At 37.5% G+C, this 72,089-nt stretch overlaps 2 protein-coding genes, 1 long non-coding RNA gene and 1 pseudogene across 3 annotated transcripts in view; all 4 read left to right on the top strand.

Annotated features, from left to right (window-relative positions):
- LOC136204240 (uncharacterized) overlaps positions 1 to 236 on the top strand; it is a 3,096-nt gene extending 2,860 nt beyond the window's left edge. Inside the window, exon 3 of the long non-coding RNA XR_010675096.1 lies at positions 1 to 236. This exon is cut by the window's left edge and continues 112 nt beyond it. This is a non-coding gene — a long non-coding RNA (uncharacterized lncRNA).
- Positions 237 to 642: 406 nt separating this feature from the next.
- Positions 643 to 9,109, top strand: LOC136204006 (uncharacterized). Its single transcript, XM_065995209.1, has 9 exons — positions 643 to 660; positions 986 to 1,154; positions 1,343 to 4,176; positions 4,265 to 4,639; positions 4,809 to 5,297; positions 5,810 to 6,340; positions 6,624 to 7,400; positions 7,613 to 8,442; positions 8,600 to 9,109. The coding sequence occupies exons 1-9, from the start codon at positions 643 to 645 to the stop codon at positions 8,841 to 8,843; spliced, it is 6,267 nt and encodes a 2,088-aa protein (XP_065851281.1). The 3' UTR covers positions 8,844 to 9,109.
- A 13,116-nt stretch (positions 9,110 to 22,225) lies between these two features.
- LOC136202570 (uncharacterized) lies at positions 22,226 to 45,739 on the top strand (annotated as a pseudogene).
- A 10,461-nt stretch (positions 45,740 to 56,200) lies between these two features.
- LOC136204005 (uncharacterized) lies at positions 56,201 to 59,571 on the top strand. The gene is made up of 5 exons (XM_065995208.1): positions 56,201 to 56,309; positions 56,363 to 56,935; positions 57,495 to 58,300; positions 59,066 to 59,110; positions 59,345 to 59,571. The coding sequence occupies exons 1-4, from the start codon at positions 56,201 to 56,203 to the stop codon at positions 59,072 to 59,074; spliced, it is 1,497 nt and encodes a 498-aa protein (XP_065851280.1). The 3' UTR covers positions 59,075 to 59,110; positions 59,345 to 59,571.
- Positions 59,572 to 72,089: the final 12,518 nt, after the last annotated feature.

The raw sequence follows: 72,089 nt of genomic DNA, 5'->3' as shown, positions 1-72,089 counted from the left end.
TGTGATAGGTTTTTAATTCCAAATATAAGTGTGTGATAGGTTATTTAAAAAGTTTAAGGTGTAAATAGGTAAGACTTACCAAGTTTAAGGGTGTAAATATGTATTAAGCCTATAATTTTATGTGTTTTTTATATTTTAATCTTGTAATTATAAATAACAATATTTAGTTTGACTGGTCTGGCTGTTTGTGGACATAAAACGAGGCAGTGCTGAATCTGAATATGAAATAATGTGAGAAATCCAAATGAAAGCTGAGTCATTACCCACTAACTTCTATATTTAAAATTAGATAGGTTTGGCGTTGAATTTTTTTAAGTTTGATAGAATATATATATTTTCACACGTCATAATAATTTGAATAAGATAGGATCAATACAGTGCAATAAGACGTATATATATATATGTTTTTACTGATGATAAGTGATAGCATGATGCATTTGAAATAGTGAGATTGATAAATGCCTAGAGGATTTTTTTACTAAAGTCTGAATTTGTTTAACTTGCTAATATTAGATCTTTAATTATACTATTTAAGGTGTTAGAAGTAAAATACTCTTAAACGACAATGATATGGTTATTTTTATATATTGTCTTCATTTTGTGTTCTTCTGAATTTAGATATGCTTTGTTGTGGGAAACCCAATGGAAGTTGAATCACTAGTGAGTAACCCCTATAACCAATGTAATGGGTTTGATTCAAACTAATAAAGATGGATTCTCAAACTTAACTTGAATAAATTATGTGCGATTTTCAATAATGAACAAGCCTTTAAAAAAGATTGAACTTTTGAAAGAAATTATGGATTCTCAAACTTAACTTATCCCTTCATTTTAATTGTCTCTATGCACAATTTTTCTTCAATTCTTCCTTCATTCTCCATTGCCATTTCCTACCCCCTCTTCACTTTCACTTTCTTCAATTTCCATTTTTTCTACTTGCGGATGTTGATTTTTTCCACCATTTCTGTGTTAAACATCTCCATAGATTTTTTGCCAGAGAGGGCTTACATATAGCTCCACTCGTGGAGACTTCAACAGCAGCAGCGGAATCAAACACACCCTCATACGCCATCTCCATAGTTACTTGCTCTTTTCATTATGTGTCTATCATGCTCTTTCTTCTCCACAAATTCTCCACTCTTTCCATTTGAACGGTTTGTATCTATCAACGCTACTAGTCCCTTTCCGTTTCTGTTATCTTAAATTCTTCTGCTTAGACGTTTCTCATTCACCATTTTTCCTATCTCTTACTTTCTCTTCACTCTCTGTATTGTAATTAGCTGTCTTTGACCTAAATTTGTCTTTGCGGCGTTAGTCAAAATGGTTTTGGAATTAATTACAGATCCCATCAAACAATACGTTGTTATCCCTATCAAACGACACATTACCTATGCTTTCAAGTTGGGTAGAAACGTTCAAACTCTCCAGGATGGGGTTGAGCAGTTGAAGGACAAGAAAGACAGGTTGCAGCAGTCTGCTGATGAAGCTAATAGAAACGGGGAAGTGATCTATGGGAATGTTACCGAGTGGCTTAGCAGTGCCGATAAAACTATTGGAGAGGCTGCGGAACTGAATGAAGAAGCCAAGAACATATTATGCCCGAATTTGAAGTCTCTCTATCAGCTGAGTAAGAACGCTGAAAAGAAAGCTTTGGTGATTGATAATCTTCGGAATGAACAAGGATTAGATTCAGTTTCCTTCATGCCTTCTCTGCAGCAGTTAGTTGAGCCTTCTCTGTACAGCTGCGAAGCCATGCCTTCAAGGGTGTCGATGTTGAACCAAATCATGGATGCTTTGAGAGATCCTACTCTCAATATCATTGGGGTGTATGGTATTGGAGGAGTTGGTAAAACCACACTACTTGAGGAGGTCCGAGGAAAAGCCATACAAGAGAAGCTGTTCCAGTTTGGGTTAATGGTTTCCGTCTCTCAGAGGCCAAGTTTGAGAAGAATTCAAGCAGAGATTGCAGATTTCTTCAGCCTCAAACTATGCATGGAGGATGTTCGTGATAGAGCAAGTCAAGTGTATCAGAGATTGAAGAAACTCATCATTCTTGATGGTCTTTCGGAAAAACTTGACTTGAAAGCTACAGGAATTCCTTATGGGGATGAATGCTCAGGTTACAAAGTATTGATAAGCTCAAGGAGCAAGGATGTTTTATCTTGTGAGATGGGAACACAAAAGGAATCCTCAATCAATGTTCTGGAAGAAGAGGAGGCTTGGAATTTGTTTCAAACAAATGCGGCCAAGGCTAAAGACCCAAATTTACAAAGTATAGCAATTGAAATAACCAAAAATTGTGGAGGGTTGCCTCTTTTGGTTCAGATAGTTGCTAAAGAGCTGGAAAATAAGGAGTCGTGGGATGAAGAGTCCAATGCATGGAATGATATGCTAAATCGACTATCTGTTTTTGGGAATGATATACACAAAGTTGTTGAGTCAATATTCAATAATCTTGCAGGAGAGGATGAAAAGGCATTGTTCTTGCTCTGTGCCTTGTTTGCACAATCTGATATTCCCATCCAGCGCTTGTTGATTTACAGTATGGGTTTGGGTTTATTTCAGGATATTCATACCATTGAAGAAGCAAGGAATAGATTATTTGCCTTGATTGATAAACTGAAAGCTGACAACCTATTGATGAATAGCCGCATTGATGGATTTGTGATGATGCAGGATGTGGTTCTTGAAGCTGCTATCTCAATTGCATCCAAATTACAACATGCTTTTGGAGGTAGTGAAGTCAGATTGAGGGATTGGCCAACCCGCCATTGCACTAGAATTTCTCTTCAATACTGTGATGTCCATGAGATTTCTGCAAGCCTGGATTGTCCAATGGTAGAATTGTTTATACTATCTTCTGAAAACTTTTGTCTAGAAATCCCTGATTTATTTTTTGCAGAGTCTACTAGACTAAAGGTTGTGACTATTACAGGCATAAGTTTTTCGCCCCGATTGCCTTCATCACTTGGTTTCCTCACAAGTCTTCAATCATTGTGTTTGAACAGATGCCAATTGAATGATGTAGGTGTCATTAGAGAGTTGAAGCAACTAAAGTTTCTTAGTTTTGCAGATTCAAAGATTATTGAATTGCCTAGAGAAATAGAGGGACTCACTCAACTGAAGCTCTTAGATTTGAGAAATTGTTGTGATCTCAAAGTAATTCCTGCAGATGTCATATCAAAGCTGCTCCTACTAGAGGAGCTGTACATGCTTAACAGTTTTGTTGGATGGGATACCGTAGGCAATGTGAGGCTTGTAGAGTTACAAAATTTGTCCCACCTATCAAATTTGGAAATACAAATTGTAAATCCTAAATTGATACTAAAAGGCTGCGGATTCTTCTATGGATTGCGAAATTATAAAATATCCATAGGTGATAAATGGAATTGGGGTGGAAAATATGAAACATCACGGACATTAAAGCTAAAGCTAGAAGCAGATATTCATTTGGAGGGTGGGATTAAAGAGTTGTTGAGAGGGAGTGAAGATCTATATATAGATAAAGTGAGGGGGATCAAGAGTGTATTCTATGAGGGTTTTCCAGAATTGAAGCATTTGCACATTCAATATGATTACTGTATTCAACATATGATCAATTTGATTGCGTTGAGTACTCACCATGGCTTTCAAGTTTTGGAATCGCTGTATTTTTATAATTTGAACACCTTGGAGAAGCTTTATGATTGGAAAGATGAAGGTCTTCATTTATTTGAAGCAAGGGAAAAGATTGTATTATATCTAGATGGGAAAGGCTTTCCCCGATTGAAGCGTCTGGACATTCGAAATGATTATGCCATTCAACATTTGATCAAATCGACAATGCAAGCTTTCTGTCATGCATTTCCAGTGTTGGAGTCATTGTCTTTGAAGAATTTAAACAGCTTGGAGTCGTTGTCTTTTGGGAAACTGCTAATTTTAAATGTTACTGAATGTAATAAACTGAAGATTCTCTTCTCATTTTCATCTGCTAGATGTTTGCCACAGCTTCAAGAAATCGAAGTGGCATCTTGTGAAAACATGGAAGCAGTAATTAGTGAAGGGAGTGAACATCACAATAACCAAGTAATTGAGTTCACTCAATTGACATCCTTGAAGCTGAAGAATCTACCATATCTTAGAGGCTTTTGCAAAAGAGATGGAACTGGCCAAATGAAACTGCTTTTCGATGACATGGTGTGTTTTCTGTTACAGTCAAATTGAATGTTTTTATTTGCCTTAATTTTTTTTTTTAAATCTTAAAAAAGGAATATCTGATTTGCAGGTTTCATTCCCTAATTTAACAAGCTTGGTGGTAGAAAAATGCAAGAGTTTAAGGTATTTATTTACAGCTTCAATGGCGGAATGTGTTGAGCTACTCCAAGACCTGCGTGTAGAAGATTGTGAATTATTGGAGGAGATAATGCAGAACAAAGAAATTATAGAAATAGAAGAAGATCTAGGGAGCATCAATAAGATTGTATTAGCTAACCTGAATTATCTTTCACTTTTTGGACTTCAAAGCATGAAAAGGTTTGGCTGTTATCCAATTGAGTTTTTCTCACTCAGAGAATTAACCATTCAAAAATGTCCTTCAATGAACAACTTTGTGCCCAAATTTTCAGTCGATGAGAGTGATGGATACCTCTTCAATGAAATGGTAATATTTTGCTTCTTCATTTTTCTATATACATTTTGTTTTTCATTAAATGTAGCAAGTTGGTTCGATACCTTATAGATGTTGTTCATCTTTTAGGCCGCTCAATTAAATAAGCAATCACTGTACCAAAATTACTGCCTTACTAAGTGGAACACTAACTTGATTTCAGGTTACTTTTTCCAACCTGGAGATCATGATTGTGAGGAACATGAATACATTCACATATTTATGGGACGAGCAATTCATAGTTGATGATTCATTTCTCAAATTAAAATCATTGAGTATTGCACATTGCTCGAATCTGTCAGTTGTTTTTCCCTCAAATATCATCAGAAGATTCCAAAAATTAGAGACGTTTTATCTATCTAATTGTGATACGGTTGAAGAGATATTCCAATATCAAGAAACCGATTTTGAAGCAAGAAATATTGTGCAAGCATTCGCCCTTCGGGAATTGCAGATACTGAATCTACCCTCATTGAAATATGTGTTCCCAATATTCATAGCTCATCGCCTTCTGGAACTTGAGCATCTGGAGATACTTAACTGTAACCTGGAAGTGGTTATTGTAGAGGCAAAAGATAAGAACTCAGAAGGCACCTCTTCTTTTATTAGTTCTCCTCAACAGGATATTGCATTTCAACAACGGGTAAAACAGGTACTCTTAATTCCACTATATTTGACGTTTTTAGACTTCCAATGCAATTTTATTTTTAACTCTTTTCAATTTTATTCATATCATGGGATTTAGATAGTGTCTTGAGATTTAGAAAGTGGATTAAATCCATTGTTTAGAACTAATTAAATTTAAATTTGTGGATTAAACAATTTTGGATCTTTCGAAAATAAGAGTAATTTAGTCTTATTTATTCAATTTTGTCTTAAATTTAAGCCCACTTAATAGCTCTTTAATATTAATGAAAAACAATAAAAACCTCACATATAGCGAAAAAATCAATAAAAACAGCATGTTAGTAGCAGAATTTAGAATTTGCTATAGAACTTTGAATAGTTATAAAGCCGAAATATGTAGTAATGGTTTTATTTTACTCCTTATACTTATGTAATGCAATGGAAGAAATCAAGCCTGTTAATTTTTAGCATATTATGCTATACTAAATTAAATGGCTTCCGCTATATTATCATTTATCTGCGAAATGTTTGGTGCAGCCTCAAGAAATGGAAATGTATTCCTTTGATAGCATGGAAGATGACCATTTCCATAATGAACAAGTGATAGATCTCCCTCACTTGTGCTCCCTTAAGTTGAAGAATCTGCCACATATCACAGGATTTTGCAGCAAAAGAGAGCGAGGTATTGGCGGGCGGGTTTGTTTCCCTAATTTAACAACCTTGGAGTTACATGAGTGCAAAGGTTTGAAGTATGTCTTTACAACTTCAATAGCGAAATGTCTTATGCAACTTGTAACACTTGAGATTAGTAACTGTGAGCTAGTGGAAGAGATAATTAAGTGCATGGAATTTGAAGAAATAGAAGAAGAGATCATACATAGGATTATCTTTTCCAAACTTAACTATCTTTCACTTGAGGAGCTTCCAAATTTGAAAAGGTTCGGCCGTGGATATCAAATTGAATTTCCGTCTCTCACAGAATTGAAGATAGAAGAATGCTGTGAAATGGACAACTTTGTGTCCAAATTTCCACACAATGGAAGTGATGAATGCATCTTCAATGAAATGGTCATGTTTTGCTTCTCCCATATTCTCCTCTCCCTCTCTCTGTCTCTCACAAGCACACACCCACACATATACATATACTCGTAGCAATTTCGTAAATAATAGTTCGTGCTACACACTATTACTTGCAAAACTGCTTTGAGGTTAAATAATAGTGTGAGTAGACACATTTTTGCGTATATTTGTAACAATTCAATTAGTAGCATTTTCGTTTCATGCATTTAAGAAGTTATGTTTGTCTGAATTGATTTAATACATTACTAATTAAAACATTAATGAAATGCAGGTTACTTTCTCCAACCTGGAAACAATGAAAGTTAGTCGCACAAATAACTTCAGATATATATGGCAAGAGCAATTCGGAGCTGATGATTCGTTTTCCAAATTAAAAACATTGAGAGTTGAATATTGCTCAAAACTATTATATATTTTCCCATCAAATAACCATAGCAGGTTCCAGAGATTAGAGACACTTCATCTATGTTGTTGTTCTAGAGTTGAAGAGATATATCAATGTGAAGGGTTTGAACAAGTAAAAATTGTTAAAGCATTTCGCCTACAAGATTTAGAGATATGGAATCTACCGTCATTGAAGCATATATGGAGTAATGATCCACCCAGAGCTTCAACTTTTAGATATTTGAAATCAGCTAAAGTTCATTCTTGCAAGGATCTGAAATTTGTATTCCCAAAATCTATAGCTTGTGGTCTTTGCCGACTTGAACACCTCAAAGTAAGTAACTGTGGTGTTGAAGTCATCTTTGTGAGAGCAAAAGACGATGAACACGAAAGTGTCTCTTTTAAATTTCCTCAATTAAGCATCCTTCAACTTGAGAATTTAAATGAAATGAGGAGTTTATACGATGGATCTTATACTTTAAGGTGCCCAAAGTTGAAACGTTTTGAATTACATGGTTGTGATCAAGTGATGACGCTCAGCTCCGAATTCTCAGCTTACCACCAACAAAATACATTGTTAAAATGTTTGCAAGTATATGGTGGTGATCAACTCATATTGGAATACAATATTCCAGATCAACAATTGCCATTTTTGGCTGAAAAGGTATACTTAAATGTAATTGGTTTTAGACAATGAATTTAATATGCTTTTAAATCGTAAGGCACTTTCTAAAGCGAATGTAAACGAAAAAAGCACCCGCCCTTCAAAGAGATAAATGGGGTAAGAGGAAGCAAAATGCACAAACTCATAGGCACTGCAATGCTCTTACCATGAATGTTTACTTAAATAAATTGTTTCTACTTTCTTTTTTTCAGTTTATTGGCAATTTGGAGGAACTGACATTAGATCATAAAGGCTTCAAGGCAATACAGAATGCTGAATTTCCAGTTGAATTCTCCAAACTCGAAAAACTTACACTGCGTAGTTTAGAAGAGGAATCGAATCCTTTACTATTTGATTTCCTTAGCCGATATTCTTTGGAAAAGCTGGTCATTGCAGAGAGTTGTATGGACGAGTTATTTACATTCGATGGTGAAATAGCACTCGGAAAGAAACAGCATAATCTAAGGTTAAAACACTTGGAGTTAGTAGCTGATGATAGTTTGAAGAATATACTGAAGAAAGGCTTCCGATTCATTCCTGTTCTTCAAAGTCTTCAGACTCTGAATGTTGAATTTTGTGGTTGCCTGATTAACTTAGCACCATCCTCAGCTTCATTTAAATGTCTTACAACTCTCAATGTATCGGCTTGTTTCGCTATGACAAGCTTGGTAACAACATCAACAGCCAAAACTTTGGTCAATCTGATGGAATTAAGAGTTTCAGAATGCTATTCGATGGAGGATATTGTTTTGGATGACGGATTTCGGACATCCAATGATCATATGATTAGTTTTCGTAGTTTGAAGCGTGTGGAGCTTAATGACTTGCCTGCACTCAATTGCTTTTGCTCTAGCAATCACGATTTTCATTTCTCATTGTTAGAACAAGTAATAGTGAAGAAATGCTTCCGAATGAAGCTTTTCTGTGGAAGATTAAGGACACCAAAACTAAAAGGAGTAGCATTTGAAGATGAAAAGAAGTGGGCTGGAGATCTTAATACCACCATGGCATTAGGAAATTCGTGTTCCAATTCAGATAACGGGTGAGATTGCTATCTTATATTTATATGTCAATATGCTAGTCTTCATTAACAAGTTTCTGAATATTAGTCCTCTTTTTATAAGGTTAGATTCTACTTCTTAATTTTGAAATTGAATAATATAATATAGTGAATAGAAGCTTTCATTGTTATGCTCCAGGGTTTCATTATTTACTGATCCTGCAGATGGTGTAGTTAACTTGATGATTCGGGATCCTGTCGGGATTACTCTTCCTCAAGTAGAAAGAGTGTTACGGCCTGCAATGCTGCACAAACTGAAATTGAAAATGCAGATGCTGAAATTGAAACTGCAGAATAAACAGATATTGAAACTCATGGCATTGACACGAGCAAGGAGAAGTGCATCGTTCTACATGAGTTTGCAAAACATCGGCTTGGCCTGATTACTGTGTAGTAGGAAACTTGGTTGTTTTCATGTTATGAATATTAGCTGTATGAGAATTGGTTTTGGTATTTTATTTCCTTGTTTGAGTAGAATTAGCAAATGTGGCTATTTCTAGCATGTTGGTTTATGTTTTTTTGTTAATTAGAAACTTTCAGCAACACTTGCTCTGGCATATGGTGTGTTCTGATTGTATTTCACTCCAAAGACAATGTGACTATTGAAAGAAAGGCTTTCTTATGGCAGTAAAAAGTGTGGATTGTTATTTACCGCTTCCAAATTACTTATTACCGCCTCCTCTTGACACTTTTGCCCTTTTCATTTTTTAAACTCAAAAATTGAAATTCTCAAATTTCTTCCAAATTCAAAAACCCGAACAACAAATGATTCCCCGGATAAGTATTTTTATTTGAAAATCGAATCGAAAACACGAGTTTCATCTTTGTATTCGGAGAAAATATTCATCCAAAATGTGCTAAACGGGTGATTCACACCATTCCGCCTAGGTAGAAACGGATGAACTATCCATTTCTGCCTAACTGGAAACGGGTGGATCACCCGCTTCTGCCTAGACAGGGGATCCACCCGTTTCTACCTAGACGAATGGTGTACATCACCAGTTTAGTACATTTTGGATGACTTTTTTATATATATTGATTAAATCGGTTAGTTTTTGGAGACGAATTTCAATTAGTGTAAATAGGAACGGTAGTTATTCAATTTCCTCGACGTTCTCGGATCCATTTTTCATAAATCTAATTTTTGGCTTGGGTGAGAGAGGATATTAAGTTTTTGAATGGAAAAATTAAAAGGGCGAAAATGTCCAAGAGGGGAGGCGGTGATAAGTAATTTGGGAGCGGTGAATAGCAAAATCCAAAAAAATTGTGTCGCCAACATATGCTTATTTTGTCACAATATACATGTACTGACTAAATATTTTGTTAGAAATTCCATTCAATAAGCTTATCTCAATAAGTTCTTGTGGCAAAATTATAGTTTATTTATTTTTATATATATAAGAAAACAACTTGCATTAAAAGGGAAAGCCATAATCAGTTTGAATACAAACCAAAACAAACAACGGAAAATCCTTAATAAGAATTTCTAAATGTGAAAGAGAAGTAGCACAAGCAGCCAAATTATATGCAATAGTATTTGCTTGATACCTTTAATGAATAAATTCAACTTGTGTGAATGTCTTTATATCTTCAAAAATATCATCAACAACCACTCCAAGCTAGTTATAAACAATGTTTCCCCTGGTTGAAGAAAATAGTGGATTCATATGTAATCTGAATTGAGTGAAAACCTGCTTCACGACCAACAAGAATGGATGATAGAATTGCCAACAATTCTATATGCAAAGCAGACAAAACCACACATATGGAACCACCACTAGATAGGGTGACTATGTAGAATCACGAACAACTATACCAAAAACACTTATATTGGGCTTGACAAAGAATGCCGCATAACAATTAAGCTTATAATGATGAAGCGGTAGGGGAGACTAGTGGACCGAACTAGCGGCACGCTGCCTAGAGAAATGTCGAACAGGACCTATACTACCCGCCAATTGACCTGCAGCAAACCCATTCAAAACCAAGTACACCAACTCCATATCCCTTTGCATACCAAGCCACCATGACATTCCTGATTTCGTTCAAACCATATGACCCATATCATCCCGTAGAAAACAGACGGTTCTTCCAATGATAGTATACTAAAAACTGTTGAAAACCAATGTTACAAAATTGAGAACTTTGTTCTAGTTTTATATTTAATTAAAATGTATGTTTTGTTTTAAATGTTTGTAAACTTTAGTTTAAGATATTTGACTCTTGAAAGTTAATTATGGTTGGTGGTTAGAAGTTTGTAGAAGAGTCAAGAAAATAGAAGTTTGTAGAAGAGTCAAGTATTATACAAGATGTTTTAGATCAGTATAAATAGAAATGAAGTACCATCTCTAAAATGAGGGAGTTTTATCTATTTCACTCCATTTTGTCTATCTATTTGTTCTCTATAATTATATCAGAAACAGAGTGTGTGAAGTTTGCAGGTTTTTCTCTTCTAAAATTAACAAGTGGAAGTGGTATCAGCGCATTCTTCTTAAGGGGCCTGCCAAAGCATCTTTTTTCTCAAAAGGGAAATGACATCCAACGATCAACCAGTTCCTCAATTTAATGGAGAAAATTATCACATCTGGGCTTTCAAAATGGAAGCATACCTAGAATCTCTGGGTTTATGGGATGTGGTACAGGAAGATACAGATCTACCACCTCTTCAACAGAATCCAACTTTGGCTCAGATTAAGGCACATAAAGAGCTCAAGCAAAAAAACCCAAGGCTCTTACTGCAATCTACTCTGCTCTTTCAGATATGGTCTTCAATAAGGTAATGAATATAAAATCTCCAAAGCAAGCATGGGATATGTCGATGGAAGAATATGAAGGAGATGATAAAGTTAAGTCTGTCTGATTATTCACTCTTATAAGGGAATTCAACTCACTAAGCATGAAAGAAGATGAGTTGATATCTGAATATTCTTCCAGGTTGATGAATTTAGTGAACAAAATCAAGCTCTTAGATAATGGGTTTTCAGATTCAAGGGTGAAGGAGAAGCTAATGGTAAGCCTCCCATCAAAATTTGAATCGAAAATTTCAGCAATTGAAGAGTTTTGTGATGTGAAATCTTTACCAATTACTGAAATTATAAGTAAGCTTCAAGCTTTTGAGGAGAGATTAATCTCAGAGATGGTGGCAACATGGAGGGGGATTTTCAAGCTAACTCTAAAGGAAAAAAGTTCAGAAGGGAATTGAAGAAATCTGCAGGGGAAGGTTCAGATAATAAGGGCAAGAGATGACAAGGATCAAAAGATCAAGGTAGAAAAGGAAATTGCACATTTTAGATATTAAAGTGTAGAATTGCTCATTGTTGTCAACATGAAAAGCATTTTTGCACATTATCCCTAATATTAATTTACAATTACTAATTATTATTATAAATATAACAAATTACTTTTTTTTTTGGTAGAAAAAGGAAAGAAAAGACAAAACAACCCAAAAAAACTAACCCGGGATTAGCCTAGGGAAGCTAACCCCCACCACATCATCCAAAAGGAGAGAAGACATGAACTCGGTAGGAAAAGAAAAAGTTGAGACCCCCAACATCCTCACATGGCCCTCAGCCGCAAGACGGTCAGTAACCCGGTTCTGCTCCCTGAAAATATGGCAGAACCTGATGAAATCAAAGGAAGAACAAACCCTTCTAATACCTTTAATAAGATCCTGGCTCCTTAAGCAAAAAGCATTATTATCAGAGATCAATTTGACAGCTTCGAGGTTGTCAGATTCCATAATCAGCTTCTTCAAGCCCAGATTCTTAGCAAGCCTGAGGCCAAAAAGGATCCCCCAAAGCTCAGCAGAAAAGGAAGAACCCATACCCAGATTCTAAGAGAATCTAGACACCTAGGCACCACCAGCATCTGCGTTTTGCTAGACCTAATGGTGAAAGAGAGAGAGAAGGTGCGGGAGAGGGAGAGATCAACGGAGAGGGTGGTGCAATGCGGTGGAGTGGGACAGTTGAAGGCGGATAGGGCGGATCTGGTTGCTGTGAAGGGATGCGGTGGAGATTGATAGGGGTCAAAACCCCCTATCTTTGGGTACGGTTTTAGGACGGTTTTTAGTGTTATTTCATCAATAAGCGAGCAATTCTCGCATTTATATGCTTTTGAGTGAGTTAGTTAAGAATTGTATATGATTTATTTACTATTCATCGTTTAGGCTCATTTTCTAACCTTTTTAGGCAAATATGGCCACATTGACACGCACATTAAATTTCCATTCATCCTTTAGAGCCAATTGATCCGCCAAAAGTCGCACCAAACAGAGCGATCACTCAAGATAAGCGATTGGTGGGTCAATTTGGCCCCAGAACTAATATCGTTTGGAGTTTTTATGCGTGTGCAGGATTAAATAGGAACGAGCTCAGGCGAAACGTGCATTTTCGGGACACCCGGTAGTCGCGCAAGACGTTCTGGCTATCCCGCTCGTTGAATTGGCCTCTTTGGGGCCAGCTCGGGCAAGCTGGCCCATAGAGGCCAGCTCGGCCGAGCTGACCTGCGGGAATCAGTCAAAAAGACTGATTCCCGGCCCCACGAATCTGCGCATGGTCCCACGTCTCTCCACCTGCAAAAAGACACGACTCAAGTCAGTTTTTGGGCCCGAACCGCGCATATAAATAGATCTTAGTCTTTGTAAATTATGTATCTTTCATTATTGTAATTTTCCTTAGCCTTCACCCTTGGAAACCCTCTCCATCTCCTTCAACCTCCATTGAAGCACCTCCAAAGCTCCATTCACCGAGGATATTTCAAGGTCCGTCCTTAAGACCTAGGAAGCCGGCTGCAGAGTAGACAGGTTCCCTAAAAGGGATTTTCGTATCGCCTTTTATCTTTCCTTGTTTGTACTCTTTGATACAGTCTATGAATCATAGGCTAATTGTATCCTGTGACATTACTTCTTCGCCTTTAATAATATTTTAGCTATTGTTTTGTTCTATGATTGATTGTCTAATCTTTCTCTTACGCTTTATTCAATTGGTTTAACTCATTCAAAAGCCCAAAAATCTAGTAGGCACATATTGCGAGCTGAATCTGACCTAGTCAGAGCCTAGGAGATTGATGATCTCTTAGTTGATTAAGCCCAAATTGCTGAGCCTTAGACCTAGTTTCGGCCTTACAAGGGAATCATGCACTAGGAACTTCAGGAGGGTAAGTAGGGTTAATCGCCTTGAATACAAGTGACTCAGATTAGGTTTTTAATCAATAGACCTGATAATCTATCTTCATTATTATTGTTCATACCATGTTCCTTCGGGTAATTGCATTAGTGAAAGATCACATCGGAGTAGTTTAACTTAATTAGGGGTAGAGTAACTTAATTAGGCGTAGAACAACTTAGCTAGAATTAGAATAACTTAGCTAGGAGTAGCATAATTCAACTAGGAGTAGTTTAACTTAACAAAAACAAACTCAAACCCCCCAAAACCTAGATAACACCTGAACCAAGTAGCTCGATACTTGCAGAAATAAATCTTGTGGACGATAACCTGGACTTTCCAGAAATTTATTACTTGATAACGACGGGGTACACTTATCCCTTAGTGAGCTTCAACGGAAGCGCATCAAGTTTTTGGCGCCGTTGCCGGGGATTTATTTCTTCTGCAATATCGAACCAAAGGTTGATTTGTTAGTTTAGACATTCCTTTGTGAATATCCTTTGTTTATATCGTTTATACCTGTTTATATATAATTCTTTATACCTTCTATACTTGTTCATATCTTTTGTATTTGTTCATAACTGTATACTTTTACTTATCAACTTTTGTGCTAGAACTTCATTTTTCTCAGCATTCTCTGATCAATGAATTGGCAAGAAAGAGTCGAGTGGCAAGCTCAAAAGTTTACTATCCCATCAAGACAATACATTCATGCCCTAGATAATGAGGCTCCCAATCCCTCCATGGCCGAGTTAAATAAGAAAATGGATATCTTGATGGCGAAACTGAGCCTCAACACAAATAAAAGTGTAAGTTTTGTGGGTAATCACAAAAGGTACAATTCTAACCCCAATTCTTATGGCTTTTATGATAATGAATGGAGGAGACCTCAACACTCCAATCTGTCCTACGGGAACCCTAACATGTTGAGGCCTCCAAATAGGTTTGTTAATGAGCACAGGGAAAACAAAGTGGGAATGTTCCCTTACAAACAAGCAAGCCAAGTTCCTCTGCAACCCTCTAGCTCACAAGATGAAGTGATGTCACTTTTGAAAGAGATATCAGCCCGACTTACAATTAATGAAGAGGTTTGCAAGGACTTGAGCAACCAATTGGCTCAAATAAACCATGAGATGCAAGAGCAATCCCGAGATGCTCTCCCAGGCATAAAGGAAAACATAGAAACCCCACAAAGGGAATCAGCTCAAGCAATCTCTTTGAGGAACGACAAAAAGGTAGAACCAAGTCCACTATCACATGCATCACTCAAGGTAAGTGAGGAGCCGGAAGCGGTAAGCAACCCCGGTTCAAAATCTGAAATTCTAAATCATGTGATAGAGATAAAAGAACAAATCAAAACTTGTGTATCTCAACTACCTTTTCCTCAAAAGTTAGAAAAGTTTAGGTTTGCTTCATGCTCAGAAGTTTTCATTCTCTTCGACCTACCAAGAGAATCCAAAAGGGAGCAAACCAAATGTTTTCATAATCTATTTAAATTCGGCCTCCTACTTTCATTGAACTTATTTGAGGCTCTTAATCTGTTTTGTAGGTACGGGTTATTTGTTAAGGAATTCGAGTTCCTAATGCGGATAGAAGCTTATACTTAGGAAGGAACTCTATGTCGAGCTAACCGACTATAAAAGTAGCGCTTCTTGGGAGGCAACCCAAATTTGGATTACAATTTTTTCTAGGTTTGTTTTTCTTTCTAATTTAATTTTAGATTTGTGTTTTTAACTTTAATGAGTAAGTTGTCTTCTTCACCCTAACTTCTTTCACATGTGTTTTATTGTTTTATATGCAATGTTGGAACTTATTGTATGATTTAAGTGTGAGGAGGAGAGGTAGACAAACTTACAAAAATTTGGATAAATTTTAAATTTTTGTTGCATCGTGTCTAGTTTAGTTTTGCGTTTTTAGGTTTTATTTATGCTTTATTTATGTTTTTGCATGTTCAGAGCCTAAAACCGGCATCTCCTTCGAAATTAAACTTCGTTATTTGTTTCTAGGGGCTGAGAACCGAATCTAAAATTGCATGTCAACTAGTTTAGGTGTAAGACACAATCCTTGTATCTGTAAACGCATGAGCTAAGATTGCATTTAGACCCTACTTTTGAAGAAATGCTAAAATCAGTACTTAGGTAGATAACTTAAGAATTGAAGGCATGTGATATTAAATTTGAGTTTGGGGAGAACTAGTAAGCACAAATTTGAAACCCAAGAACTGTGAGTTGAATTTGAGCCCAAGAGCGAACATCAAAAAACTTTTTTTCTTGACATTTTTGTGTGAAAGCTTTGACTTGTGGAAAGATTACAGACTTTGCACCTAATACTGAGTTGAACCTACATGCGATGATTTGAGATGTTAAACGATGAATCAGCCTCATTAGAATTAACCTTTTTCTTTACCTTATTTTATTTTTTTCATCCACTTTAGGAAGCCCCTTTGAGCCTGTATTTTGTATTTTGTAGATTTTTCTTTATTTCTAACCCAATTTTTGCAAACCATCACTTGGTTTGTTACTTAACCCGAGTTTTTGCAAAGGTCACATAAAACCTTTGTTTTCTTCTAGCGCTTTATCTTTGTTTATGGCATCATAGTAGCAAGCCAAAAGGCTAAGAAGTGAATGGGCATTACTATCCAAAAAGAAAAAAAAGAAAATAAAAAGAAAAGAGACGAACAAAAAGGGGAGAACTTCATTCCCCAGTTCTTAAACTTAAAACGTCTCAGAAAAAAAAATATAGAAATAAAAAGCTCAATCACTTTATTTTTTCTAAAGTCATTCTTAAACTTTGTTTTTCTAGCGCTAGAACTCCTAACCCTTGTTGTACCTTTAACCCTCTAACCACATTACAACCCCAACTCGAGGCTGTTTTTGATATCATCGGAGTCATATGGTATAGTAAAGGAACTCGGATGAACGTGCAAAGTCAACGTAATCCTAAGCAAGAACATAAGCCGAGAGTAAACACTTTAGCCACTAAAAACTATGTGAATTGAGTGAACTATCTATGGTGAGGTGTTTTACTTAGCTATCCCCTTAAGCTTGTTTAATTTAACATGTATCCTTTTCTTAAAAGTATGACCTGTGATAATTGAAATGCGGCTTTTGGATATTGTGTCTCTACTTTGTATTTCTGAATGCATGTAATTACAGATGCTCGAAATTGTGTTAGACATCTAGTAAAATCAGGAGATTTTTCTAATTGGCTAGTGATTGCGGGTTTAGTCTTTTAGTTTACTTGGGGACAAGTAAAGTTTTTAAGTGTGAGGAGGTTTGATAGGGGTCAAAAACCCCTATCTTTGGGTACGGTTTTAGGACGGTTTTTAGTGTTATTTCATCAATAAGCGAGCAATTCTCGCATTTATATGCTTTTGAGTGAGTTAGTTAAGAATTGTATATGATTTATTTACTTTTCGTCGTTTAGGCTCATTTTCTGACCTTTTTAGGCAAATATGGCCACATTGACACACACATTAAATTTCCATTCATCCTTTAGAGCCAATTGATCCGCCAAAAGTCGCACCAAACAGAGCGATCACTCAAGATAAGCGATTGGTGGATCAATTTGGCCCCAAAACTAATATCGTTTGGAGTTTTTATGCGTGTGCAGGCTTAAACAGGAACGAGCTCAGCCGAAACGTGCATTTTCGGGACACCCGGCAGTCGCGCAAGGCGTTCTGGCTATCCCGCTCGTCAAATTGGCCTCTTTGGAGCCAGAACGGCGAGCTGGCATGGTTAGCCGCTGAGCAGGCCTCTAAGGAGGCCAGCTCGGCCGAGCTGGAAGCCAGCTCGGCGAGCTGACCTGCGGGAATCAGTCAAAAAGACTGATTCCCGGCCCCACAAATCCGCGCCTGGTCCCACGTCTCTCCACCTGCAAAAAGACACGACTCAAGTCAGTTTTTGGGCCCGAACCGCACATATAAATAGATCTTAGTCGTTGTAAATTAGGTATCTTTCATTATTGTAATTTTTCTTAGCCTTCACCCTTGGAAATCCTCTCCACCTCCTCCATCTCCTTCAACCTCCATTGAAGCACCTCTGAAGCTCCATTCACCGAGGATATTTCAAGGTCCGTCCTTAAGACCTAGGAAGCCGGCTGCAGAGTAGACAGGTTCCCTGAAAGGGATTTTCGTATCGCCTTTTATCTTTCCTTGTTTGTACTCTTTGATATAGTGTATGAATCCTAGGCTAATTGTATCCTGTGACATTACTTCTTCGCCTTTAATAATATTTTAGCTCTTGTTTTGTTCTATGATTGATTGTCTAATCTTTGTCTTACGTTTTATTCAATTGGTTTAACTCATTCAAAAGCCCCAAAATCTAGTAGGCACATATTGCGAGCTGAATCTGACCTAGTCAGAGCCTAGGAGATTGACGACCTCTTAGTTGATTAAGCCCAAATTGCTGAGCCTTAGACCTAGTTTCGGCCTTACAAGGGAATCACGCACTAGGAACTTCAGGAGGGTAAGTAGGGTTAATCGCCTTAAATACAAGTGACTCAGATTAGGTTTTTAATCAATAGACCTGATAATCTATCTTCATTATTATTGTTCATACCATGTTCCTTCGGGTAATTGCATTAATGAAAGATCACCTAGGAGTAGTTTAACTTAATTAGGGGTAGAGTAACTTAATTAGGCGTAGAACAACTTAGCTAGAATTAGAATAACTTAGCTAGGAGTAGCATAATTCAACTAGGAGTAGTTAAACTTAGAAAAAACAAACTCAAACCCCCCAAAGCCTAGATAACACCCGAAACCAAGTAGCTCGATACTTGCAGAAATAAATCCTATGGACGATAACCTGGACTTTCCAGAAATTTATTACTTGATAACGACGGGGTACACTTATCCCTTAGTGAGCTTCAACGGAAGCGCATCAGAGATCTATTGTCGGATGGGGAGAAGGAGGGGGGAGGAAGGGGTTCGACCGGTTTTGTATGGGGAGGGATTGGATGACCCAGATTGGGAGACGAGGAAGATTTCTGTCGATCGGGTAAGCAAAGGGGAGAGGGAAGAAGCCAGGGGGATTGCGATAACCGGGTGGATGGCGGGGTGGTGTTCCCTGTGGCAGGTGAGGAGGAAAAGGGCGGAGGGCGTGTGGTGCGGCTAGGGGATGAGGCGTTATGCCAGGGGGCGTGTGGATCAGAAGCGGAGGGTGTTAGGGAATTTGCGGCAGCGGGCGTAGTAGGCAGTCAATTCCAGGCTGCTTGCGGGGATTTGGGTTCGACATTAGCCTTTGGGGGAGATCTGTATAAGGTGGTTACGACGGCAGTCAAGGCCCATGCTGCTTTGAGAGTGCTTTCTATACCAAATGGTGATGTGGTGAATAATAACAATTACGAACAGAAAAGTTTATGGAGAGATACAGTTATGGGAGTGGTCGAAGAGGAGCCTTTTTTAAATGAAGGGCTTATAGATGGTGAATTGGAGGAGGTTTTTTCTGATTCAGACGAAGAAGATGGGGAACATGATGATCCGCTTTGCCCTGTGATTCGGCTTTCCTCGGTAGATAAGCGTGCCTTTAGGGCTAAATGGAAATTATCCTTAATAGTAACGGTGCTTGGGAAAAGAATTAGTTTCAACTATTTCACTCAGAGAATCCAGGCGTAATGGGCTAAAAAAGGAAAAGTCACTATCACTGACTTAGAAAATGACTATTATGTAATTAAATTTACCCGGGCAGAGGACTATAATGCTGTGATCAATGGGGGCCCATATATTATTTCTAATCATGTCCTGGCATTAAGGCCATGGGTCCCTAACTTTAATCCACATGATTGTTCTGTTAATAAAATCCTGACTTGGGTGAGATTCCCGAGCCTCCCAATTGAATATTATAATGAAAGTTTTCTTAATAAGATTGGTGGGCTTGTTGGTAAAGTTCACCATATGGATAAAACTACCATTGGGGCAGTTAGAGGTAAGTTTGCAGGGTTTGTATTGATATTGACCTTGCTAAACCCCTTATGTCTAAATTCGGCATTCAGAATACGGTTTATTTTATTGAATATGAAGGTATTCATAACATTTGTTATGAGTGTGGTATGTTTGGTCATACTTATGAGGGGTGTTCTAAGAGGGAGAAGGTGGTAGAAGAGATTGTTGAAGCTGTTATCGTGAGAGAAGAGGGGATCCAAAGAGAGGGGAGGAATTTCGACCCTTGGATGGTTGCTAAGAGATCGGGAAGACGAAGGACTCGTGCGTCTGTTGTTCAGAATGGTCCTTCTGACATTAATAAAGATACTGTTCTGATCCATATTAATCCTGAAATTAAAGAGAAGGCCTGCCCAAAGGAGAAAGTAGATACTGGTGAGGATTCGGTAGTCAGATCAGGGTCTAGATTTGGGGCTCTTTCTATAGAGGATGAACAAGGCTCTGATCATTCCAACGAGCAACTTGAGCTAAGCATGCCAGGTTTAGAGTCTGCTGAGCCAGCAGATAATAATGTGGAGGCTGTTAATCCTCTATTTGAATCCAAAGAGGTTCAGGGTTCCTCCCAGGCTCATGCCTCTATAGTAAAAGAGAAGCACAATAAGGTTAGTATTCCTAAAAATTGTGTTGAGCCTAGGAATGGTAAATCTATAGGTGTTAATAAATTGAGTATGAAAAAATCTAAGGGTAATCAGAAGAATAAACTTAATTCTTTGGAAGTTTTGGAAAAAAGGGGGCCTTCTGGCACCTCCTCTAGGCTCTTAGGAGCCCCTAATAAGTATCTAATTTAGGGTTTGGGCCTGGGGTCAGTAGTCTTCTTTTCTGATGGATTTGTTTGTGTGGAATGTTAGAGGGACGGCTAGTAAGGCTACCCGTATCCAAAAATCTCGGATGTTGTGTTATAAGAACATGAGTCAAAGAGTTTGTAAAAGGTTGAGTGAGATTTCTGGTATTCCTCTGACTAATTCTTTGGGCAATTATCTAGGGTCCCCCTCCATATTGAGAGTTTCTAAAGCTTCTTTTAAAGAGACTCTTGACAAAACTAATAGTAAATGTGCCAGCTGGAAAGCTAAGTCCCTGTCTCTTGCGGGTCATCTTACTCTAATTCAGTCTGTTAATTGTGCGATTCCTAATCATATTATGCAAGCTTGTCGGTTGCCTGAGTCTGTTCTGAAAGATCTGGATAAAATCAATCGTCGTTTCCTGTGGGGGGACTCTGCGGAGGGGAAAAAAATTCACCTTGTTCCTTGGAAAGAGGCCTGTCAACCTAAAAATATGGGAGGCTTGGGGATAAGACAAGCCAGGGACAATAATAAAGTGTTGTTAATGAAGCTTCTGTGGAGGATGTGGCAATGTCCTTCTTCTCTTTGGGTTCGTTTATTGTGTGGTAAATATAGAAAGAATAAGACTTTTGGGGGTCCTAAGGAGAGTTATTAATTGTTCCTTTATGTGGAAAGGCCTTAGTGCTGTGTTTTCTGAGTTTTTCTCTGGGATTGGTTGGGCGGTGGGTAATGGTAATTCTATTAGCTTTTGGAATGATATCTGGATTGGTAAAAAGTCTTTATTAGAGGTTTGTATCTCCCAGCCTCCTTTAGGTATTCGAAATTGGAGGATTGCTGATGTGGTGGATTCTGAAGGAGATTGGATTTGGTCGAGGTTTGACTCTTATTTCAGACTGGAAACTCTCCTGAAAATTAGAGGAGTTAAGATTACTAGCAAGGAAGAAGATAGGGATAGTCACTGTTGGGCTTTGACTAATAACGGGGCTTATACTTGCAAGTCGGCTTTTGAGGCCTTTAATCAAAATTTGGAGAATCTGCATCCTAATGTTTGGAAGAAGATTTGGGCTATGAAAGTTCCTTACCGCATTAGGAGTTTTCTTTGGCTTGGTGTCAAAAATAGGCTTCTTACTAATACAGATAGAAAAATACGTCATTTGGTGGAGTCTGGTGCGTGTAGTAGATGCAGAGAGCATGAAGAAACCATTTGTCATGCTCTTAGAGATTGTGTTAGGAGTAAAGAGGTGTGGAGGAAAGTGCTTCCTAACCAGTTACTGTCGGCTTTCTTGTCCCATTCTAATCCTAACTGGTTTGTAGATGGTGTTTGTGGGAAACTGTTGGCCGATCTGGAGCATGATGATATCATTTTTGCTGTCTGTCACCAGATTTGGAAATAGAGGAATGATGATATTTTTGGAGGAGAGTCTGTTATTATTCCTAATTTGTTGGATTTCTTCTCTAAAAAGATTGGTAGCTTCAAAGAGGATCCTTTAGCTAGGTCTATCCAGAAGAAAGATATTCAGCTCTTTGGCTGGTGTAGGCCTAATTAAGGGGTGATGAAGTTAAATACTAATGACTCTTGTCTGAAAGATTGTAAAATTGCTGCCGGTGGGGTTTTGAGTTATAGTTATTTGTTTCAAAAAAAAATTATAGTTAAATGTTTATAAAAAAAAAAAGAGAGTTATAAAGTATGTCTAATTAATTTTTTTTTTGGAGAGAGTATGTTTTCAATTTTCTTTTTTGAAAAAAGTATTTTTTTTGGAGAGAGTATTTTTAATTTGATAAAAAAAACGACGCCGTTTAGGATTATCTCTCTTTATTCGCTTCTCTGCTCTTCCCCCCATTTCTGGTTCAACTCTTCCCCTTCCTGGTTCCCCCTTCCGATTAGTTTCTGCTTTTCCCTACTCCTACTGCCTTCCGGTGTCTCGCCATTGTTCTCTCTCGTTGGATTTCTGGTTACCTGACGCCGTTGCCTGTTCTCCGTTGTCCATGCCAGTGTCTCTCCATTGCGGTTATCTTGTATTTATTTTGTGTTTGATTTCCGTTTTCTTGTGTTTATGAGCTTTTCGCACCAGTAATTCTCACTCACTTGAATATAGATACATATAAACTAACTTCACAAAAGTTCTTTGCTAGTATTATTTTCTAATAGAAACATTAAGGGCAAATTATTTTGATAATCCCTTCTTAAATTAATTTATGGCTCCAATCTCCAACTAACTCCTCAATCTTAGAGCATCGGAGGGTACTCCTACCCAACTAAGTATGGCTCTTTATATTCATAAATGTCTCTCAACAACTTTGACCTGTGCTGTGTTGTTTGATCAGTAGAGAAAGACAAAATTAGTTTTGAAAAATTGACAACTTGGTTCTAAAACCTTTTAAGTCTTGGATTTTCCATTTTCAGGTCGTTTTTTTTTTATGTCTGGTTTTTACAATAAGGGGCTATAAAGCAGCAAGGCATAAGTTGAGGGATTATAGTTGTAATTAACCAGAAATATTAATGCTAGTCGTCACCCACCAAACCCAATAACTAATCAATAATGCAAATTTCACGTTTTCATATTGTTGATTGAAATCCGTAAGATTAAAATAAGTTGGGTTTGGTTTAGGAAAATGAACTTCTTCTTCTTGTTTTTGTTTTTACTTAATATTGCAAGATTCCTTGTGGATTAACTAATATTTTTGTTCAATAATTTCTAGAGAAAGACAAAATTAGTTAAAGACTTACTTTTCCTCGTAATGCAATCATATATATGCATATATGATGATGACTTGCATGCCTATGATATATATATATATATATATATTTTCTGAATTCAAATATGCTTTGTTGTGAGAAATTCAAGGAAAGCGAGTCCTTAGTGTGTAACCTCCATAGTTAAATTTTAATCACAAGTATTGGTATGCTACTGAAATAGAGAGAGCAGTGCCAGTCGTAACTCTTCACTTTGCTCTTTGATCTTTTTCTTGTTTTTTCTATTTCTACTACTTTCTTCGGTTTCTATCTTCACTTCAGATTATATATTCTTCACTTGCGTTTCCGTTATTCTACTTTGTATTCTCTTTCAATTCTACTGTCTTCACTTTCTATTTTTGGTAGACAAAATGGTTCTGGAGTTGATTCTTCCAATTGTGGTGGAGTTAATTACAGATCCCATCAAACAATACATTGTTACGCCTATCACACGACGCATTGGCTATGCTTTTAACTGCAACAGCACAGTCCAGACTCTCCAGGGTCAGGTTGAGCAATTGAAGAACAAGAAAGACAGGCTGCAACAGTCCATTGATGATGCTACTAGAAAGGGGAAGAGATCTATGAGAATGTTGCCAAGTGGCTGAGCAGTGCAGATAAAGCTATTGGAGATGCCGAGGAACTTGTGCAACAGAAAGATGAAGCCAAGAAGAAGTGCTTCGTTGGACTATGTCCCAACTTCAAGTCTCGCTATCATCTGAGCAAGAATGCTGAAATGAATGCTTCAGCCATTGATAAGCTTCGAAATGAACAAGGACTAGATTCAATTTCCTTCCGGCCTCTGCAACCTTCTGTGTACAGCCGCGAAGCCTTGTCTTCAAGGGTGTCGATGCTCAACCAAATTATGGATGCTTTGACAGATCCTAATCTGAATATAATAGGGGTCTATGGTATGGGAGGCATCGGTAAAACCACACTAGCAAAGGAGGTCCAAGGAAAAGCAGTAGCAGAGAAGCTGTTTGAGACTGTGGTAGTGGTTGCTGTTTCTCAGAAACCAGAATTGAGAAGGATTCAGGCAGAGATTGGTGAATTCTTGGGCCTGACATTTGATGTTGAGGAACTCTCGGGGAGAGCAAGTCAACTTTATGAAAGGTTGCATAACTCCAAAGTGCTAATTATTCTTGATGATCTTTGGCAAAAGCTTGATTTGTATGCTATCGGACTTCCTTTGTGGGGTATATTTGAAACTTGCAAAGTAATGCTGACCTCAAGGAACATGCATCTATTATTTAGTGAGATGCGCACACAGAAACTGTTCTCACTTGAAGTTCTAAGAGAAGATGAGACATGGAGGTTGTTTCAAATGTCAGTACCGGAGGCTAAAGATCCCAAATTGCGTGCCATAGCAACTCAAGTTGCCAAAAAATGTGCAGGGTTGCCCCTTTTGGTTCAACTAGTTACCACTGAATTACAGAATAAAGAATATTATGTATGGAATGATAAGTTAAATGAGTTGTCTACCTTTGGCGATGAAGAAATATACGAAAGAGCATACAAAGTCCTTGAGTCAAGCTATGAAAATCTACCTGGAGAGGAAATAAAGTCATTTTTCTTGCTTTGTGCTATGTTTGGGCAATCTAATATCCGGATCCAGTATTTGTTGACTCATAGTATGGGTTTGGGTTTATTTAAGAACATTGGTAACATTGAACGTGCAAGGTACAAAGTGCTAACCTTGATAAAAAAACTCAAAGTGAAGAGTTTATTGCTGGATGGCAACATTAATGGATGTGTGAAAATGCATGACGTTGTTCGTGATGCTGCTCTTTCAATTGCATCTAGAAAGCAACATGCTTTTATCGGTACAACAGAGGTTAGATTAAGGGATTGGCCAAACAAGGACTGCACCAGAATTTATCTTCCGCACTGTGATGTCAGTGAGCTTCCTCCAGACCTGGATTGTCTGGAGGCAGAATTATTTTTATTCTTCACAGAAGGTCTTTGTCCAGAATTCCCCGATTTGTTTTTTAAAGGGATCAGAAAGCTGAAAGTTGTTGACTTTACGGGCATGCGTCTGGTGTCTCTGCCTTCATCATTTGGTTTACTTACACAACTTCAGACATTGTGTTTGCATAGATGTCGATTGGGTAATGTAGCTATTGTTGGACAGTTGAGGCAATTGGAGTTCCTTAGTTTTGCAAACTCGGAGATTGTTGAATTGCCTGGAGAAATAGAGGCATTGACTCGACTAAGGCTATTAGATTTGAGAAATTGCTCAAATCTCAAAGTAATTCTTGAAAATGTCTTATCGAAACTGTGCTCATTAGAAGAACTATACATGCTTAACAGCTTTGATCGATGGAATGCCCAAGGTAATGCGAACCTTGTGGAGTTAGCGAGTTTGTCTCGCCTTTCAACTTTAGAAATTCAAATTCGTTATCCTAGCTTGATACCAGAAGGCTGCAGCTTCTTTCATGGGCTAAGAAGTTTCAAGATATCCATAGGCATGGTATGGGGTTATTGGGGAGGGAACAATGAAAGATCAAGGACGCTAAAGCTACAGCTAGATGAAGTGATAGAGGATGAGATTGAACTGTTGTTGAGGGTGTTGTGGAGGGGGGCAGAAGATCTATATCTATCTAAAACGAATAGAATTGAGAGTGTAGTGTATGATCTAGATCATCAAGGCTTTCCGCAATTGAAGCATCTGGTCGTTCAAAATGATTATGACATTCAATATCTGATCAAGTCGAGAATGCAGGCTCATTGTCATGCCTTTCCCATCTTAGAGTCGTTATATCTGAAAAACTTATATGGCTTGCAGAAGATCTGTTGTGGTCAACTTGAGATGGGTTCTTTTGGTGAATTACGAATCTTAAATATCATACGTTGTGGTTTGAAGAGCCTCTTCTCATTTTCATCTGTGAAATGTTTACCGCAACTTCGAGAGATGGAAGTTGAAGATTGTCATTACATGGAAGCTATAGTTGGTGAAGATGAGCATTACAACAATGAAGTGATTGAGTTCATTCAGTTGAGCTACTTGAAGCTGAAGTATCTACCAAATCTCACAAGCTTTTGTAAAAGAAAAGAGGGAACTCTGCCAACGGAACTGCTTTTCAATGAAATGGTATGCTATTTTTCTAGTCGAATTTGATGTTTGTTTTCGGTTTTTCTTTTAGTTATATATTAACTCAATATTTGATGTGCAGGTTTCTTTCCCTAATTTAACATGTTTAGAGGTGTGCAATTGCAAGAGTTTGAAAACTTTATTTATAGCTTCAACGGTGAAATGTCTTATGCAACTCAAAAAGCTTGACATAGAAAATTGTGCGCTGCTAGAAGAAATAATACGGAGTAAGGAAGATGAAGAAATAGAAGAAGAGAGCATCAATATGATTGTGTTTTCTAAACTTGACTATCTTCGACTTGAAAAACTTCCAAATGTTAAGACATTCGGCCTTGGTTATTCAATCGAATTTCCATTGCTCAGGGAACTAAGGATAAAAGGATGCAGTGCAATGAAGAATTTTGTGTCCAAAGTTTCAAGCAATGAGAGTGAGGAATACCTTTTCAATGAAATGGTGATATTTTGCTTCACTTCTTTTCGATACTATCACGTGTCATAGTCACTGCACATAACATTGATTTGATTTCTTAATTTGGTTACATAATTCACATGTAATATTAACTTTATTTAACTGTCTCTCTTGAGATAATTTCAAAGAATATTAATTATTTATAATAAGTTCCTTTCTAAGAGAATTATAAATCTTGTAGTAATTGATCTAAATATTGCAGGTCAGTTTGTCCAACCTGGAGATAATGGAAGTCGGAGGCATGAACTTCAAATATGTATGGGACGAGCAATTCATAGCTGATGATTCATTTTCTAAATTAAAATCATTGAAGATTTACGCTTGCTTAAAGCTATTAGTTGTTTTCCCATCCAATGCATATAGAAGATTTCAGAGAGTAGAGAGACTTGATCTATCTGGTTGTGATGGAGTTGAAGAGATATATCAATTTCAATATCAAGGAATCGACTTCAAAGAAATAAATAACGTAGAAGCATTTTCACTACGACATTTGCAGATATGGGGTCTAAGATCATTGAAGAATATATGGAGTAACGATCCATGTGGAGCTTTCACTTTTGAAAATCTGCTGTCGGTTGATGTTTCTAGTTGTGAGGATCTGAAATATGTATTTCCAGCATCTATAGCTTGTGGGCTTCTCCAACTTCAACAGCTGAAAATAAGTTCTTGCAGTGTGGAAGTAATTATTGCAAAGGAAAAAGATGAAAGATCTGATCCTTCCTTTCACTTTCCTGAATTAACAATGCTGCAACTTAACTATTTGGAGAAAATAAGGAGCTTGTATGAAGGACCTCATATTTTCGAGTGCCCAAAGTTGAAAAGTTTGGACGTACGGGGAGATTCTAACATCTCTTTTGAAAAGGTAACTCTATTCCATTTTTATCTGATTCAACGAATGAAAACACGAAAAAATAAATCTGCAATTTAAATGTTCTTTAAGTCTAAAATTATTATAATTATTGGGTTTTGCTATTTAACAAACAACAACAAAGCCTTAGTCCCGAAATGATTCGGGATCGGCTAACATGAACCATCATATAAAACCATGAAATCAAGTCGTGTCAACGACACAAATTCTCTCCCTCATTGGGTTTTGCTATTTACCGCCCCTAAATTACGTATCACCGCCCCCTTTGGACAATGTTGCCCTTTGCATAAAAAAATTTTAAAACTGGAAAAAAAAAAAATTTTGAGAGAAAATTTCAACTTGAAAATCAACAAATTCATGTATCTACAGTTTTAGATATAAAAATTGTAAAGTAATGATAACACATGGTCTCCTTTTTTATTTTAACTTAAACTTGGGTTTTTTCTCAGTTTATTGCCAACTTGGAGGAATTGACAGTAGATTACCAATGCTTTAACGCAATACATCAGAGTGGCGAGTCGTGTCCCAAACTGAAAAAAGTTACTCTGCGACATTTAAAAGAGTTATCGTCCATTCCTATTGTGTTTGGTTTTCTTAGACGACTCGTATCTTTAGAAAGGTTTGTCTTCGAATCGTGTTCTTTGGAAGATATATTCTTCCAATTAGATGATGCTCTTAATCAAAGACCAATTGGAGAGGAACACGTACATCATCTAAATCTAAAGCACTTGGAGTTAAGTAGTGTTCGGAAATTGAAGCATGTAATGAGGAAGAAAGACTCTCAACTCAATCACATTCTTCACACTCTGAATGTTTATGATTGTTCTGATCTGATGAATGTAGCACCATCCTCAGTTTCTTTCCATAATCTAACAACTCTCTATGTTGCACACTGTGATAATATAACAAACTTGGTAACGGCATCAACAGCCAAAACCATGGTGCAGCTCATGGAAATGAAAGTTCGAAGTTGCAAGCTGATTGAAGAAATTGTTACAAAGCATGGAGATTACACAGAGCATGATGTGATTATTTTCAAAAAGCTGAAGCATTTGGAACTGGATGGGTTACCTAAATTCAACAGCTTTTGCTCTAACAATTACACCTTCAGTTTCCCACTGTTAGAACACGTAAGTGTCAAGAATTGCCCTAGAATGAAGATTTTCTCTGGCGGAGACTTGAGCACACCAAAACTACAGGGAGTTCAATTTGAAAATGAACAATGGGAAGGAAACCTTAATGACACCATAGCATCTCAATTAAGAGAATGGGTAAAAACACTTGCTCTATTCTTATTGCTTTTGATTAATGATTAGCTTGTCAATTTTTTTGGTCTTCATAAATAATACGTATATAAAAAGACTGCAATTTCCTTGTAATTTAAAGGTTGGTGAACGTCTTGAAGAAGGGAGACCGTTCCAAAATGTAGAATTTCTGGGAGTGGTGAAAGATGAATTTTGCTCAAACGCTATATCAGCCAATCAGATACAATTCTTGAACAAGTTGAAATATATAAGAGTAAGAGATTGTGATTCACTGCAAGTAGTTTTTGACTTGGAAGGGCTATCTGCTGAGGATAGACGGGTTTGGCTGCTGCCAACACTAGAGGAATTGGAGTTGATTAATCTACCCCTGTTGACCCAATTATGCAACAAGGTTCCTAGGCGCGGTTCGATCTTCGATAATTTGGCTGTGCTGAAAATAGAGAACTGTAGCAGGTTGGAATATGTAGTTACTTGGTCTATGGCTTCAAACCTCTATCGTCTCCGAGAGATAGAACTGAAAAACTGTGAGATGATGAAATCGATAATAAAGGAAGATGAAGCAGAGGATGCAGGTGAAGTGATATTATAACCACTGGAATTTATTAATTTTGTGGAATGTTTGCCAAAGCTATTCATGTTTTTATTCAGGCACAAGAGTTTTGGAATTTCGATTAATGAAGAAGATTAGAATAACAAAGTGTCCAAGTTTCAAATCGTTCATTTCAAGATCGATAAGGGAACATAAACAAGGCATAGAAGAGCATGATATTCAATTCAGCCATAAGGTTAGTATGGAGCACAGTGTCAATTATATATTTGAAATTTAAGTATGTATTTTGGCTTAAACTATACAACGCCCTTTAAATTTGTCAGAAGCGAAGTAAAAATACTTTACCTCCAATTCCCACCAAATAGATGGGACTGAAAATGAAGATTTGTTAACCTCTAATTAACTTTTGAAATCTCTCAATTCCTTATAACCTTTCTTAGTTCTTCCCATGTATGCTTACCTAGTTTCAAAAACCTCCATTGACCCTTAGGAAAGGTAGTATTAGCTCTGTAAACTTTTTTTTTTTCTTTTAAAAAGGAGAATGATAACCCTTGTGTCTGATGTGACACTGAACTCACATGTCAACGCTGCTTCACCATTGAATAAAATTTCCATATATAAAATACTATGAAGCACCGATACGGGTACGCATACGGGTGCGGGTACGCGTACGGGTACGGCAAACGGCATTTCTAAAAAATATGAGATACGGGTACGGCTGGGATACGGCAAATTTTATATATAATTAATAATATATATATCATTTATAATGAAAATTCAAAAAGATACATAAATATATAAATCACAAATCATATTCATAAAGTCATTATAAAAACACAAATAATACTCTCAAGTCATTATAAAACCACAAATACCAGTAATCTTGGATTATTTCATTTTAATCCTTCTATTTACTGAGTTTTTTTTAAAAAAAACCCTTATACTTTCAAAGTTTTTAAAAAAAAACCCCTAAAGTATCCCCGAAGTATCCCCGACGTGTCCCCGGCGTGTCCCCGCGTATCCCCTCATTTAAAAAGAAAAAGAAAAAAGGGGATACTTCCCAGGCGAATCCCGTACGTATCCCCGCGAATCCCCGGCGAATCCCCGCACCCGGAGTATCGGATACGCGTACGGTGACCTCCGGGAAGTATCGGTGCTTCATAGATAAAATAGTATTCCCCCAATAAGCACTTGTCTATAACAAATTTATGTTCACCCCTCCAGTCTTATGGTACAAAAAATTAATCTCTTCATTTACTCATCCAAATAATATAACTTTTGTTTCAATTTTAGTTATACTTTTAAGCCACAATATATGAAGATACTTTTATAAAACTATAAGTACACCATTAAACAAGGTCTAATACATCCCTAGCCTCTTATGCTTGTCCAGAATAGTCAACTGCCCCTATACTTTGAACACGTCCTATTTACTTCTGAACTTGCTTAAAGTAATTTGTGGATCCCTATATTTTGAACACGTCCTATTTAGTTCTGAACTTACTTAAAATAATCTGTTGATCCCCTAAAATCCATTTGGCGGAGCAAGGAGAGATTTTGGACAAGTTGAAGTGTGTACACTTTAAGTAAGTTCAGGGGCCAATAGATCATTATAAGCATAATTGTTAACGGTGCGCATTACGCAAAGCTCAAGGTAGTGAGCCTTGATTGCACGAGGCTATGTGCATTTTAAAAGGCTCTCGCTTTGTGTGCCTCGTCTGGGCTTCAGAGCTTGAGTCAAGGCATGCCTTGGTAAAATCTATTTTGTGTAAAACAAATGGTTGATTAATCTCAACCACTAATCTAATTTAAAAAAACTTATTCTTAACCCTTGATCTAAATAATAAGAATATCAAGGGGCGTGAATATAGAATGACTAGAAAGGGATTAAGAGTAGAGTCACATAAATATAGAAAACTCTCACGATATTCATATTTTGGTTCATGTCCATAAGATGTGGATAAGTTTTGCGCTGGCCGCTACAAACCTACCGCAACCCTCCTCCTTTGTCCGGGCTTGGGACCGACTGTAAAAGTAGTTAAAATAAGCTATGGATAATACTTGTTTTTTTTTTTTTTTTTTGACACTAATATGGATAATACTTGTTTAGTGCTATTGCGTTCCATGTTATGGATACAAGTTTTCTGTTCTGTAAGTGTGAGAATTGACACATTCTACTATTTGGAATGGACCTTCCCTTCGTCTTGCTATCTTTCCTTTTCCTTCGTCTACCTGAGATGCTTCATTACTGCGTAAAACGAGATCTCCTGTTGGGAATGACCTTGGCTGAACCTTTCTATCATAAATGGCTTTCATACGCTACCGGGAAGCTTCCATCTTAATTGTTGCACGTTCTTTCTTTTCTCCATATCCATGTCCAATTTCTGTCTCATGTTTATCTCATTGTCTGCTTCTGAATAAAATGTGATTCCTGGGCTTGCTGCTCCAATATCAACTGGTATGTAGGCCTCGGTCCAGAAGATTTCCCGTAGCCCTCCTAGGGGTGGTCCGGTAAGCCCATAATACACTGGGTAATTGATCTACCCAGTTTGAATCTACCATCTCTAATCTCTTCTTTAAGCCTAACACGTTGGTCTGATTGGTTACTTCAGTCGCACCATTAGTTTGAGGTAGCTCACAGAAGTGAATCGAGGTTTGATTTGTGGCTTATGGTAGTAGGCTTTGAAAGCTGCAGAGTTGAATTGTGTACTATTATCTGTTATGATGCTAGGATTCCATACCCGGTGAGTATAAATTTACAATGACTGTTGATGTTGTAATGGCTGACATAGGTTCGGTTTCCACCCATTTATTAAAATGGTCTACGGTTACTAGGAGATGTTTCTTTTGTTTTTTGGTTTGGGAAATGGTTCTACAATATCAATCCCCCACGTGGCGAAGGGTCAAGCGAGGCTGATGATTTTCATGGCCGAAGCTGGGATCTCATTACTAGAGCGAATTTTTGACATATCTTTCGACTTACTCCGTAACATCCTTGGTCATTATAGCCCAGTAGAAAAACCTTGTAGTTGTGCCCTTCTGGGTAATGCCTCGCCTCCTTTGTGAGCACCACAATCACCTTCATGAATCTCTCTGAAGACACATTGTGCTTCTTCGAAACCAATGCATTTTTGTCAGGGGTGAGAGTACGACTTCCGATACATATTTTCCCCTATGACGAAATATCTTTCTGCTTTTCTTAGTATTTTGACTCTTTCGTTTTTATCCGTTGAAAGTTCTCCCGTCGTGGTGTACTTTCATATTGGATGAAACCATTCAGCCGAACTGTCTATAACATGATTTCTTGCTTTTTGCAAGGTTGTCTTTTGTTCTACGAGAGATGGACAAACCCGAGGACCGTGTGGGGGGATGCTAACTTTGCCAGTGAATATACTCTCGAGGAATTCTATGTAATTCTACCCGTCGCCCTTCTAATTTGGCTTTTGCCAACAGGTCCCTTACCATCTGTAGGTATGATTTCACGGAATCCTCTTTTGCTGCATATTGACTCGCTTATTGATTTACCACCACTGTTGAATCACTCTTGATTATTGTCGTGGCTTAATGATTTTGAGGATTTCTTGGATTATTTCTTCGTACTCATCTACGTCGTTAGTTGCTGGGAAGTTTAAAGCTGCTGTCTATTTTAGTAGAACTTCATCTTGTCCTTTAATGAATATGCCAATTCCTGCCCCCTCCCTTCCTGAACTCCCATCGACGAATAGTTCCCATACTTCTTTTGAAAGCTCTAGGTCTTATATCGTTCCATATTTCTACGAGGAAGTCTGCTAAAGCCTGGGCTTTGAAAGCCTTTCAAGGTTCGAATAATATTTTGAATTCTGCCAATTTTAAAACCCATTCGGCTAGCCTTTTTTTGAGGGGCATGTGATAACATTGGAAATAATGTCGAAGCTTCTGTGCCACGACGACTACAACGAAGGCTAATTTCTCTAATTTGAAATAACGAGTCTCTGCATCCCGTAGTACTTTACTTGCATAGGAGATTGGAAATTGCTCTCCCCCTTTTGGCGTATCAATATCGTGCCTATGGATTTCTCTGCCACGCTGATGTATAGGTAGAGTGTCTCCCCTGTTTCAGGTCTTCAAAAGATTTCTGACTTTCGGATGTCCATCGGAAGTCTTTTACTCCTTTCGAACTTTTGTAAAACGACAGGCACTGTCTGGCAACCGTCTTAAGGTGCCATTGAGTTCTGCACATCATTCAGCTTCTAAAATAGTTCCATTTTTAAGATGGCTTGGATCTTATCTGGATTGGCCTCAATTCCTTTTTGGGAGATTATAAATCCCAAGAATTTCCCTAAATCTACTTCGAAATGTTATGGGGCCAGGCCAAAATCCCGTGTGACGCCTCGACTTTCCCCAAGTCTCGGCTAGCCAACTCCTACCGAAGGGGTTTATCCCCTTTGAGCGTCCCGTCAATGCATATGTCGGTATTCCGTCCCGGAGGGTCTTCCTATGATTAAACCTCGTCCTAGAACGGGCACGCACTATGGGCTCTTGGCGGCCCCATAGTGTCGATAAAGTTCCCCTCTATTGAGACATCCGCCTCCTTTCAAGAAGGACGTATTCCAAACTCTCCTGTCCCTAGTGGGCGAGGGTGGGTGGACGAGGATCCAACGTCAGGTAGTCCCTCTCCCCTAGTGTTCCTTATACCAACTCTGTCTCTTCCATCAGCGTACCTTGATATGTCTCATTCGCCACTCCATGCTGAAGCCTTCTCGTAGCTCTGCCAATGCTTGGGGTTGAGTTTGCCTATGGCCAAACTCCCCTACATCCTTCCCCATTTAGAGGATCAACGTCCCCACTTATCGGGCTTGTCTCGAATGCTATTGAGGTTCCACCAAGCTGTCGGCATTCTTCTTTCCAACTGATCTTTGCTCGCGCTTGAACTCTGCTTGAGTTTCCACATTGTTCACTTGTCACTAGAGATAGTTTCAACTTCGACCATCATTCTGTTGTCTCTATAATCTGCAACTTCAACTTGAATGTCTTCGATTGAATAACTTTTCTTGCGCTACAATTGTATACTCTATTCCTTGACAATAGCAAAAGTAATTTACAAAGGTTTTGAAATCTCAAAAAATTCTTTTCTATCAACTCGGATTTCCATCCGAGTACTCTTTCTCCACGGATCTTCCTCCGAGTCTTCTTAGTCTATTAAGGGTCGTTCGTCCCACTCTTCTTCCACAATCCATCTCAATCTAACTCACTCTTTTTCCTATCTTACTCTTTCATATATCTTCCATACAAGACCCATTTCTCTCTTATGTATGCTCCCCCCTCTGAGGATCAACGTCCGCGTTGGTCGGGAGAAAGGTTTGGAACGTCGACGAAGACCATTGATGTCGACGAGCCAAACAAATTCCTCACAAGCTTGAACTAACCAACATTTGCTTCTGTTTCTGCCTGATCACATTCTCGATGTCTTGCCCCTTTTTCTTTCAACACCTCCCAAAAGGAACAAAAAGACACAGTATTCGTAATATAAAAGTGTGAATGTTGGTAGTCGAATACTTGAATGTATCCATACCAACATTCACAATGGAAACAAAATATCAAGAAAATAATATTACCACCACTATTCACAAAAGGGAGGTAAGTGTCATGGAACCGATTCAACTAAAAGCTCAAGCTGATAGTTTAGGCCCAATAATAAATCTTATATTAATCTCTTACACACCCCCACACGCAAATGCCCCTTGGGCTTGCAGCACTGGTCTATCCCACCATATGTTTTTAATTCCATTTTTTTTATCAAATACAATTAGATTATTAAACAATAAGTTGTTTCATACACCTCACTTATTTCTCCTTACATTACCTTAATTTAATTAGACTCCATCCAAACAAGGCTTTAGGAGAGGTCTTCTACTAGGAGATTTCTTCTGGACCGTCTCGCCTAGCTAGCAGGAGGGTTTTCCTTCACAAAGGCCATTGGTGTTCCACGTGGCCGTTGGATAAGGCTCACAATGCTCCATGTGTCATAGTTCATTATCAATTAGTAATAGATTATGTATATATATATTATATTATTTGGTGCGTCTCGTGTTACTCAGGCATGTGTCTTGAGCTCGGGCTCTAGGACCCCTTAGCGCCTTAAGCCTTTAACAGCTATGATTGTAAGCAAATTCAAAGGTGGCAATAGGTTACTTTTAAATAGTCAATAGACTATTTTAAGCAAGTTCAAGGGATAAACTTGGCGTTTCTAAGATACAAGGAGCAGTTCACTTTTATGGACAAGTAGCATTAATCAACCATCAAAATATGTCATTCATATATACTAAGAAGAAAAGTATTTATAACCACTAGCCTAAGCTGTCCAAAGCTTGTAAGCCAACTAATCCCTCATCATAATGAAGGAACAATAGCAAAAAAAAAGTAATTGTGGAGAAGTTAAGGTAGAGAGGAAGGGGGTGATGGCTGTAAATGCAGAACATTCAATTAAAAGCCTTCCACATGCCTTAAAGAGAGTATTTATACTAAAATAAGGTCCTAGAGTTAAAATATTCAATGGAACAGCTTAATCCAGTTGTTTGTTGCCAAATCAATAAGGGCATCCAATAAATAATTGAAGTTACAAAATAATGGATATCAATTAAGGGCATCAAATCATTTGAAAGATGATGTGTTTTTTAGAGAGGATCAATATGTATATTTAGATGACTTTCAACAAATGAAGCATCTGCATACCCAAAATGATTCTAGCATTCATTTCTTGTCTTTCCAATCACGTAGCTTTATTTCTAAATAATTTAAATAGATTCGAGAAGATTTCTTATGGCCAACATGGAATCGGGTCTTTCTGGAAACTACAAATTTTAAAGAACTGTTAAACCGGTAAGTCCCTTCTCATTTTCCTTTGTGAAATATTTGTTGCAGCTTCAAGAAATAGAGGTGGATTCTTGTAATAACATGGGAGCTATTATTGGTGAAAGAAGTGAAGATGACCACTACAATAGTGAATTGATAGAATTCAGGAAAGAGGGAACTGGACCAATGGAACTACTTCTCAATGAAATGGTATTGTTTTTTTTTTTCTGGTGGAATGGAAAGTCTATTTCCTTTTGTTTGTTCTAAATTAGAGGAACACAAATTTGATATACAGGTTTCTTTCCCTGAATTAATAAGCTTGGAGTTGAGGGGATGCAAGAGTTTGAAGTATGTATTTACAACGTCAATGGTTAACTGGATCATGGAACTCAAAAATCTTCAAATACAAGATTGTGAGGTAATGGAAGAGATAATACTGAATACAAAATTTGAAGCCAGCATCAATGAGATAGTTTTTCCTAAACTGAACTATATTTTACTTGAGGATCTTCCAAATATGAAAAGGTTCAGCTGTGTCTATCCAATCAAATGTCAGTCGCTTACAGAATTGTCCATAATTAGATGTGGTGCATTGAAGAACTTCCTCTCCATTTATTCAGGCACACTCACTAAACTGACGCATACACAAAAGAAAGACTCTCAACTCAATCCTATTTTTCATTATCTCCAGACTTTGAATGTTAATGGGACTGATTTGTTGAATATAACACCTTCTTCAGCTTCTTTCAAAAATCTAACTACACTGAATATAGAACGGTGCAGAAAGTTGAAAAGTTTGGTAACAGCATCAACAGCCAAAACTATGGTGCAACTCAGGGAAATGACAGTTTATGATTGTGAAATGATGGAGGAAATTGTTTCAAACAATGGGAATTGCACAGAGCATGATGAGATAATATTCATCAAATTGAAGGTTTTGAAACTTATTGATTTATACAGACTCAACAGCTTTTGTTCTGCAAATTACTCCTTGAATTTTCCGTTGCTAGAAGAAGTCATTATCTATAGCTGCACTCGTTTGAGTATCTTTTGTGGCGGGTGCTTAAATACACCAAAATTAGGGGTAATACTATTTGAAGATGAACAACTGTGGAAAGGAAATGTTAGCACGACCATAGCATGTCAATCAAGAGAATGGGTAAAAATGCTATCTGGGTTCTTTAATTTTCTTTAATACTGATAATAATTTTGTTACTCCATATTAACATTGCTATCTCTTGGTATTGAAAGGTTGGCGGACATTTTGAAGAAGGGAGACTCTTCAAAAATGTAGAATTGTTGGAAGTGGCAAAAGATGCATTTTCCTCAAAAGCTATATTAGCCAATCAACTGCAATTCTTGAACAAGTTGAGCAAGATTGTTGTAAGAGACTGTGACTCGGTACAAGTCGTTTTTGACTTGGAAGGGCTAACTGGTGAAGCTGGGCATGTTGGGCCTGAATTAAATGAATTGCACTTAATTAATCTACCAGTATTGAGCCAATTATGCAACAAAGCTCCAAGTGGTTTTTTGGAGTACTTCTACAGACTGAAGGTGCTGAAAGTATATAACTGTAGCAGATTGAAGTGTGCATTTAGTTGGTCCATGGCTGTACACCTCTTTCATCTTCGAGAAATAGAACTCAGAAATTGTGAGATGATGGAAACAATAATAAAGGAAGAAGAAGAAACAGAGGATGCAACTAAAGTGATATTTGGTTCGCTAGAATCTATTACTCTGGAAAACTTGCCCAACTTTGTAGGATTTTATTCAGGAATTCACAATTTCGAATGCCCATTATTGAAAAAGATGAGCATAAGAGAGTGTCCAAGTATGAAGGCATTCATTTCAACATTACCGAGGGAAGATACAAAAGGGACGGAAGAAGAGCACAATATCCATTTCAGCCATTCGGTCAGTATATTTTGATTGCTTTTTTTATAAATTAAATTTATTTGTACTAATTTTTCCAAAATAGTACATTTTTGGTATAATCACGAAAATGAATGATCATTTCTTGTGCAGTTTTCCTTCCCCAATTTAACAAGCTTGGAGGTCAGCAGATGTGATAGTTTGAAGTATGTATTTACAACTTCAATGGTGAAATGCATTTCGCAACTCAAAAAACTTGAGATATGGGATTGTGAGTTAGTGGAAGAGGTGATACAGATTAAGAAATATCAAGAGATGGAAGAAGAGGAGGACATCAATAAGATTGTGTTTTCTAAACTGGACTATCTTTTACTTAAAGAGCTTCCAAATGTCAAAAGGTTCAGCAGTGGATATCCAATTGAATTTCCCTCACTCAACGAGTTGAAGATAAAAGAATGCCCCGCAATGCAGAACTTCGTCTCCAAATCTTCAGGCGACATCAAGGAGAGTGATGAATACCTATTCAATGAAATTGTAATATTATTATTCTCTCTTTTCTATTATTATTTATTTTCTATGAGCATAGACTCAATAAAGATGAGGGCGAGCCTTGGCGCAACGGTAAAACGTTGTTGTCGTGTGACCAGAGGTCACGGGTTCGAGTCTTAGGAGCGGCCTCTTGCCAATTAAATTGGCAAGGGAAGGCTTGCCCCCAATACACCCTTGTGGTGGGACCCCTCCCCGGACCCTCGCTCAGCGGGGACGCGTAATGCGACCGGGTCGCCCTTTTTTTTTTTTTTTTTTTTTTTTATAGACTCAATAAAGATCAATTCTCTATACAGGTTTCTTTTCCTAACTTAACAAGCTTGGAGGTGAGGGGTTGCAAGAGTTTGAAGTATGTGTTTACAACTTCAATGTTGAAATGTGTTGTGCAACTCAAAATGCTTGACATAAGTTGTTGTGAATTGGTAGAAGAGATAATAATGAGCAAGGAATTTGAAGATGTTGAACAAGATAGTGTCAATAAGATTGTGTTTCCTAAACTCGAATATCTGTCACTTGAGGGGCTTCCAGATATAATAAGGTTTAGCAGTGGCTATCAAATTGAATTCCCATCGCTCATAGAGTTATCCATAATTAGGTGCAGTGCGTTGAAGAATTTTGTATCTAAATTTTCAGACAGAAGCAATAGCAATGGAAGTGAAGAATACCACTTCAATGAAATGGTAATATTTTCTTGTCTCTCCTTTTATATAATTAATGAAGTGGTATAAAACTTTGACACTAGCGTTTTGTAGATAGAACAATTTCAGTCTCTATTAACAACAGATCTAACAAAATCTCATTTCCGGTTAATTTGGTTCCATGTCTATGCTATATAAGCTTCACTAGCGTCCACGTTCAACTAAAGTGTCATTTAGAATTTCGATGAAATTTTGGAGCCTTTTCCCCATTTTTATCCTTCTCTTTATTGTTTCATTAATGGTTAATCATTCTTCCAATATAATTACTTACTTTGGTTTTCAATGTTCACTAATGACATTGTTTTTGAATTAGAGAGACCATTGATGAATTTAGAGAGAGAAATGAATGTAGGGGATGAGAGTGTGAGTTCCAACATTTTTTTTAATGAGAAAGAGTGCTTCATTTTTTTTTCAACCAATTTTTCAACCATTAATTAAGGTTGGATTAATAAAAAAAAAAAAGGGCGGCCCAGTCGCATTACGCGTCCCCGCTGAGCGAGGGTCCGGGGAGGGGTCCCACCACAAGGGTGTATTGGGGGCAAGCCTTCCCTTGCCAATTTAATTGGCAAGAGGCCGCTCCTAAGACTCGAACCCGTGACCTCAGGTCACACGGCAACAACGTTTTTACCGTTGCGCCAAGGCTCGCCCTCTAAGGTTGGATTAATAATTTATTTTAATTAATTGCGTTTCTTAATTTGTACAATTTTTTACATGAGTCTAAGTCTATATTCCTCTACTAACCATAGAGCAAATTTTGTACCTTAGATGGTGCAGATGTGGAACCAAATTGACTTATTTTTGGTCGCTTGTTACTGGAGTCTAAAATTGCTCCATCTACAAAATATGAGTGCTGACATTGTACAGTTCTATACGTAGAATTCTCTCTGAATAATCATAAGGAAAATTTTGTATCTTATCCTTTATATATATTAATTACTTACTTTAATTTGTTATTTGGAAAATGTCTTCTGAGATAATTTCAAAGATTTGACTGAAATGATTATTATTCATCAATTTTCTGTAATACTAAATACATCAAGGGTCTCTTAAATTTGGCCTAAAAAACGATTGGCCCCCTAAACTTTAACATGTCTCGTTAGTTCTCTGAACTTGCTCAAACTGACCTATTGATCTCCTCAACCTGCTTAAACTAACTCATTGGCCGAACTTGGTTAAAATTATAAGTGCTTCAAGTTGTTCAAATCTCCTCTTTGTAGCAAAGGAGGAATATCATGTCAAGTTAAGCAACTTCAGGGGGCTAGTGAGATATCCTTGAAATTTAGGGATCAATCAGTTCTTTTGCCAAATTTAGAGGCGACTAATGTATTCGAATTTTGTTCATTCTAAATAACAAAATTATTACCTTGGAGACAAATATATGTTTACTTTGGAGAAATTATATATATGTAGTAATTGAGTTAAATATATACTATCACTAACTGAAACGTATTAATTGCAGGTTACTTTCTCCAACCTTGAGACTATGAATGTGAGACACATGAATAATTTCAAATACTTGTGGCATGACCAACAGGCAGATTCATTTTTCAAATTGAAATTATTGAACATAGAATGTTGCTCAAAACTGTCAGTTGTTTTCCCATCAAATGTCCATAGAACATTCAAAAACATAGAGACACTTTATATATCTTCTTGTTCAAGGATTGAAGAGATATATCAATATCAGGGGATTAATTCTGAACAAATAGATACTTTGGAAGCTGCATTCGCCCTTCGAGAATTAAAGATATCAAATCTACCTTCATTGAAGCATATATGGAGCAAGGATCCACATGGAGTTGCCAGTTTTAGCTATCTACAGTCAGTAAAAGTTTTTTCTTGCAAGGCTTTGAAATATGTGTTCCCAAAATCCATAGCTTGTGGTCTTCTCCAACTTCAACTGCTAAAAATACTTAAATGTGATGTGGATGTGATCATTGCAAAGAGAGAAGATGGAGATCATTTAGAAGACATCACTTCCTTTAAGTTTCCTCAATTGACTTTGCTTCAACTTGAGAATTTAAATGAAATGTGGAGTTTGTATCCAGGACCACATGTTTTTGAATGTCCAAATTTGAAATCTGTGGGAGTATCTGATTGTGATGAAATGATGAAATCCAGTCCCGGAATCTCTGGTTACCACCAAGAAAATAGAATGGGAAAACACTTACTTCCAACTCAACAATCACTACTTTTCTTTGAAAAGGTATGCCCCAATCTTTCTCAATCTTTGAATACTTTAAATGTGGGAAATTTTTGCAATCAATCCTTATCTTTAGAATGTTTTATTTGATTTAACCTATAACCACAACAACATATAAGATGTATGTTTTAGTATGAACATATGTGAACATAGTTAGTCTAAAAAAGGAATTTTAGGGAGCAATTATAGGCAACTGTTATGAACATGGGTTTGGGATCTTGATCTTGTTATGGGATCTCGTATCCTAAAATCCTCTAGCAAAGAATGCTCAAAAGTCTTACTTCTCTTACCTATTTTGTTGAAAGCGGTTAGGAGCTCGTTAAGAGAGAATCCCACGATCTCAGAATTGTTAGAAGCTCGTTAAGACAGAACTTCACAATCTCTTAAAGTTTTAATCGGATTTTGAACTTATACTATTTTAATAATAATCCCCCTTTAAATAGAAGAGACATAATTACAAAATAGGAACAACAACAACAACAACAACAAAGCCTTAGTCCCGAAATGATTCGGGGTCGGCTAACATGAACCATCATATAAAACCGTGAAAATCAAGTCGTGTCAGCGACACAGATTCGCTCCCTCCACTCCGTCCTATCCACTACCATATTTTCCTCAATTCCCAATAAACTCATATCACTCTCGATCACCCTCCTCCAAGTTTGCTTAGGTCTTCCCCTACCCCTCACCACTACATCCCTTTGCCACTCTTCGGTTCTCCTAACCGGCGCATCAAGCGCTCTACGTCTCACATGGCCAAACCACCTTAGTCGGTTTTCTCTCATTTTATTCTCAATAGATGTAACCCCTACTTTTGTCCTAATTATTTCATTACGCACCCGGTCCTTTCTCGTGTGACCACACATCCATCTCAACATACGCATCTCCGCCACCGACATCTTATGGATGTGGCAGTGTTTCACTGCCCAACACTCCGTACCATATAACAATGCTGGTCTAATTGCCTTCCGGTAGAATTTTCCCTTCAATCTATTAGGCATGCCGGGATCACAAAGGAAACCCGTAGCACTCTTCCACTTCGACCAACCAGCTTTAATCCTATGGGCAACATCTCCATCTACTTCTCCATCTACTCTTAATTACAAAATAGGAAACATCAACTAAATAGGAATAGAGAATAACCACTAATTGCGGAAATGAAGGCCTATCCTATATGGTAACTAACTACTGCGGAAATCAAATTAAATGCTGAAGCTTAAATAGGCAGAAACTACTATAACTGACACAAATCCTAGATGGGAACTAATTATTGCATGACTTCTAATTTAAATATTCCTAATACAAATTAAACTATTAAAGAAATAATTTAAAAGAATAGACTATTAATTAGGACTCTGTTACAATTGTTTTATTTTTTGGTTTTTATCAATTAAGAGTCTTTAATATTTAGGAGTTTTATTATTTAGGTAGTTCCATTTGCTGTAGGATAGGTTTTTAGGATGTTATATAATTATTATTTTAGTTTGGTAGTTGCTGTAGGATAGGTTTCCTATTCTTTAGCTGATAGTGTTTTGTTAGGACTTTTATTTATTAAGTGGTAGAATCCTACTTAGGGAAGATACCTAGTGCTGTTAGGAAACATTCTCTCTCTTTAAATAGAGGGATTTTTTATTGAATAATCATCAAGAATTTTACAGATAAAAAATTGATATAGGGAGTTTAGCGATCTCTTACAAATCGCTATCGAGTTTTCAAAATAGGTTCCACGAAGAACAGGAGCAACAAAGGGAAATCAAGGGAATTTTCCGGTGAACAGACCTGTGACGAGATCCATTCGCGGGCACATAACAGACTCTAAAACATAATACTAATTAGAACTCTAAAACAGCAACAGCTCGTTCATGACATATACTTGTCTAGTTCCTATGCCCATTCTTGTATATAAACTTTTCATCATTTAATATAGGGTAAATTTTAAATAAAACCCAAAGGACTGTGGTTTAGTTTTTGTCAAAACAAGGATTGAGGTTTCGCACTTGGTTTAATGTTATTAAAACCATCTTTAACGATCTGAAAATGAAAATTTTCGAGAATTAAAGTTGTTTAATGTCATATTTTCTATGGAATTACATTTTCGATTTTCGAAAATCATCTTTTTGTAACTTTCTCTCTTTAAACATTAACTTTCTCTCTTTACCAAACATCATCTAAATAATCTCAAAATAAAAAAAGTTGAAGAATTAAAGTTGCTTAGAATATTAGTAGTTCTTAAAATATGTCATTTTTGAAGTCGTCAATGGTGATTTTAGTCGTATCAATCGAAAATGTCCTTATTTTGCTAAAGTTGAAAACCCCAATCCTCGTTTTGACAAAAAGTAAACCACAGTCCTTTATCTGAAAATTAGTAAAACCACAGAGGTTTTATTTGAAATTTACCCTTTAATATATAAATTGGAGTAGTTTTCTCCCAAAACATGGTTTCATAGCCTAGTTTCTCAAATTGTTTTCCAAACTAAAAACAATTGTTAACTTAAATTATTAGCTTTGGTTTTGCATAAATTTGTCTAAGCATGGATGCTGACTTAAATAGAATATGGTTTCTATTAATTCTTGCTCAGATTATTCCCAACTTGGAGGAGTTGACATTAGATCATCAAGGTTTGGAGACAATACACAGAGGTGAGATTTCAGTTGAGTTCTTTTCCAAACTGAAAACAGTTACTCTACGCTCTTTAGAAGACGAATCCATTCCTCTTCTAATTGGTTTCCTTAAAGGACATTCTTTGGACAAGCTTGTTTTCACAGAGAGTTATTTGGATGAGATATTCATCTTAGATCATGATGTCCCCACAATTCTAAGACTAAAACACTTGGAATTAGTCGGTGATGATAATTTGAAGCATATAATGAAGAAACACTCTCGCCTCAATCCCGTTCTTGAGTATCTTCAGACTCTAAACGTTGAATTCTGTGATGATCTCATTAATATAGCACCCTCCTCAGCTTCTTTCCACAATCTAACAACTCTCCATGTGGGATATTGTGGAAACATGGTTAACTTGGTAACAGCATCAACAGCCAAAACTATGGTGCATCTCAAGGAATTAAGAGTTTCTGATTGCTATCTGATGGAAGAAATTGTTGCCAAGGACGAAGATTGCAGAGAGGAGCATGACGATATAATTTTCAATGAACTCAAGTATTTGGAACTTAATAAATTATCTAGACTCAACAGCTTTTGCTCTAGTAATTACACCTTAACTTTTCCATTGTTAGAACAAGTAGTTGTGGAGAAATGCTCTCGAATGTGGATTTTTTGTGGCGGAGTCTTAAGTGTACCAAGACTACTAGCAATACTTGAAGATGAACATAATTCTGAAGGAAATATTAATGGGTAAGAATACTATCTTTATTCTAATTTATCTTCATTAACAATATTTTGTTAGTCCTTCATATTAATTAATAATGCTGTCACCTAGGATTGAAAGGTTGATGGAAATTTTGGAGAATGGCGGCTCTTCCAAAATGTAGAATCCATGAAAGTGGTGAAAGAAGTATGTTCCTTAAAATTCATATTACCCAATCAATTGCAGTTCTTATACATGTTTAGAAAGATTATTATAAGAAACTGCAACTGATACGCAGAATTAAAGGCTGTCATATATGCTACCAAAGCGGCTGCGAGACATGGTTGGTTCTCTTTATGGGTGGAGTGCGATGCGAAAATCGTTCTGGACTTCTATCTGAGCACAGTTCTGCTGTTCCTTGGGACCTTATTGCAAGACTGGCTTCTCTGCTTCGACTTCCGGATGGTATATGGTTAGAGTTTTCCATATTTTTAGGGAGGCCTGTAGCTGACTGTCTCTCGAAGTTTGCTGCTTCTGCGAGTTCAGAGAATCAGTGGGGTTCGTATACTAGATCTTGTTAATCAGGCTGTCTATTTGCTACATTCTTTTGTATTTTCATTTTTTTTATTAATAATATTCGATTCTTAGGTTCTGGAGAGTTTGTGTTCTGATGTCAATCTAGTTGGGATAAGGAGTATTCTTTTAAGTCTTGTTGAATCAACCTATACTTTAAACAGATAATAATCAAGAAGTTGTTGGTTGGAGTGCTTAGGCGCTCATTCCCCTTAAATATTGTCTCCGTGTGACGAAAATAGGGGTAAAAAGTACCCATGGCCACTTAAATTTGGCCATTGTCAGTATGAGCATTAAACTTTAAACTAGGACAATGAAGTCACTAAAGTTCTGCTCCGGCTATAATAGAGTCACAATGACAGGTTTAGTGTTCATGTAAGGCTAGAATAATGATGTAGACAATTCGTAAAATTAATTTTATGATATGTATTAATTTTTTAATTTTTTTTTAATTCATTGCCACATGGCAGACAAATGTATGTCATGTGGAAAAAAGTTCATGCATGGTTGACACGTGGTATAAAGCTTTCTTGCAAATCATCGACGCCATGATTCCGGTATCATTTGAATACTAAACTGGTCATTGTAACTTTATTGTGGTTGGCACAAAATTTTAGTAATTTTATTGTTATATTTTAAAATTTAATATGTTGTGACTATTGACAAACTTAAATGACTATGAGCGTTTTGTATCAACTATCATGCGAGCTTTTACCCTTTAAAGTCTTTCTCTTTCCATTATGAAATAAAGTTAGAGCAATCATAACGTTATAACACTATAATTCAAGAGCTGTGGATGTATTTGTTTTACCTAATCTTTAACCTTCGGTATTTGGGATGAAAAACTTCTCATTTTTATATTAGGCTATTATTATTATATTTTTTGAGAAAGTTATTGTTATTATAATTATTTTGTTATAAAGAAAAAGTATTTGGGTTGTGGTGGTGTCAATTGTTGCACTGGATCTTACATATTAGTTTCAGTTGCACGCCATCTAAAGAAAAAGAAAAAGTATACCTAATTAAAGGAAGAAGCTTCTATTCTATTAATTATAGTTGCTTCTATTAATCAGTCTCTCATTCTTCTTGATTTTCATCCCGAACAAATAAAGCAGCGTCATAGAGGCTTTGGATTTGAGAATTCGTGGCTCCGGAAGTCAGGCCTTTTTGAGCTAGTTGATCAATATTTGGCACTTTTGAGCGGCGGTTGTCTGGTTTGCTGAACAATTATCAATCTGGGGCCGTGCAACTGCGTTAAGATTTACTATCTGACATTGATTCGTGTAAAGATGAGCTGGTTACACTTCGATGTCTGGATGATTCTGTCTCTGTTATGCGGTTTAAAGAGCAACAACTTCTCTTGCCTTCCTTATTGGGGAAGGAGGAAGTTTTCTGGCGGCAAAGGGTGAAAGTTTTCTGGCTAAAGGATCGTGACCTCAACACAAACGTTTTTCACTCCTCGGCAACAGCGAGAAAGGAATCGAGTAAACTAAAATCACTTCAGGATGAAGATGGTAATGTCATTTTTGATCTAGCTTGTCTGGACCGTTTGGCAAAAGACTGTTTTACTAATCTTTTCTCTTTTGTGCATGTTGTTTCTTTAATCAAGTCGACTCTCTCTCACTTGGATAATGAGGCACTTATTTCTTCATTTACCATTGATGAGTTCAAAGCTGCAGTATTCCAAATGCATCCAAATAAAACTTTGGGTCCGGATGGCTACAACCGTACTTTCTATCAAAATTTCTGGTCTACGGTTGGGAAGGATTTGTTTGAAGCTTGTGAGGTGGCTGATTTCAGGTGCTTTCCCTAGTTCTCTGAATGAAACGAATATTGTACTCATTCCTAAGTGCTCCAACCCGAGCTCCATGCGTGATCTTCAGCCCATATTATTGTGAAATGTTGCTTATAAGATTGTTGCCAAAGTACTTGCGAATCGCCTTAAGGGAGTTTTGGATTCTTTGACCTCTGAAGCTCAACAGCTTTTGTGCCCGGTAGGTGTATTACAAATAATGTTCTTCGTGCCTTAGAAATTATTCATTTCATGAAGCGGAAAACAAGGGGTAAGCGAGATGAGGTTGCTTTGAAATTAGACATCAGTAAAGTAAAGCATACGACATGGTTAGTTAAGACTTCTTAGAGCATATGCTCCACACTATGTGTTTTTAGGCATGGTAGATCTCTTGGGTGATGATGTGTGTTACATCAGTCGAATACACGTTCCTCGTCAATGATAGAAGGGTGGGTCTAATCTCCCCAAGGAGGGGTATTCATCAAGGGCTTATAACATAGAACTTGCTAGAGCTTTTTATTCTATGTCAAAATGTATGCCTTGGTTATTGAACTCCTGATTTTCTTTTAAATGATTTGTAATTGGATTCTCTTTATTGAATATTAAAATAATAATAATAATAAATTAGTTATCTGATTCAAAAATAAATTATTTAGTGCTAAAATAAATAAATTAATTATTTTATCCATAACTGTATAAAAGAAATACCTCTTAAAGCTCTGGTCCGTCCACCGTCGTCCACTTCGCTCTTTATCCTCCTCAAATTTGGCCAGCCACCCTTCCAAGCATGAGCTCCGACGACTTTGAGCAGCACCATTTCCGTCAGTCCCCTCCTCTCTCTCTTCCTCTCAATTAGGTTAGGGTTTTGTTTATCTTGTTTATTAATTTTGGTTAAATTAGTTAATTTGTTCATAGGCATTATAGCTTCTGTTGATCAACACTCATGTTATATTTTTTTTTTATTAGACAGAGGTAGAATAGGAAATGCGGCTCCTCCAGCAGTAATTCTAGCGTAATTGTCATGACTAGATACATGCTACCTAGTTTCTAGGGACGTTTATGCTTCTTAGTTCATTGATTGCGGATTTCATCTCTTCAATGACAGTTCCAGATAATATAACATATGGACTGCAATTCAGAAGGAAGAAACTCACCAGAATGAGGATCAGAAGTTCCTTACCCTGGCAGAACTTGATCCTTCATTTCACAAGAAGAATGGTAGTGAATTATCAAAGGGTTGCACTTGCTAGGACTTTGGCTAATGAACCAGAGGTAGAGCTTGTTGATAATATTGCAATTTTGAATTGTAAGAATATGAACTCTCTGATTTCTGCTACTCATGTAATTTGTTCTGCATCTTTGAAAGGTGTTACTGCTGGATGAGTCAACGAGTGCCCTGGATAGACTATCAATGCAAAATAGAAAAGTTGTTGAAGTTCTAAAAGCCTGATGATGAACTCTGGAGAAGCAAAAAATACAATGGCATAAAGGTCTATTCAACATAGCTCTTGATTGTTTGTTGTAGTATACTCTATGATATGAAGTATCTGATACACTCTGATTATGATTTCAACCTGTAACTATTTTCATTTTTTTTTTCTTTTTGCATATAATATACTTTTGAATATTTAGCATATTTTACCTGTACTTAAACTTGCCATGATTAAATATTATAGTGAAGTGAAATGAATTTCAAGTTCATTCTTCAATTGAACTTACAGTCTCTTGATAAAATGTAATATGCATATGTTACCTGTATCTTGTTACATCTTATTAAAAGCTGAAACTGGAAATCTGTATGATAAAATGTAACTCACAGTCCTAGGCATGCATATATGCATAATCTGTGTTTTCTTATTCTTTAATATGTATTCGTGACTATCCTATTAGTTTTCCTTTTAATAAAATGTCCACTAATACTATCAACTCTTTTATAAGCCCTTTTTGTGCCTTTATTTGTTCTGTATCCACTATTACTCAATCCCATCCTTCAGTATCTTCAGACTTTGGATGTTATTGGTGTGATGATCTGATAAATATAGCACCATCCTCATTTTCTTTCCAAAATCTGATAACTCTAAACGTGTCATGTTGTAGTAAGATGACAAACTTGGTAACGGCATCAACAGCCAAAACTATGGTGCAGCTCATGAAATTAAGCATATACCATTGTGATATGATGGAAGAAATTAAGCAGATTGCAAAGAGCATGATAAGATTATTTTCAAGAAGCTGAAGTGTTTGAACCTTGATCGTTTAGATAGACTAAACAGCTTTTGCTCTGGCAATTACGACTTTAGTTTCCCATTGTTAGAAGAAATAAATGTCCAATGAGGGAAAACCGACTAAGGTGGTTTGGCCATGTGAGACGTAGAGCGCTTGATGCGCCGGTTAGGAGGACCGAAGAGTGGCAAAGGGATGTAGTGGTGAGGGGTAGGGGAAGACCTAAGCAAACTTGGAGGAGGTTGATCGAGAGTGATATGAGTTTATTAGGGATTGAGGAAAATATGGTAGTGGAGGGCGAGAATTTGTGCCGCTGACAGGACTTGATTTCACGGTTTTATACGATGGTTCATGTTAATCGACCCCGAATCATTTCGGGAGTAAGACTTTGTTGTTGTTGTTGTTGTTGAGTGCTCTAGAATGAAGTTTTTTTTTGTCTCGGAGAATTGAGCACACCAAAACTAAGAGGAGTACAATGTGAAGATGAACAACAGTGGGAAGGAAATCGTAATGCCACTATAGCATCTCAACTATGATTTTTGTATTCTTGCTTCCCTTAATTAGTAATAATGTTATATCTTGGTATTGAAATTAAGGTTTGTGGACATTTTGAAGAAGTGGTGAAAAATGCAATTTGTTCAAAAGCTATATTAGCCAATCAACTACACTTTTTGAACAGGTTGACAAAGATTACTGTAAGCAACTGTGAGTCAGTACAAGTTGTTTTTGACTTGGAATAGCTATCTACTGAAGGTAGATAGGTTGGACTGCTATCACAATTAAATGAAATACACCTTACTGATCTAGCCATGTTGAGTCAATTATGCAACAAGGCTCCTAGGGGGCATTTTGGACTTCAGCAAACTGGAAGTGCTGAAAATAGACAATTGTAGCAGGTTGGAATATGCATTTACTTGGTCCATGGCTTCATGCCTCTTTCAACTCCAATGGATAGAGGTGAAAGACTGTGAGGTGATGGAAACAATAATAAAGGAAGAGGAAGTAGAGGATGTAATCAAGTTATACTTGGTGTACTGGAATATATCGATGTGGAATGTTTGCCAAAGTTTTCGAGTATTTATTCAGGAAGTGGTTATTTGGAATGTCCATCATTGAAGAAGATTAGCATAAGAAAATGTCTAAATATCAAATCATTAATTTCAAGATTGACCAAGGAAGATAGTATAACACCCTCGTCCAATACCATGTAGACGCGTTTTAAAGCCGTGAGGCCCAATGTGTTGGAATTGGGCCAGAGCGGACAATATCTACATGGTATTGGACCAGGGTGTTACAATTGGTATCAGAGCCGACTCTCCACGTACGATGTGTGGTTCGGGGACGAACCAAGCGGAAGCTGGTGGGCCTGTAACGACCCGGTCCGGAGAGGGTGGCGCCGGGGTTAGAAGGCCTGAGCAAGGAGCGGCCCTAAGGGATGGCGATGGGCGCAAGAATGAACTGAATCCCACATCGGAAATGGAGAGGAAGTGATTGGGGCTTATTAGTAAGATGTGAATCCAATACATGCAAACGCGTTTTAAAGCCGTGAGGCCCAATGTGTTGGAATTGGGCCAGAGCGGACAATATCTACATGGTATTGGACCAATGTGTTACAGATAGAGAAGGCAAAGAAGACCACAATCTTATTCATTTCAGCCATGAGGTTAGTATAGAGCACAATTTAATCTAATTATATGTTCAAATTATGTTTATTAGCATGACTTTTACCATATTAATATAAGAGAAATAAAAAAAGATAATTAATATGACAACTTTTAAAACATAGGATATCTATATATATCATATCAATGTATGTTTGTTAGTATTTCATGATATTCTGTGTATAGGTTAAGTGGGTAATCTGACTTAACTAACTTAAGCGGGTATTTCCCAAATTCTGTCATTAGACACAATTTTAATCTGACCTTATAATAGGTTGTATTCCATTTTGCAAACAGTTACTTAAATATATTTTTGTCTTTTGTTTTCCCAGATTGCAATTCCAAGACTGAAAGAATTGAAAGTAGAATGAACAGCTTGAAGAGTATATTGTATGACGACAATCAACTTCAATTCATACACAGAGTGAAGTGCATTGAGTTAACAGGCTTCCAAGGTGAAGAATATGCAATTTTGCCATCTAATTTCCTTCAACATTTTCCTAAACTGGAGAAGCTTGGTTTAAGTGATGCTTTAATTGAAGAAATAAACCTTCAAGAACTGAGCTTTCTCAAGAGCAAAGATGCATTGTTGACAAAATTAAATCTATCAAATATGGCAAAGCTCAAGTATCTAGTCCATGATGATTCTGATCTAGTCCCCTTGCTTCAGAATCTCGAAGATTTGGAAGTAGTTGAATGCAACAGATTGGAGATTCTAGTGCCTTCCACTGTGGCATTTCAAAATTTAACAAATTTAGAAGTGTTAAAGTGTGATGGGTTGATGAATCTCATTACTACTTCAACAGCTAGGAGAGTCTTGTGCAGCTCAAAAGAATGAATTTGAAGGATTGCAAAATGATGCAAGAAATTGTAGCCATTGCAAAGTATGCGAGTGGAATATAGAGTACTTAGGACTCGATGATTTGCCATGCCTCACAAGCTTCTGCTCAGGGAATTATGCTTTTCATTTTCCATGTTTGAGAGAAGTGATGGTTACAGGATGTCCCAAAATGAAGATTTCTGCTAAGCAAGTTCCTACTAACCAAAGCTATGGAAAGTTAAAACACGAAGACACGAGGAACATGAACGGGAACTGGAAGAGGAAGGGGTAGGCAGCCTTAATAACACCTCTCAAGCATTATTCATGGAAAAGGTAGGTAGAGATTAAAATCGTTTGCCTATAAGCAAAACTAGAACTGATCAAAACTAATTAGTATTGCAATTGGGTTAAATGCACCATTGATCACTGAAGTTTCATTCATGGTTGTCTCAAAATGACCACTCAATTTCAATTTATCTCAATAAATCATCCAATTTTGAATTTTATCTCAATTAAGTTACTCTGACGACTTCAAAAGCAAAAAAAGACGTTGGAAATATGACGTGGTTTCCACATTGGCCACACTCAAATCAAATCGCCGACATGCCCATTTTACTCAAACAAATTGACCTTGAGTAACCATTTTGAGACAACCATAAAAGTTCAGTGACCTTCGTATTTAATATTAGAGTATATATTATTTATTTATAGCTGATATTTTATCTGTATATTTCACACAGCTTAGTTCCCTATTTCTAGCCTAGAATATAGGATTAGTCTTTCACTACATAGCAAACTGTACTCTGTATATACACGAATTACATATCAATAACAATCACTGAGCAATTCATATTGTTACATGGTATCTGAGACCAAAACCTAGTCTACCTCTCTCTCTCTCTCTCTCTCCATCCGACCTCTCTCTCTCCTCCTACCTCCTTCACCGCCGCTGAAACCCTAAGCCGCCGCCATGACCAATACATCGGCCACCTCAAACACAAACACCCCTAACACCGAAAATTCCAACACCGATTCACCCACTAACGAAACAAATTCTACCACTCATCCCTCCCTCACAGTATCAAATATCTCAACCTTCATCAAAATCACCCTGCACATTGAAAAAGGTTACCACCCAACCTGGGCCGCCTTGTTCAAACTCCATGCCAAAGTCTTCCAAGTCCTTGACCACATCATTCCTCCATCACCCACAAACCCTTCCGCCAACTCTCCACAAATCAAAAACCCTGAACTCTGGTCTCATATTGATGTTGTGGTCCTCCAATGGATTTACAGTACTATTTCAATTGATCTGCTTCACACCGTTATTGAAGTCGATTCCACCGCAGCCACAGTCTGGAACCGCCTACAAGACATATTCTCAAACAACAGGCACTCTCGTGCTCTCTTCCTTCAACAAGAATTCTCAAAAACCAAACTAGACGATTTTTCTGATATCTCCTCTTATTGTCAGCACCTCAAATCCCTCTCCGATCAGTTATCAAATGTAGATTGTCCTGTTACCAACGACCAAATCGTTCTCCAACTCATATCTAGTTTAACCGATGCCTATGATACAATTGGAACTCAGATCCGCCATGGGGACCTCTCCCTCCCTTTCACAAAGCCAGATCCATGCTAATCCTTTAAGAGACAGCCCGTAACCGCAAAAACGTTCCGTCTTCAGACTCAGTCGCCCTAACCGCTTTTTCCGTCGATTCCGCCGCACAACCGTCGAACTCTCCTCCGGCACGGCCTGCGCAACACCGCGCACCTCAATACTACCGTGGCGGCAGATACGGTCGACGACAGAACCGCGGAAGAGGAGACCGCTACCACTCCCGATCAGGTTACCGCCCCGCCACCTTCCCGTCGTGGGCCTATTCTTACCCGTGGGCGCCGCAGGAACCATGGGCAACTACACCTTGCCCTTATCCGACATCAGGCCGGCAGCCACCACAATCTGGCATTCTCGGACCTCGCCCTCCCATACCGCAAGCACATTTTCATATGGCCTCCCCGTCTTATGCACCAACTGATATTGCAGAAGTAATGCACAACATGTCGATTACACCACCTTCTGATCAATGGCACATGGACACAGGAGCCACATCTCACATGACAGCGCACAAAGGTACACTCACTTCTTATTTCAATTCGAGTCTCGATGGAAATATTATTGTCGGTAATGGTCATTGTGTGCCTAATTGTGGATCTGGTAATGCATCTTTAGCCACTAAACATCACCCTTTAAGATTAAACAATGTTTTGCATGCTCCTCAACTCATTCAAAATCTTATTTATGTTCGTCAATTTACTAAAGATAACCAAGTTTCTATAGAATTTGATCCGTTGGGTTTTTCTGTGAAGGATTTACAGACGGGAACACGTATCATGAGATGTAACAGTACGGGGGACCTTTATCCAGTCATATCCAATCCATTCACCTCACCTTCCTCTCATTCCGTTTTTACTGCACTGTCTTCTGATGGTTGGCATAATCGTTTAGGACATCCAGAGCCTCCCATTTTGAACGCCCTGCTGAATAACAATTTTATTTCTTGTAATAGGATTAAGGATGTTTCTGTTTGCTCTTCCTGTGTTAATGGAAAACAAGTAAAATTACAATTTCAGTCCTCTTATAATTTTGCTTGTATGCCGTTTGATTTAATTCATAGTGAGATATGGACATCTCCCACTTTAAGTTCCAGTGGTCATCGTTACTATGTGTTATTTCTTGACAATTATACAAATTTCTTATGGACTTTTCCATTAGCCCAAAAATCCCAAGTTTATTCTGTGTTTCTTACTTTTTGTTCCTTTGTTCGCACGCAATTTGAACGGGACATTAAAGTTTTTCAATGTGACAATGAGGGTGAATTCAATAACAATTGTTTTCGTCAATTCTGTCATACTAACGGGATGCAATTTCGTTATTCCTGTCCGCATCACCTCAAAATGGAAAATCAGAACGCACAATTCGAACTATTAATAATGTCATTCGAACTGTCATGAACCATGCATCCATTCCATTTAGTTTTTGGCACCATCCACTTGAACTAGCCACCGGTTATCCCACTAATCACAGAGGATTCAAGTGCTATGATCCATCCAAAAATAATGACAGAGGATATGAACCATGCATCCATTGTATTTAGTTTTTGGCACCATGCATTTGAACTAGCCACTTATCTTCTGAACATTTACCCTCACAAAATATTGGGTTATCAATGTCCTACTAAAATTTTGTATGAAAAAGACCCCACTTAATCACATCTCCGTATCTTCGGATGCCTATGCTTTCCTCTTGTTCCGTCTCCGTCCCGTCATAAGCTAGAAGCTCGTTCGTACCCGTGTGTATTCATCGGTTATCCCACTAATCACAGAGGATACAAGTGCTATGATCCATCCAAAAATAATCACAGAGGATATGAACCATGCATCCATTCCATTTAGTTTTTGGCACCATGCACTTGAACTAGCCACTTATCTTCTGAACATTTACCCTCACAAAATATTGGGTTATCAATCTCTTACTAAAATTTTGTATCAAAAAGACCCCACTTATTCACATCTCCGTATCTTCGGATGCCTATGCTTTCCTCTTGTTCCGTCTCCGTCCCGTCATAAGCTAAAAGCTCGTTCGTACCCATGTGTATTCCTCGGTTATCCCACTAATCACAGAGGATACAAGTGCTATGATCCATCCAAAAATAAAATAGTTATATCCCGCCATGTAGTGTTTAACGAATCAGTATATCCCTTTTCACCTCAATCGGCGAATCGCGGTTCTGTCCCTGACCACCCTACAGCAGCCGATGGCCTGCTACCTCACACTCCTGCCGTCCAACTCTGCGGGTCATCCCCGTCGCCCCCCTCGTCCCTATTTTTTCCTACGACCTCGTCTTCTCCTTCGATCCCATCATCCCCTCTGTCTCCCGCGTCGTCGTCCCCCGTGTCTCCCGTGTCGTCGTTCTCCCCTGTGTCGTCGTGATCTTCCCCTATGTCGTCATTGTCTTCCCCTGTGTCCTCCCCTGCGTCCCCTGCATCTTCCAAAATGCCATTGTCTCCTACGTCCGTCCAATCCCGATCGAACCCTACTCCCTCATCTGTTATCCAAAAATCGACTTCCACAAACAGCCGCAGCTCGCCTTCTTCATCCCGAACAGCCACTGCTTTCGAGTCACCAACCAACACAATACCGAATCCCAACGCTCATACTATGACCACACGAGCACAACACGGGATACACAAACCCCGCCGTATGCTCGACCTATCCGCCTCTACATCACTTGTCATATCCCATATCCCCAAAACACGAGCCCTTGCATTGCATGATCCAAATTGGACACAAGCCATGACTGATGAGTTTGAGGCTCTTATTGAAAATAAGACGTGGGTACTAGTACCCCGTCCAAAAAATGCTAATGTATTCGTAGTTGGTGGATTTTCAGGCACAAGACCAAGTCTGATGGCTCATTTGAAAGGTATTAAGCACGGCTAGTGGGAAATGGATCAGGACATTTGTCTGGAATTGACTGTGGTGAAACATTTAGCCCTGTGGTCAAACCGGCAATCATTCAAGCTGTTCTTAGTATTGCTCTTTCCAGAAATTGGAATCTTCGCCAATTAGATGTCAAAAATGTTTTCTTACATGGAGACCTCAGTGAAACAGTATACATGCACCAACCATTGGGATTCCGTGATTCGAAGCATCCTGACCATGTCTGTTTACTTCAAAAATCATTGTATGGACTCAAGCAAGCCCCAAGGGCCTGGTACCAGCGATTTGCCACATTTGTCATTTCCATGGGATTCACCAACAGTGTATCTGATCACTCCCTATTTGTCTATCAACACGGTACAGACACAGGTTATATTCTCTTATACGTGGATGATATTGTCTTAGTTACCTTTTCTGACAGGCTTCAAGCTTCGATTTTTTCAAAATTGAAATCCGAATTTGCAATGAAAGACTTGGGTCCGCTACACTACTTCTTGGGGATTTCTGTCACTCACTCACCCGGTTCCCTATTTCTATCTCAACGTAAATATGCTTCAGAAATCATTGAAAAAGCTGGACTTGGATCCTGTAATCCAGCTGTCACTCCTGTCGACACCAAGTAGAAGCTCAGTATCTCTTCTGGCTCAGCCTATCACGATCCTACAGATCTATTTGTTCATGCATGATCCCAAGACATCTCACATGGCTGCCCTCAAACGGATTCTTAGGTATATTCAAGGCACCCTTGATCTCGGTCTTACTTTAATTGCATCTTCTCCAGATCAATCGACTACGGGGGTGTATTAGAGTATATATTATTTATTTATAGCTGATAGCTGTAGTCTTTCACTACACAGCAAACTGTACTCTGTATATATACGAATTACATATCAATAACAATCATTGAGCAATTCATATTGTTACATTTAACCCTATTGCAATTTAGACAAAGTAGATGTTTAAGTTTTTTTTCACCGGTGAGAAATTGTATATTGTGTTGGCTAATTGTCAAAACGTTGTTTGATTGTGAAATTAAGAATGGAATACCTTCATGTAATTTTGTTTTTCCCAGATTGCAATTCCAGGACTAGAAGAATTGGAAGTATAATGGAACAGCTTCAAGGATAGATTTTATGACGAAAATAAGGCGGAGTTCTATCGAGACTGAAGGGCCTCGAGTTAACATGCTTCCAAGGTGATTATGCAATTTTGACGTCCAATTTCCTTCAACATTTTCCGAAACCGGAGAAGCTTGCTCTTAGTGATGCTCTAATCGAAGAAATAAACATTCATGAACTGAGCATTCTCAAGGGCAGAAATGCAGATTCAGTTGCATTGTTGACAAAATTTAAGCTATCAAATCTACCAAAGCTGAAGCATCTAGCCCAAGATGATTGTCAATCAGTTCCCATATTTCGGAATTTGGAAGATTTAGAAGTAATTGAATGCAGCAGATTGAAGATTCTAGTCTCATTTCAGAATTTGACAAATTTACAAGTGTCAAAATGTGATGGATTGATAAATCTCATAACTGCCTCAACAGTTAGGAGTTTTCTGCAGCTCAGAAGAATGGAAGTGAAGGACTGCAAAAAGATGCAAGAAATTATAGCCATTGCAACGGACGGAGTGGAATACGAGATTCGGTTCAGTCAGCTAGAATATTTGGGACTTGATGATTTTCCATGCCTCACAAGCTTCTGTTCAGGAAATTATGATTTTCATTTTCCATCGTTGAAAGAAGTGATGATTACAGGATGTCCCAACATGAAGATTTTTGCTGAGCAAGTTTCAACCGCACCAAAGCTAAGGAAAGTTAAAACAGAAAGACCCAAGTTAAAACAGCGAAACCATATTCAAATTCTGTTCGAGAAATATGAATTTTGGAATTCTGATTCCAATTGGGAATGGGAAGGCAGCCTTAATAACACCATTCAAGCATTATATATGGAAAAGGTACGTACACATTCAATTCATTAGCCTAAAAGAAAAACCAGAACTGATCAAAACATAGGAGTTTTGCAATTTAGATAGAGTTTTTTTTTCCCTACCGGGCAGAATTTGTATATGGTGCATACTTGTTAAAGGCACTAAGGGATCCTGGAGCCTAGGCTCAAGACACAACGAAAGGTGCCCGCCTGAGGAACAAGGGGTGCAGAATATATATATATATATATATATATACCTTATCAACATATTACTAGTTAAAACATACACCAAGAAAGAAATTATGACCATATAAAAACATAATACTAAATGTCAAAAACACCACGTTAAGTTCATACTTCATAGAGAATTAACACATGCTTCACGTCTTAATCTAAATACCTAACTAGTGCTATTATAACCCTTAACTGTGTCGCAGTTTCTTCTATTTCTGTGTGCATTTTTTGTTTGCTCTTAATCCCTCTCTAGTCTTTCTATATTTACGTCTCTTATATTCTTATTTAGATCGAGGGTTAAAATTAAGTTTATTTAAATTAAATTAGTGGTTGAGATTAATCAACCATTTGTTTTACACTGCGGCTCGCCTTGTGCGAGAGCCTTTTAAACTGTGGCTCGCCTTGTGCGGTCAAGGCTCACTATCTGAGCCTTGTGTAAGGCATGCCTTTAAAAACTATGATATGGTGTTAATTTAGTAAATGAAAATTATGTAGTTAGTTAATTGTAAAAACGTCGTTTGATTGTGAAATATGTTTTGTGTGGCATGCTGATGAAAAGATTGAATGAGCTCAACTCAACAAAGGAAAAGGAGATGTATTTCAAGTAATTCTGTTACACATATTTCATATCTCTATTTTATTTACAATCATATTAGAACTTCCCATTTTAGTTTTAGACATATAATTCTATTTTTATCCAATCATCTTATTGATATCTATCAATTATTACTGCTGACTAGTTTAATTATTACTGCTGCAGTAATGCAAATAATGTACGGTAAAGTCTTGTTGTTTGAAAATGTCTCATGTTCTCGTATTTTTTGCATTTTGCTATCAGTGATGGGAGATGTAAGAGGAAGGGGTAAGGCAGAAACTGCAGTTTTATTTGAAAAACTTAGAGGCATTCAGACACTGGTTCCCAAATAAAAGATAGAAAAACGAATGGTATTGAGATGCTGTGAATATTAACGAAGTTTGCCCATCAATTTTTAACTCTTGTAATTTTAGAAGTAAACATATGTAATATCCTTTTGGATTCATTTAGAATATTTATTGAATTTAAAAATGTACCAAAATTTGATTTTTTTTATATTATATGCTCTTTTTTGAAATAATTTTACAGTTTTGGAGATTTAAATTTGAGTTATTAGACGATAATTATTATTGGCACAAGATTTATCTATAAAAATAAATAAATCACTAATAGGGAAGTAAAGCTCAAGGTGGCAAACTCAGAATTACAATAGGGGACAAATTTTATGAGTAATTCTGTTGATATGGTCCTCTTTAATTTGGCGACAGATTCGGAGAGTGGCAAACTCAGAATTCCATATCATAAAATTTGTGGCGTAAAATTCTGTCGCTAAAGATCATTAATGATGTCATTTTTCTAGTTGGAGGTGTAGGTGATGTGGAAAGTCAGGTGTCGTGTCTTTGTGCCATATTATCAGTTAGATTAGGGTATTATTAAAGGAATTTGAATAATGAAGGCAATAATTGGATGTTTTCTTTAGTTGAGGTGGAGGTGATGTGGAAAGTCAGGTGTCGTGTCTTTGTGCCATATTGTCAGTTAGATTAGGGTATTATTAAAGGAATTTGAAATAATGAAAGCAATAATTGGATGTTTTCTTGATGTAGGGGCAAAATTGTTTTAATCAGAAAACCTTGAGGCAAAATTATATATTAATCCAATTGCATTTAATAACTTTTATTTCTCAATAGCATTTGTTGGATGAAAAAATGGGAGACGTTTGCCATGTGTCAAAATGTTGTTATATGTAAAAAAATATTAAATAGACAAATAATTAAGAACTTTTAAAAAAGTTCATGGGACATTTGAAGTAATAAGGTTATTGAATGCAATTAGATAAAAATATGAGTTATTTAAGCGCAATTAGATAAAAAAAAATAGGATTAATTTCATATAAGTGCCTTGTAGTTTCACTTTTTTGCAGATAGATTCTTGTGCTTTGTTTTTTAGCAAATAAATGATTGTACTTTTCTCTGTTTGCGGAATTGAGGAAGAGACACAAACGGAGTCAGAATCGATGATGTGTCCAAGGGCAGTTTTGCCATTTTAAAAAATTGGTATATATTAACCTTTCAAATTTATATACCGATTTTTTAAAATGGCAAAATTGCCCTTGGACACGTCATCGATTCTGACTCCGTTTGTGTCTCTTCCTCAATTCCGCAAACGGAGAAAAGTACAATCCTTTATTTGCTTAAAAATAAAGCACAAGAACCTATCTGCAAAAAAAAGTGAAACCACAAGATACTTATATGAAATTAACCCAAAAAATATGAATTATTGAATGCATTAGACAATAAGGGGTGCTTGCGACTCATAAAGCATGGTTGGCAAAAAGTTAGCAAAAAATTAGAAGTTTAGGTGTGTGATAAAATAAACTATAAGGTGTCAAAGCAAAATGTTACAAGTTTAGATAGATAATTATGTGAAATAAGGATAAAATTTGATCTTAAAGTTTTTGCAGAAGTGGGCCCTAACTTATGAAATGATACAAATTTAACTTCAACTTTTCCAAGCAAGATCAAATGTGGCCTATATTATCGAAATTTTGAAAACACAATTTTAACTGTTACATTGAACCTTTTAAACAAATTTGCCAATAAACTGGAACAGTTTTATACATTTTTTATTTGTTATTTGTAACTATTAGTAATACAATATAACATTTCAGACATTTTGACATTTTTTTTTGATATATAATTAACTTACAAGTGATTGACTTAATTGTTACCATCATAACAGATTTTTGGTATTTGTATTAATAATATACTAAATTTTCTAAACATAATTAATGTTTGGAGAGTCCGCTGTGACAGTTAACTAACAATTAAACAAGCCTTATCAAATTTTTGCCAACGAATGCGCTAAAATTGATATTACAAGCAATTTCATACGTTGTGCTGCACTTTCTCCACAACATTAGGGCAAATTTATAGTTGACAGAAGTAACTAGGTTGCTAAAAATTATATGGTTTTCTACGATTTCAATTCAATTCCATGAAATTGCTAGTTTTATTTTGATTTATAAACAAGCTAAGCTTGAGTGCGGCGACGCTCGAATGCTCGTGAGCGAACTCGAATATAGGTTCATGAACAAGTTCGATTACAATGTTCTTGAACACGTTCATGAACAAGCTAATTAATTCGAAAGCTCGATTATAGGTTCATGAACAAGATCGATTATAACGTTCTTGAACACGTTTGTGAACAAGTTTGGTTCGATAAATTTTTTAATAATAACATTTTTTTAAAAGTGGAAAGGTAAAACAATGCAGTTTTATAAACTTTAATTTTATAGATTTCAGAACTATATGTGTTGAAAAAAAATTCAAATCAATATAATTAAGGGTAAATTTCAAATAAAACCCCTATGGTTTCACTAATTTTGAGATAAATGACCGTGATTTACTTTTTTTCCAAGTAAGGACTGAGGTTTTCAACTTCAGCAAAATAAGGACTTTTTCGATTGATACTATTAAAATCACACTTGACGACTTCAAAAATGACATATTTTAAGAACTACTAATATTGTAAGCAACTTTAATTCTTCAATTTTTTTTTATTTTGAGATTATTTAGATGATGTTTAGTAAAGAGAGAGAAAGTTAATGTTTAGAGAGAGAAAGTTCCAAAAAATATGATTTTCGAGAATCGAAAATATAGTTCCATAGCAAATATGACATTGAACAACTTTAATTCTTGAAAGTGTTCATTTTTAGGTCGTTAAAGATTAATAACATTAATCCAAAAAGGTCATTGTTTTCTTAAAAGTGTGAAACCTCAATCCTCGTTTTGACAAAAAGTAAACCACAGTCCTTTATCTAAAAATTAGTGAAACCACATGGCTTTTATTTGAAATTTACCCTATTATTAAAGAACATATATAATTAACGAGCTGCTCACGAGCAACATTCATGAAATAAACTAACGAGTTGCTCACGAGTAAAATCATGAACTAAATTAACGAGCTTCTCGTGAACAAAACTGGTGAACAAACTCGTTAACGAGCTCACGAACAGAATGTTGAACTCTAGCCTGAACTCATCAGTTTTCTAACAAATCGAGTCTGAGTGGTCAAGAACCAATTTTTAAGTATCAACGTAAAACTTCTCAAAGCTAAACTAGATTATGTCTAAGATTCTTAATATATATATAAAAAAAAATTGTGTTCAATAAAAAAAAATTTGGATTTAGGGATGGACTAACAGTAAAAAAAAATTATAAATTTGGATTTGAGAGCCCCTAACAGACAGCCAAAACAAATTAGAAATTTCGATTTAGGGGTCTAACAGGTAAAAAAAATAGAAATTTAGATTTAAGAATGACATAACACTTCTTGGACCATTTTGGGGTGCTAAACCAACAACGCCGTTAATATTTCTTGGAGACAGGGGGCCGGAACCGCCCCTAGTCAGGCCAATCTATCAAATACTCAATCAAAATTCTAGATCAAATCCATAATTTATCAAATACCTAATCAAAGTTTAATCAAATCACCAATTTAGCACTCTAATCCTTAAATTTTGTGTAAACGGGAGGCTGGAACTACCCCTGATCATGGTGGTTCAGGTGGCCACAGAGGTCCGGCCCCCAATATATAATAAGGATATTGCTATATATCGCCCCTAAATTCCGGTTCACCGCACCCTTTTGACCATATTGCCCTTCTCATTTTTTTTCCCAAAACTTTAAAAACTCTCTCTACTTTTCTCTCCCGAGCACAAATCCCGGATTTGACAAAAATGGATCAAAGCATTCCCGAAGATAATGAGTTCGAACACGAGGTAATATTACGATTATTAAAAACGTTATTTAGGTATTTTCGAATTTTTTTTTTTTTTGGTTTTTACCTGGGCGGGTGGCGCATACCACCCGTTCCCTAGGCCGAACGGATGAACTACCCGTTCGGCCTACGGAACGGGTGGTATGCGCCACCCGCTCCACCCATGGAACGGGCAGTACGCGCTGCCCGTTTCCACCTATGGTGAAACGGGCAGCCTGCCCGTTCAGGCAAAAATGGGCAGAAATTGCCCCGAACTATTTTTGCACGGGAGAAATAGCCCCGAACTATTTTTTTTTAATTTTAATGTCAATTTTTCGTATATTCAGGTACCGATAGAAGATTGGAACCCCGATAACAATGATTATAGTTCGCGTTTCATAACGGATACCGTTTTCCCCTCAAGTCAGGATGCTATTGATTGGGCAAAAAAGATAGCTATTCAGAATGAGTTTGAGATTGTAATATCTTCGCACAAACATGGGGGAAAACAGAAGTTGTTGCGATGTTCACGGGGTGAACGATATAGAGGTGTTGTGAAAATTGATGAAGATCCTGCAATTAGGAAAAGTAAAACTAAAGCGTGCCGCTGTAAATTTCAGATTAAAGCCTATCAACATGCAGACCTTTCTGGATGGGGGATACAGGCTAAGGCTGGGTTAACTGGAATGCATAACCATACAATGCGTATGTATCCAGAGGGAAGTCGGTAAATGAGCGGACTCAGTATCGCATCTAAACAAATTGTGCGTGATATGACTTCAGCTCAAGCAAAGCCTTGTGCTATTTTAGCAGTAGTTAAAGAAAAACACCCAGAGGACAACTCAGTAATTAAACACATATATAATTACAGGGACAAAATGAGGAGGGACGAGTTTGAAGGTAGAGACCTGGCTAGTCAATTCTACCATATTGTTGTGGAGAACAAATATGTCAATTACACACAGGCTGATTCAGGTGTGATAACGCATGTGTTCATGGCACATCCAGAGTCAGTTGATATGTTCAGGACTTACCACTGGTACATCGGCATTGATTCAACGTACAAAACAAACAAGTACAAAATGCCGTTTGTTGAGATTGTGGGGATGACGCCATGCAATAATAACTTCAAGATAGCGTATGCTATTGTTAAAGATGAGACCGAAGGGAGCTATCGTTGGATTTTGCAAAGGTTGAAGATTTTGATTGGGGATGATCTTAACCCGACCGTTGTTGTTAGTGACAGGGAGCTTGGGTTATTAAAGCCGATCCAAGAAGTTTTTCCACAAGCAGCGCACTTGCTATGCACTTGGCATATAAATAAGGATGTGGAAGATCGTGTGTATAGAATCATGGGAGATAAAGGCCTTGCCTCTAAATTCAAGAATGGCAGATGGAGAACAATATTAGAATCATTAACCATTGAGGAGTACGAGACCAATCTTATGATGATGAAGGATAAGATGAGCAGGTACAAAGGAGTTATCTCGTATGTTGAGGAGACGTGGTTGGTGCATAAGGAGAAGTTTGTTGTTGCTTGGACAAAGGAGTTCCTACATTTTGGCAACACAACTACTTGTCGAGTGGAGAGCGAACATGCTAGTCTAAAGCAATGGCTCAATACGGCAACTGGCTCCCTTGACACGGTATGGCAGAAGGTTCACAAGCAGATTGAATCACAAGCAACCAATATAAGGTATTTGCAATTTCTTCTACTGCAATTTAGGAATTTGCATTTATGGTTGTATCATTTCACTAACTAATAATAATTTTTTCTTCGTATCAGGTACATGCTTGAGCAGTCCCGGCTTCGTCAAGCAGTCACTTTCACCGGACGCCCATTAAGCCAACTTGTATTCAAAGTCTCTCACTACTGTCTGCAGTTGCTGAATGAAGAGTTAGAGCGCATGAGAGGGTTGAGCCATGAAGTGTACGTGCGTTGCGGTTGTGTATTGAGAACATCGCATCAGATACCATGTGCATGCGAGCTGAAACGAGCTTGTGATCTGGAACAAATGATCAGTATTTAGAGTGTTCACGTGTTTTGGAGAACACTTTTAATCAATCATGGTCACACTGATGAAAATGACGGGCGTAATGATCTGAACGAGGAGCAGCAATATTTTCAGTCCTTAGTGGACCAGGTCTCTAAAGGCGACCCATCCTTAATGCGTAATATTTCAATGTTTATCCATGATTAACTACACCCTGATCAAGCTCAGTACACCGAACCCGATGTCAAAATTCACGTGCGAGGGCGACCTAAGGTGAGCAAATCCACAAAACGTATGCCGAGTTCTTGGGAATACAATGAAACTCATCGTGGATGGGCTCGTTCTACTAGTTCATCTAGGAGTCGTGGTAGAAGTGGCAGAATTAGCTCGTCATCCTCAGTACATAATGGTGCCTCATCAGGTAATGTTTATCTGATAAACCTAACTTTTTTTTATAAATGTTTTGCAATATAGAGTTCATTTACACTAATATACATGAATGCAGATGGAAAAACGTATTATGGTTCTGACTTCGTACATTCCGATAAAATAGTTGGCATAATTAAACCATATGTCGAATCATACTACGACGTTGTAGGTGATGGAAATTGTGGTTTCCGTACGGTAGCAACTTACATTTTTGGTGACGAAGAAGCGTGGCAGACAGTTAGGCATCACATTCGAAATGAAGTAATTGATAACCGTTGTCTGTATCAAAGAGTGTTTGTTGATACTGTTGATGCAGCTCTTCGTAGGGTAAGTTGGGACGGTGCAGGTTGTACGTCGGATTATTGGATGCTCGTTTGGGATGACTTGTGGCTGGTTGCTACAATGTACAATTCTGCTATCATGTTATTTGGCTTCTCGGGTGGGGACACATTAGCGTTGTGTGGTACTATCTTACCATTGTATGCCGCATCCACTACTACAAGACCAGCACGTGAGATTTGTATAGCTCATTTAGGGAATCACTGCCATCACTACATACGTTTAAATTTATCGCCTAACTTTCCGGTGCCCCCTATAATATACTGGTGGTTTCTGCACCGAGGTCAAAGCGTTGTAGGATGGGAGCGCTTCTATCAGGATAGGGTGGCACAGTGGACCAGATTGGCCAAACTTAGGGGATATTAGTATTTGATATTGTATGGTTCTGTAATGTTACAGGTGAATTGTGATGAATTTTGTGTGGTTCTATAATGTTACGGGTCAATTTTGATTAATTCTGTGTGGTTCTGTAATGTTACAGGTGAATTGTGATGAATTTTATGTGGTTCTGTAATGTTACAGGTCAATTCTGATTAATTTTGTGTGGTTCTGTAATGTTACAGGTGAATTATGATGAATTTTGTGTGGTTCTGTAATGTTACAGGTCAATTCTGATTAATTCTGTGTGGTTCTGTAATGTTACAGGTGAATTGTGATGAATTCTATGTGGTTCTATAATGTTACAGGTCAATTCTGATTAATTCTGTGTGGTTCTATAATGTTACAGGTGAATTGTGATGAATTCTGTGTGGTTCTGTAATGTTACAGGTCAATTCTGATTAATTCTATGTGGTTCTATAATGTTACAGGTGAATTGTGATGAATTCTGTGTGGTTCTGTAATGTTACAGGTCAATTCTGATTAATTCTGTGTGGTTCTGTAATGTTACAGGTGAATTGTGATGAATTCTGTGTGGTTCTGTAATGTTATAGGTGAATTGTGATGAATTCTGTGTGGTTCTGTAATGTTACAGGTCAATTCTGATTAATTCTGTGTGGTTCTGTAATGTTACAGGTGAATTGTGATGAATTCTGTGTGGTTCTGTAATGTTACAGGTCAATTCTGATTAATTCTGTGTGGTTCTGTAATGTTACAGGTGAATTGTGATGAATTCTGTGTGGTTCTGTAATGTTACAGGTCAATTCTGATTAATTCTGTGTGGTTCTGTAATTTTACAGGTCAATTGTGATGAATTCTGTGTGGTTCTGTAATGTTACAGGTCAATTGTGATTAATTTTGTCAGGTTATAATCCAAGGAATATATTCGAACAGGATATATTCCAACGGCTATATTCCAACGGCTATATTCAAACGGATATATTCCAACGGCTATATTTTCCATCTATAAAATTAAACAATTTTTCTACTTCAGTTATCCACATTTACTCTTTAAATTCATTTCAACGAAAACTCTCAACTATCAATGGCTTCATCTAATTTTACCAATGTGTTCCCTAATTTTCCTCCCGAGAAAAGCATAGTGTCAACTTTGAGTAAGTCTGATTGCACGGCGAAGATGCTTGATTACCAATACTATGCAATCCGTGTATATGGAGAGACATTTGTGAGTCCAGCAATGTTCCATCCTGAAACTCCATTTATGTTTTGCTTCAAGCTTCCGTCTGCTGGTGAGTTTCCAATATACTCACTACACATGCTATGGTTCTTATGTTATATGTATTACATGCCTTTTGAATTTGCTCTAGAGGAATGGTTGAACAGTTTGAATGAAGGAAATATTCCTAGTCATATTCAAACATTTCTGAAGTGGTTTATGCCTATTGATGACTGGAAAGCTATGTTCGCCAGACTACTGCATGATAATCAGAGGGGAATTATCCCTAGAAAAAATTTCAACTCCATCATCTTTTTAAGATGGACAGAGTCTGAAATTTCTCATGAGGTTCATCGAACTTATCCTTACTCGATCGTGCAAAATTGGGATCGCTATAAATTAGAGGTTCGAGTACTACAGAGTATCAGCGCTTCAAAGAACGATTACCTTCCAGGACGAGCTTGGCCAAGAAATAGAGGAAATGCTCCATGGAACATTTTTCCTGTGGAATATGAGACGAATATTGCAGAGGAGAAAGAGATATACCTTGCAATACAGTCAGGTGTACCAGCGACATCTTCACCAAACATTGACGAGTACGAAGAAGATAGTGACTAATGTATTTTTTTTCCGTTTATGTCGTTGTAATGTATTTTTTCAGTTTATTTCGTTGTAATGTATTTTTTCAGTTTATGCCGTTTATGTCGTTGTAATGTATTCTTAAATTTGCAATAATAACAAAGCGTACCACAAAAAAATGATAATATCAAAATACCAAATTCAGTCATAATAGTACTAAAATACTTCGAAATACAGTCATAACTCACTTGGCCAAATGCCAAGCACCTATAATCTGCTCTAACGACTGCCTATATACAATCGCAGCATCCTCGTCCAGATGACTCATGTGATCCAACACAGTTTCACCCCAGCAGCTAATCGACTAACCCACTGTCAAAAGTAAGGAACAAAAAACAGAGTTAATATCACTTCACACTTCAGTAAATATCATTTCACATTAGTAGATCAGTAAAGAAAAACCAAAAATAACTTACAATCTCACTGTTCGAGCGAGTATAAACAGTCGGTCCGGGTGCAACAATCTCCGGAAGTAGACGAGGGTGTGAGTGACGGGTGTACCAATGCATGTACTGATCCTCACTATATGATGGAGTATGTGCTGGAGTGAATACAGATAATATAAGGACGGCCGACTGGGGAAAAGAGTCCCAAATACCATGCACCATCACAGCTGGCACCTCTACACGATACTTCAAACTGGTCCACGGACGCACAGCCTTAGAAGGCTGCAATATCGGTCTAGGAATGGTCTGCACATGTCCAAGCTGTCGAAGGCATCTCCCCGGCATGTACGGCTCGATCACATCCCGATACCGTATCCATCCATCGTATAGAGTCCTCGGGGTCTTCGTAATGGCATCAGGGCCATACGGCATCCACATCACCTACAGATGTATAAAATTACATTAACACATACAAGTAATACAAATTTGTTTTAATTGAACAATATTTATAATTATATAGCAAGTATACCTCATCTGCCGTCAACACATCAAGTCGGGCACAAAATGCTCTTAGCCGCTCATCGCTCTTCTCCATCGATATAGATGGCCACAACGAAGACCTAGGAAGATCCGGGTCAACTGTAACTGCCTCTCGATGTGGCCTGAAGTAAGGAAAATACTCATAAATCCAAGACTGGAGCAATGTCATACAACCCGTCATCTGCCCGCAATCTCCTCTGGTAGCAATACCAAGATGACGGTATAGATATGCTAGTGCAGCTGATCCCCAAGAAAGTCCAATGGCTCCAGCTGCCGAGTCCTACACCTCTAACAGACAAAAAGGTCGGATGCGGTCACCACTCTTGTCTACGAACAAGGTGGAACCGAGCATCAGCCACGTCCAAGCTATAGCCTGGGTCTCAGGAATCCGATCACCTCTACAGTGCTCCATGACGGAAGCGGCTCGTATACCACCAGAAGAATAATGACGGGCATCTAACTCAACCCGAGTCATCCCAAACAAATCCATCACGCACTCCTTAAGCTCATCAATACTCGCATCAGCAGTCACCATGGCACCATCTACGGGGATGCGCAATATCTCCCACACATCATGCATCAAAATGGTCATCTCGCCAAACGACATGTGAAATGATGACGTGTCTGGCTGCCACCGCTCTACAAATGCCGTGATCAAAGCATCATCTATGTGACTGTGCATAATACCAGGTAAATGGAACATGCCAGATGACTCAATACGCGACTGAATCGTCCTGGAAGAACCACTGTACCATAATCTCAGCTTCGAGCAATACCCTGATCTGGTATGACACCTAAGGACGCCCCTATCCTGACCGACCCAGATAGCACATGCAACATGTCCCAGAAAGCTCGGGATCACAGCACCATCAAATGGACCCCCGGGTACGGGGTCCTTCATAACCCAGTCATCCTCTATAGCACTCCTCGATCGCTTGCTGCTACCTGAAATTACAGTAAATGGTTTACATTAAATTTTTGGTATATTTTCCAATAATCACGATTAAAACAAATAAAAATAAGCAGATTTTTAAATTTCTCTTACCAGAAGACGACCCCTCGTCACGACGCCACGATGTATGGGGATAGTATCAGAACTAGGACGATGCATAGAGTCATCTCCGTCCATCTCTATATCAGCCGCCTCATCCTGTCCCTCAGCACGCTCCGCTTGTGCTGCATGTGCCCTCCGGGCGTCCGCCATGAACCGCTGCTGCTCTGTCCGCTCCCGCCGAGCAGATGCAGTAACAGAACGTGAAGACGTGTGTCTGGGGTCAGATCCCGCCTCATCCTGTAATATTATTTATTTATTATATTCAATTTACCATAAATTTTTTATTTTTTATATGTTCGGGTCTGCCTACGCCCGGTCCGTACAATTTTTTTAAAAAAAAACAAAATTTGGCCCTTTTTGGCCTGGGCGGGTGGCTTACACCACCTGGCCTAAGGCCCAAACGGGTGCAGTGCACCAGTCGGCCATAGGGCCGACTGGTGCGCCGCAAACGTTTGGCCCGTAGGCCAAACGGGCGCGCCGTGCGCTCCACCATAAGGTGGAGCGCGCGGCTTATATGCGTTCCACCGTTGGTGGAACGCGTGCGCCGCGCGATCCACCTACGGTGGAATGCACAGTTCGTGCGTTCCACCGTAGGCGGAACAAGTAAATCGCACCCGCCTGGTGCGATTTCTGGGTTTTTTTCCCCGATTTCAGCCCCAAAAATCAATAATTCGTTAATTATTTGAACGGAAAAACTTATCGTAATACCCATGTATCCTTTGCCCTTGCCTACTTTTGGTGCCATGTCGTTTTAGGTCGGTTTTTTGAAAACGGAAAGAAAGTAGAGAGGATTTGGAATTTTCAAATTTCTTGTTTGAAATAATGAGAAGGGCAATATGGTCAACAGGGTGCAGTGAAACGGAATTAGGGGGCGGTATATAGTCGTCCACTATAATAATGGATTAGATGGATGCCTGAGAAGTTAACTTCAACCATTCTGTATCATAAAATTCAATAATGCTTAGACCAAAAAGAAAAAAAGAAAAGGAAGACACCAAATGCGTCATAGGGTTCACCTTCTTGTGGAAGACAGGCTTTGTCTGCCGACCATATCCCGATTGTTTGCGATCATAACGCATTTTCTCGTAAGCTGAAAGGTTAGCCTAATCCTTTGAGGTACTTTTTAGTGGTGAGTTAGACCTTTGTTACACATATTCCGACTATATGCATGGTCTGCTTTTTGCATTTCTTGCTCTTGGAGTAAGTTTTCTTATGTCTTAGTAACATTCACCTATGCAATACAACTTATCATAAGAGAAATACTACAAATAGGATGCAACTCACTTTTAAAGACATCAACATGCTAATAGAAATTTGAACAAGTCATAAATTCTTTGGAATATGAGGTATTATCTTGGAAAAAAAATTTATTAAAGAAAATTGTGCTATTAAAGCCAATTATCATATTTTGATATAAACCGGTAAAGGTGCCGAATTATATTCTCAAAATTTGACTTAAATGGAATTAGTGTATAATTTTAACCTGTTATGAATTTTATTCGAGATATATTCCTAATAAAATTGAATTTGCTCAAGTTTGAGTTATGACTTACTAATTAAAGTTCAAATGTCAACAGTCAGGTTAATATCTTGATCTTTTATTAATTTTTCGTAAATTATATTTGGAAATGCATAAGATCTAAATCGTAAATAGTGATGTAATATCATATTTTAAAGTTAATATTAACTTTGGTTATGATTTATATTATAATTAAATGTTTAGAATATATTTGATTTCTAAATAATAATTTATAATAAATAAATTCAAAAAATCGAAATATATACGAATAGACGATAATTGAACGCTTAAACATAAAATTTTATTAATAATAATAAGATTACATTTTAGATCTCT

This window comes from Euphorbia lathyris, chromosome 8 (genome assembly GCF_963576675.1).
Source record: "Euphorbia lathyris chromosome 8, ddEupLath1.1, whole genome shotgun sequence".
NCBI lineage: Eukaryota > Viridiplantae > Streptophyta > Magnoliopsida > Malpighiales > Euphorbiaceae > Euphorbia > Euphorbia lathyris.
This window is presented reverse-complemented; position numbering and strand designations above follow the sequence as displayed.

Coding starts and splice junctions, on each gene's coding strand:
- LOC136204006 (XM_065995209.1), top strand. Junction 1,155..1,342: donor CCACTCTTTCCATTTGAACG/GTTTGTATCTAT, acceptor AATTAATTACAG/ATCCCATCAAACAATACGTT. Junction 8,443..8,599: donor TGTTCCAATTCAGATAACGG/GTGAGATTGCTA, acceptor GTTATGCTCCAG/GGTTTCATTATTTACTGATC.
- LOC136204005 (XM_065995208.1), top strand. CDS start 56,201: ATGACTGATGAGTTTGAGGCTCTTATTGAAAATAAGACGTGGGTACTA. Junction 56,310..56,362: donor ATTTTCAGGCACAAGACCAA/GTCTGATGGCTC, acceptor GAAATGGATCAG/GACATTTGTCTGGAATTGAC. Junction 56,936..57,494: donor AAAAGCTGGACTTGGATCCT/GTAATCCAGCTG, acceptor GACGAAAATAAG/GCGGAGTTCTATCGAGACTG.